This window comes from Anopheles coustani, chromosome 2, assembly GCF_943734705.1.
Source record: "Anopheles coustani chromosome 2, idAnoCousDA_361_x.2, whole genome shotgun sequence".
NCBI lineage: Eukaryota > Metazoa > Arthropoda > Insecta > Diptera > Culicidae > Anopheles > Anopheles coustani.
Window position 1 is genome coordinate 85,663,274 of NC_071289.1, and position 72,089 is coordinate 85,735,362.

Consider the following 72,089-nt stretch of genomic DNA (forward strand, 5'->3'; position numbering starts at 1 on the left):
TAATCCCACTGGAATGACCCTGTACTGTTATTGTTTGTGAATTTCAATAAGGCTCTGAACCGGTTTACCTCATCAACCCGTCCTTCGCGTGAGTCATAGATTATGTTTTCTTTATTTCTCCCTGCCAACAGGTAGAAGTAGTATGAGATCATAAGATCGTGAACCTTGCACGCACGTGTTGAGCAGGGCGAAGTGACAATGAAAAAGCTGAAAACATTTCTACCGCTCAACACCGGGGTGGCGAACCGGGTGAACAACAATGACACAAACCCACCGATGGAGCCGCAGGTCGGCTTCAAGCTTTGCCTACATGCCGGCGGCTCGGCTGGCGATGGCACGAACGGCAACGATCCGGAGCTTCACGTGCAACTGATCGGCGCTCGCCATTTACCGAGCAGCTTCGGGCTCAAAAGCGTCGAGGGATACATGGTGAAGGTGAAGCTTTTCCCCGGCGCCATGAAGTTCGACTCCGGCATCCAGACGACGTCGTGGCCAACGTTTGACGAAACGTTTCGCTTTCCGCTGGTCGATAGCCATAAGTATGTGGTGTGGGGGTTTTCAATTGAACTGAACATTTTTGATCAACAGCATTATTCTTTTTTACATTTTCTAAGGTCCTCCTTTCGGGTGAAAAAGAACGAAAAGCCAAAGGACGTCCCGACGCAGTCACTTCCGGAGAAGTTCTTCAACGGGAAGTTTGTAGTCTTCACCGTATTCGCCCTTCTGGAACTGCCACCTGGGGTAAGCCGGAAACACCGCCATTACCAAATCAATCATCACCGATATCATTATCCTCTTGCCCTTAGTACACCTCGACGCTGAAGAGCAAAACGATGACCTTCATCCGGCAGGGCAGCCAGCGGTTGAAGGATAAACCGGTGATCGGGAAGCTGGTCAAGGATATCGAGCCGGCCACGGACCGGCACACCAATTTCGACCAGAAGCAAAACCTCAAGCTGCTGACCACGAGCGAAAGCCAGCGTAATCTGGGCTCGGTGACGTACTTTCTCGACTCGCGTTCGTTTGCGAGCGTGCAGAAGGGTGGCTCCGGCAGCCGGAACGGATCGGGAGGCACGTACGCTACGGAAGAGCTGTGGCTCCCGGTGAAAGACATCACCGTCACACAGCCGTCGGCAGAATCGCGAATCACCGTAAGTGTACTGCTGTGGGGAATTTTTGGTGGAGCTTTTTTATCATTTCCCTCTGGTTCGGTTTGAACGATTTGTTGGGTAATATTTTATGGTTGATTAAAAATGTAGCTCACTAAAAAAAACACGCATTTAGCTCACTTTTCTCAATCCGCGAGCGTACCAACGAACAATTAGTTTCGATAATCTCGAATGAAGCGTAACCGGGCGCGGTGAAAGAGATGTTGCTTCCGGAAATGGAAAGTGTGTCCAACGTGATGGTTCTGTGTCTGCCTTCGGTGAGCATAGGCCAGTCGATGGAAAATCATTCGCACGATATGTGATACACTAAGGTTTTCTTCATATCTGCAATCAGTGAAAATGTGTTGCGCCCTCCTCCGATACCTGACTAGTATCTATGATGGCGGCTTTCACAGCTACTGTAAGCGGATTGCGGCGATTTGTTAGTCGTGAAACTGCATAGAGACATTTGCAGCTTACACCTGCCAGGGGCCATAAACTGGCGCAATTGGATCACTTTCGATTTTACGCGAGAAATCATCTACACTTCCGGAAGGCGCACTTTTTGTGCGGTTGTCGAAACGCCATAAAAGTTTTCTTTAGGCAGCAAACACGGGGCGGGAGAGAGAACCACCCGTTTTAAGTAATAACCTGTTACGATTTATCCCTCGTCGTGGTGGTTTTAACGAGGTGTGAAGAAACTGTTGTTATGCAGGATCATAATTACGGTCGGGGCTAATGCGCAAAAAGGGTCCGCTTAAGGCCATGGGAAAGATCGACCAAAATCGAACTCTTTGTGAAAGTGCCCGTAATTGTTAGGATGTATTTGACGTTGTTTTTTCTAGTGCTAGGTAGCTTGAAGGAGTTTTCCATTGTTGAATATTTCTTTGTGCCAACAGTTCTTTGAAAAGGATATAATTTTCAGCTATTAAAACATATCTTTGGATCAACTGAATCAAAAATTGCAAAAGGGCTTTCAAGCTAATACAGTTTTTACAGCGTTATAACGAAGATTGTGTTACTAAAAATAACATTTTAAAATGGAAAAAAACCGTTATTGATTTCGATTTCTACTTTGCAATTCTTTGCTTTACGTCACTAAACCTGCACGGTGAATCATGAGCTCAGTTACTTAATTTCCTTTAAGTTGGGTACATACTGTTCGGCCACCTCATAAATGTTGGGTGAAATTAAAATGTCACGCAAACGGATCTCTTTACCGTTTTATTTGGTTTATGTCTTTTGTTCCCAGTGTAAACAGAAGCGGCTCGCGCAAATCTAGCTAAGCCTTCAGTACTTAATTTACTTGTTTCCGTAGTTTTTTTGTTTCATTGTTGTTTCTCCCCTTCAACATGGACTGTTAGCCAACAGTGAGTTTGTCTTTTGCCAGATATTCAATGATGATGGAAAATCTGTTAATTTCCTCTTCAATAACACTCGCCTTTGCTTAATTCGTCTTTCTTCAGCAGTGGTATTCTTTAAATCCTCCATTGTCCGACCTGAGCACAAGGGAAGAAATTGTAGTAGAAAGCTCCGACGGAACTAACGTCCCGTAACGTTGTATTCAAAACATCAAACGTTTCCATCCGGAATGGTGCAATGTGGCGTACTTAATTAAATCATGGAATGGTTCACGTGCGTAAAACCGAGTGAATAAAAAAACATCTTGCTTCACTGAACATTGCCTTTTTTGGGGGCGATTAATTGCGTTTGGAGAAAAAAAACAATCCCCCGAAATAATTAAGACCAAACGATCGGTCTTCAAATGCGCTTTTTCGTTGCGAGAGAAGATAATTGCATCGCGTATGATGAGTCTTAATGGGGATATGCAAAAATGTAGCTAACAACTATCGAGCACCTTAAGTTTCTTCTTGCTTTCCTTCTCCACTTTCTCCCAGTGGGAAACGTCCCGGAAGCTAAATGAACCCCGGTTTGATGTAATCGTGTTTTTTCCGTTTTTCAGGTCGCAACCCGTGGGGAGGTCGAAGTGACACTACAGCTGTGCGACTACACCGAGGTACACATCGACACGAAGCATACGTCGCGCGAGGATTGCAGCTTCAACATCGATGGTCCTTACTCGTCACCACCAACGTCACCCTTGTCGCTATGCTCCACCAGCTCGGACGGACCGAAGGCGACCCCTTTCGAGAGCCAACGGGCGTACTGCAACGGATCACCGGTCCCAACGACGACCTCGCACAAAAATCGTTTCAGCTTCGACGTCCGGAAGATCGTGCGGAGCGTCAAGAACAAGGACAAAAACCAGCGCGGCCTGTGCCTAAAGATCTCGACCGCGAAGGTGCGCTGCAGCATTCGGGTGAAAGAGGGTTTCGAGGAGATTGCGGAGAAGGTCTACCTAAAGACGACGGTGCTCGAGCACCAGATCCTGACGGCCAGCTGGAAATCGGAACCGTTCCGACCGGCCCTCTCGAGCCGCTGGAATGCGGATGACTGTACGCTTGTGGTTCCACTGTGCGGCGAGACAACGCTGGACAACCTTTCGATCAAGATAGGTCTGGCGGCCAAGAGCAAGGTGGGCAAGAAGATACGGCTCGGTACGGTGTTTCTAGGCCCGATGGCACGCCAGTCCAATCCGACCATGGACGACCAGTGGAGGAAGATGATCGAGTACAAGGGCTCACCGATCTCCGTTTGGCATCGGTTTGAGGAGGACGCCTAGGTTAGAGTGCACACGCTGCAGTCGTTGATGTATTGTAAATATTGAGTAAAAATCCGCGAAATATATTTTATACGTGCTTTTAATGAGTATATAAAACTAATCGTTATCAATTGATAGGTTCACAAGGTTCTACTTGTATCAATTACTCAATCTATTGGAATACTATTTTGACGATTTTTGGGAAAAATTGGCGTGGGTGGATGTACCTGTTGTATCATTTCGCGTTAAAAATTATAACAAATCAATTTAGATTGTTTACAATCGTTATTAATGTTTCACACGGTTGTTCCTCATATCGCTTCTTCGGCTCATTTTTTTTATCCTACCAGGGATATCATTTTTCGCATGAAAAATGATAACATATTATTTTACATTTTTCGTACTTGTTATTAATCTCAACCTGCTGCACACGGTTGTTCCACATATCGCTTCTTCGGCTCATAAATCAATTTCCCTTCCGTGGAATTATGCTGGCGCCAAGATATCTAAAGATAACTCATTTAATTTACCGCAGACCACTTCAACTTTATCAGGAATTGGTTTGGGTCAGTTATCTTATCCAAAAACGAAAAACAAAACCAACGTTTGACCAGAAACTATAACTGAACTTTAATCTTGGTTCTATCCTATAAGCTAAAATAATAAATGTATCCATTTATTAAATCGACCGAATTTGACTTAACGGAGGGATTATCGGTAGACAAAGCGTAAGCCATTCGCAGAAATGTGCTTTCCATAATATTTTTCGTAACAAGGCTTATGGTATTATCTCTTGAACCTACTAACGTTAAAAGACATGGCTGTTGGAATTAGTTTTTATCGAGATAACTCTTCTTATTTATTTTTTGTGTCTGCGATCGAAGAAGCCGGTTGTCAATATTCCACATATTTTTTTTTTATAATCTCAATGAAGGGGATGTTCGTCTGAAGAGTTTTAAAATAGGTGAAATTTGATCCTCTTCTGAATGGGGGTGTTCTCCAGGACCCGCGTTCATTCCGATAACGCTTTGGTCTAATGATCAAACTTGGGGCTATAGAGACAGAGAGCGAGATCACCTTTCCCCAGCATCATCAGCATCTCACGGAAAGAGCAAGCTCCCCTTTTGGAGCCCCCAACGGGAGCGTGTCGGTGAGAACGCTTTGAGCGAACGACTATCTCAGAGATCGCGCCTGCGTACCGGGCGACTGCAGGTTGTACTAAAGGGTTCAGACGGTGCTTCCGCCTCAGTCGGTTGGCTCCACTCGAACGGATCGGTTCAGCAGTTCGGTTCGTCCGTTAAGGGGAGACACAACGAAACAGCTCGTTAAAGCTCGCGCACGGTACACTTTGTCGACTTTCGGGTATGTCCACTTCGACGAACGGTTTGCGAGTATAAAAAAAAGGCCCGACTGGCCAGAAGGTTTTGTGGAGGTGTGTAAAGTGTCTGGTTAGTGTAGGCCGGCTGTTGGCGGCGCACGGAAGGTGCAGAGAACGCGGGCGTATGTTGAAAAAAAAACCAAGTGTTGTCAAGTGCACCGTCTACAACACTTTAAGCCGGTCCACGACGGGTATTACGAAACACTTTCGCGAAGAGTATAATCTCGCGGAAGGTATTTCAGGTAACCACTGGTTCAGCTTCCGGATTTGATAACGGTTGTGCTAGGCTTCGGCTAGGAAAAGTGTGTGCAATTTTTAAAATTGCATGGTGCCTGTTGCCTGTTTACCGATGTAAAGAGTGCTGGAGTTCTCGTCCTACGTGAAGAGTGGCAGAAAACAACAATTGCACCAAAACGCAAAAAGTGCCCCGAAAAGTGCTCCCAGGTGGTGTGGGTTGAAATTCCCCAGCGACGCTGCGTGCCTTCGAGTATGGTTCTTCAAGTTTTATGACCTCATATTTATATACCTCGTGTGTAGCGCAGGTACTGATAGGCGAGCCGCAGCGCCAAGCACGATAAGTGTGCGGCTTGGGTCATAGATTTTAATATCACTCCGACCTGTCGAACGTGCACTAGGGCAATAAGATATCTTTAGATCCGGAACCAAACGTCATCAGAGCTTTTCAAGGGTAAGTAGGGGAAAAACATCGACTTGACTCATGTGCTCCGTGATGTTGGGGCTTTATATAAAATGCTACAACTGCGAGGGTGCAGAGTGCAAAATTCGTCTCGCCCACGAAAACGATCCTCTCAAGCGCTCAAGTGTCGTGGACTTCGGCGCTGACGTCTGCCGTTGGATGACGCTGTACAAACGTGAGGTGTGAAGTCCACGGTGTAATCCCGCACAACTAAAAGAGGCAGAAACTACTGTACACTGTGGCTTGGGTGGTTTTCCCCACCTCCTTCTTCCCCATCACCATCTTCACTTGCGTGGCTTTCCTCCTTCAAAAACTTAGATGCATTCACTGTTGACAGCAGAAATTACCAGTGCCAATTAGAGGCCGAAATTAATTTCGGTCAACTGTCGTGCCGCGGTTTCGGCCCCTTTCCAAGACGTGACCGTCCTTTCGGTCGCCAATGGAGCTGCTGGCGGCTGGTTCGTTTCGGTCAGGGAGCAGCGGCAACCAGAGTTAACTGATCGTCGCGGTCGTGGGGCTTCCCTTCGCGGGGTTATGGTTGGCTTGCGTGCGCAGAAAATTCACGCTTCTGGTTACTTTCGGTTCCTGGTTGTATGCTTTACTCTCTGTGTGCACCCGGGGGATGGTAGCTGAGCATGGTTCTTCTCTCCATACCGCAGGAAAGAAGGCGACAAGCGGCAACCATTAACTGCAACAAGCAAATGTACAATGTGTAACCGAACCAGTCTCCCGGTGGAGTTGCAGAATATTAACACCCGGCCAGTGGCGGATTTACACTCATGGGGGCCCTAAGCGGTAAAATAAACGGGGCCCCATCGCAAAAATATGATAAATTTTCGTCTTGTTTATACGCTTTTCCACAAAATCAATGTTAGATATTACTTTTGTCCTACAATCAATAAGTTTTCTGGTGGACTCTTCAAAATGTGATTTTATCAATTTTTTCTAACAATTCTTATTCAATAATTAGGGTAGCATTGTTATATAATTTTACTTCCCTCATTAAGATCCGTTGAAAATATTAGTTTTAACTACTTCCTCGTGTAAGAATGAATAACGATTTTCATCTAAAATTGTATGCAGCTTTGTCAAATGTATGGCACCATCTAACAGATTACGTCAAACACATTTCTAAATATCAGTTGGATGAAACTTTTTAACGTTTTCAACGCGTTATTTTAGTCCTATGCCTGATATACTCCAAAATCTTGTTGTTTTGATGGAAATACATGCTTGTTACCAATTTATTAACTATAAAACATTTTTATTCTGTTACTCTAATTATATACCAGATCATTCTTTCATTATTCTTTGTATTAATTTTAATAGGATACAGTAAAATTGTCAGGGGGTCCGCGACAGCCGAGCGGTAGCGCCGGTTAGAAAATCGGCCCATGAGCGCCGGGGCTCACCACCTCGACGGCGTGGGTTCGAATCCCAACCGAGACCGGACCCTCCCCTGTACGAGAGGACTGACTATCCACGTACAACAGGGAAACAAGTCTCGTAAGCCCTTAACGGGCAGGCATGACCAAGAGGTCGTTACGCCAAGAAGAAGAAGAAGAAGAAGAAGTAAAATTGTCAACGGATACAGGAAAATTGATAAAGTCTATAGAATATATGATTAAATATAAATATTACGAACTTGGCCTCAAAAGATTCGGGGCCCCTTGCGAGCTCGGGGCCCCCCGCGGCCGCTTAGTCCGCGCACCGTTAAATCCGCCACTGCACCCGGCTCCGTTCGGACACCCCATTCTGGGCTGCATGATGCACCCTCAAACTGGTAGCAAAGTTCAAAAGAAGTTTGGGGAGTGAAAAGTTTACAGAAAAGCGCCAATCACTATGACATCATGAAATTCCAAAGCAGAGAAAGTTATTTTTGGAAATATTTTAATGGAACTTTGGCAGATACGTTTGGCGAATTAATTGCAAATTAAAGCAGGCAATCAAATTTTCGATTACATCGGAAATGCTATTAGTAACATTTTGGCAGACTAACCTCGCAAACGACGTTCCATGAGACGCAGGCGGCAACATATGATCGCGGACCGTTTCCCGTTTCGCATTTATGCAACCGGATGGCATTCGGTGCGGCGTCCCATTGAAGCGTGCCCGAGTTATTTATTCACCCGAGCCGGGAAACATATTGGAAACACATGTGAAAACACACCATGTGAACGACGGTGGAGGTGATGCGCACGGTGGATCGAGGGGTGTTGAGTGTTTTTCGATGGTTTTCCACTTGATCATCGCACTCTAGGGCGCACTTCTCTGGCCGGTCGGCCGGCTCTGGTTTCTCGGCGCGGTTGACGACGGTGTGACGCGATCGTGATCTGTCGGGGACTATTTGTTGGCCAAACAAAACCCCTCGTGCACATGCTAAGCGGCATTTGTTCGGGAGTTCTGTGGTTTGATTCGGAACGGAGCTAAACCGAAAAAAAGATAGGAAAAGATTCATCCCAACAAATCTGGTTTGCTGTTGTACGATTGACACGAGGTAGAGTAAAAAAAGAGGCCTACTGAGTGGTGACAAAACGAAAAAACAACCAAATCAAATCAGCATGCCAATGTTTGGTGTAGAGAATTAAAAAGCAAAAAGTAAAACCAAAGCAACCTTAGCTTCCCTCGGAAAACATAGGAATGCAATAAATAACAACAAAAAGCAAACATTGCAGACAGAATCCAAAAAAAGGCCGCATTAACTCGATCAATGAACCGCGATCACTCGCTGAGGTCATGTTACGGTAGGCAAATTGTGTCAAGCCCGCCCTGTCTGCGCCATGGGGTTCTATTGTGAATCCACCGAAACCGAAACCGCATCAGCTCAATCTTCTGATTTTCCGCCATCGAACGCCGTCCGTCGGCGGATCGTTAGAACGGAAGAACGTCTGCTGCATGTTGGTATGGTCGTGTTTATAACCCGTTTTGTCAGGATTATGTTATTAGGTGCGGATGTTGTCGATTGCACACTGGATCGACCGATCTGACCTTTGCGGCTGGTTTTGGAACATTGAGGTCAATGTCTGCAGCTGACAGTCGCGATGAAAAACGACGCGGATGTAATCCCTCCATGAATTTGGGATAAAATGTGCTCTTCTAAATTTATATATTATTTGAAAAAATAAAAATATTAGTGTTGTGCTGTATGAATCTTTTGGCGAGATTAATTCATATGAATCTTTAAGATGGATTCATGAATCTTTTGGGATACCAATCTTGAAATCTTTCATGGATCTTTGATAAATCTCCACATTTCATTCATTTTTTGCTCCTCACTTATCATCAGATGATGTATCATCTTTGGGATTCATGAATCTCTCATCAAAAGATTCATGAATCTCTAATACGCAATGAATCATTGAGATTCATGCATTTGAATCTGAATTACACAACTTTACAAAACATACAATGTGAGTTAGGAAAATAGTCTTCAGTTGTTGGATATAATTAATGTAGCTCAGTTTGATGACGGGCTTATCATTATTCCTTACTAAAGTATAGCATGAGAAATCACAAATACTTCAGCCATACTCATTCGATTCTTATTTTCTGACTCTCACTGAGCCACGCAAACCAAATAAATTACGACTTATGGTACACGGAAACGATAATTTTGATTGCAAAATAATACAGCAATAAAAGCTACCGACCGAGTTTTACCGATCGAAATGCTCGATTAATGGATTTATTTTTGGGAAAAAAATCGGCGAGGGTGATAGGAAATTTATTTTCTTATGACATAATTTCGCGTTAAAAATGATATCATATCACTTTTCTAAGTATGTTGTCGTTTGACATTATATTCGATAATTTTTCCAAGACCCGTTCTGAGTGGCTGACAATATTCTGCTATCTTATCTATGGTTGTTATCTTAAAGAAATTGCAGTCAAATCAAAGTATTATCATTGTTTGCTCGAGGATTTTCGCCATTCGATTTCAAACTGCCACTTTATTTGCACGCACTTTGATACAATCGGCCTCCATCCCACTCCCTCCGCTTCCTTGACGTACGATAATCGGATACGCCAGGGTTACTGCCGCGACACTTGAACTGACCAGCATATAGGCACAGAGGGAAGGCGGGGAGGGGACGTTGGAAAATGCGCCAGGAACACAAAGCATATAGTAAAGCTTTTAACCGATTTTAACCGAAGCGCTATCGGCAGGTTAGAAGCGAAGGGGGTTTGATTGCATTCGCTCTTAGCATCCCAGAGGCATTCGGGCCGCAGGCGGAGGGGGTGGGTCAAGGAAGTGCACGTTAAAGTGGCCCTGAACAGCCCCAATCAGCCCTCGGAGTTGGCGGAGTTTCACGTAGGGCCCCGGCAATAATCGAAAATTGAGAGGTACCCCCGTGCTTAATGGTGAAAAGCGATTCTTCCAGCGTCTTCAGTCTGCCGGGGGGAGACAAACATGCCCCGTTTATGGAATGGACACTTTCCCGAGAGGAGGTGGAAGTGTTGGGACATAGCGGGGTGCAAACGAAACTATGAACGGCGAAAACCAGCGTCTTACTAAGTAAAACGGGAAGAAAGGTATTTGTAGAAATACATCATCGACGTTCGACGCTGGAAGAGGTCCCCGTGTTCCCTTCTTATTCCCAACTGCATCGGCGTGCAGTTTCGTTCGAAACCTCTCTCCTGGCATTTCAGGTAAACACAACAGAGGAGGGCATAAAAAAACCGGCTCAGACAAGGTTTGTGCATCTGCGAGTGCATCTGTGAATGGAAGCCGTCGACCGCTTCTGTTGATGAATGAATGAATCAACCACCATTTCTCCGATTGGTTTCCTTTTTTGTCTTCGAACGGCTCAGAAGAAAGGGGGAGCACGAGGGGAAAGGGTCTCGGGGCTGGCAAAACCGGAAAGGTGACAAGCCGTTTTGTCGAACCATGGCCAGTCGACCGACAGACGACGACGATGGGGACCGATGACGGTGTCTTTAAGTGACATGATTCCCGTCAGATGCTCATGCGAGACGACATCAATGGGGTTTTCCTTTTTCACGTGCTTCGCAGCATCGGCACAAGAGCTGCGAGATTGGGTCGGGATGAAAAGGGGGTTCTGTTTGCGATTGGGCATCGACAGGTGAGCCCTAGGGAGCGAAAGCAAACATGGAATTATGAACGATATTGAAGAAGCAGACCTTAAAGCAGCCTCAACTGTTGCAACTGAACAGGAAAATTGTTGCAGAATTTATAATTCATAGAATGTCTGCAGAAATCTGCAAATACAAGTTAAATGATGCTTTTAACAGCCTTTTGGTCAAAGTTTAGATATGAGTATCTAGTAGTACTTACCTACTTAATAAAGAAAATCAGAGTTCATTAGAGAAGTAAACGATATACAAAATATTATTCGATAGATTGAACCGTGGAATTGTATGCATCTCATATACAAAAAGTTGACATAAGATATTACCGATCAATAATTGAAAGCACTAATTATTGATTGACCTAAATTGCTCAGTATCTAAACAAACCCACATTCTTCGAGCAATCGCTAGATCTACTGTACTACACTAGTACCTCGCTTACTTAACCTAGTTTTTCCGTGATCAGCGGATTAGTAATTAAACGTCGTAAAAGACCACGACCCGAGTGGACTGATCCTACGTTTCCGTTCCGTTTGCAGTTTGTTTGATCAGTCAATTAGGATGCAGCATCGGCGATTTCTTCAGTGAAGATGCAATGTTGCAACCAGTCCCCGCTGTTGCATGTCGGAACCACTTCGAACGGATGATCGAAGCAATTGGTCGACCGAGCGTGTCTCTGCGGACGACGGGTTTTACCGAAGACAAATAGCTCGAATTACGTCTCGAAGCCTGCGCTAAGGAATGTCCCGGGTGAATTTTGCTTGCGAATCGTTCGTCAATCGATCGTAAATCCCAATGCCTTGCTGCTCGTTGTACAATGGCCGCTCCTTTTCACGACTCCCGAGATTAGAGTAGTTGAAAGTTGCGGTGCTTGCTGCAGCACGGTGCCGTAAAACAGCCTGCATCCAAATGCTCATTATTTTAGTCAAATGCAATTATTTCACCGTCACGCGGCGAGGGTGTGGGTGTTGCTCTCACTATGGTAACAACCCATTTTGACAGATCACTTGTTTGACAGGCCGTTTGACAGGAGCTGTGCGAATCGTGCAGGCACGCGGGTTTGCAGCAGCATCCAGTGGTCCACGATGGAGCATAAATTAGCAAATTGAAACTACGTCCCGTCCACACTACTGTCCGACGATGGACGAAATGGCGATATTAATCCGGCACGCACGCAGGCTTTGGGAAGATTGCTATCACAGCTCAACGAATTTAGCAGCCTCTTGCATAACCGCATCTTTTCTCCGAGTGTGAATAAGTGAGGTTTCTTGCAATTCCAGCGAAAGGTGCAATTGGTAGCCTGCAAAAATGGCGCGGCGTATGGAAGTAAGGATGTTAAGGTCAATACGTCAGCAGTACGTTAGAAATGCTATTGCCTTGCCTCGGAGGGCCCAGGGGAAAAACATGCCGTCGGTAGTCCATCTTGATAACCTTCCCGGTTCTGGTTAGCGTAGCAGCTGATGTTTGATGTTTCTCTCTGGTCGATGCCTAGAAAACGGGGCTGATAATTAAATAATAATATTTTGAACCACCGTGTAATCTTAAATCGGTTGCAAATGGCAATAGTGCGTTGTTGAATGCGAAACATGATGCTTTCCTTCCATATTTCATTTTTGTTTGAGGAAAAAAAAAACATCAAAATTGAAGCAAAAAGGCAAACTGAATCGAATCGATGAGGCACTTATAGATGTTAACATTCCCCGCCTGAGTATGCCACTGGGGAATCTAATTCGTCAAGAGATAGTGAATTGATTTCGTGCTGCGAGATCATGACATGTGTCGAACCAGATGATAAGATCAAAATATTGCGCCGACAAAGTGGCGCTCTTTTTAACACACACAAACACACACGCGGACAAATCACAAATTCTGCTGCGGCCTTTGGGAGGCGCCGTTTTTAGCTTGTTTAGAAATAAATCAGCCAAACACGCCGATGAGCGGGCAATGATTTATTTCGCATCCTTCAGCCGCACTGCCATAAACCGCTCGTCAACCGTATCGGCAGATTGTTCGCAACAAATTGGAAACAAAACTGCACGACGAGCGGAGGATCCCTTTTTTGGAGAACGTTCGGTTATTTTACGCTCACTTCTCGCGCCCGGTTTATGTGCGTAGGAATGTTTCGTTTATGGTTAGCGCGTTTTAGAAGGACGATAAGGCAAGCTGTTTTCAAGCTGCTGTTTCAAGATTTTTTTAATGAACAATATTAATTTCTCCATCGAGAATGATAGGCTCGGAATGTATGGTTATATTGGAAGAAGCTTAGAACATATTGTAACAGATTGGATCAGAAATGTAAGGCTTAATTACAAAGGTTGATTCCCACAGACTGTCGCTGATTGAAATTAACATTTAAGATCTGTATTTAATGAGCACATAATCGCATCATCGCTGTGTAAGTCTAGAAACATAAATCAATAATCTGAAAACGAAAGCCTGCTGCGAAGCCCTGTCCGCCTCGATCGACTCTGGCTCGGGGAAGATTTATTGATTTCGCCTTCCGGTTGTGCCAAGAAATGCGGTCGTGTACCGTTCTGCAAATGCTCCCTTCCCTGTGGTGCATTAGATCGGATCGGAGCAGTATGCAACGCCTAAGGGCACGTGTCTCAAGTTCCCGAGCCGATTCCAGCACCGATAAATGTCGATCGAGACCGTATCGGGCGAATGGAAGGGAACACACACACACACACACACATTTTACAGCACTCGAAGGAACCTTTTCCGAAGCAGGAATCACTTATCGAACGCATTGGCGGGGAGCTAAATCAGGCGGCGAGCGTACGATTGAGCTCCCAGGTTGCGATCATAATTTTGATCTTCGATTGAAAACTCGATCGATCGCAACCGAGGGCAGCCAATTAATCTCTCTCTTAATGATTTAATGGGACTTGGGTTGCGGCGGAGAATGGAACACTTTTCTTGGGCTCCGAACCGGGACCGGGACCGTGGAATCGCCTGCCAAAGGTCGCTCCGATCGTAGCGGAGCGCGCGGCTCACAACGAGCTCCGATCGGCGCCTGTCATGCCGGTAGAAAATTAGTACCGCCCCAAAAATGGGGCACATAATTGATTTGGGACTGTCTTGCAGACACACTTTACGCACAGGCTCCCCGATTTCGACTGTTGTGGAGGAGAGGTTCGGGATGATAATATTGAAAGTCACTTCTGAGTGCGGTTTCTTCCGCGATAATGGCTTCGAACGGGCGCTCCGTCCAGATTTGGCGAGGAATGTTTACTCCCTTGAGCTGGGAGTGGTGGCTGCGTTGTCCTATTCAGTGCGCAGTGTTCTAATCGTGCATCGGGGTGGAAGAAAAGGCAAAACAAAACGCCAACTCGACCCTGTCCGCGCAAAGCAACACGAGAGGACGCATCGAGCGTCTCAACATGATCTGTCAGTACTGCGCCGTTGTGATCTCTCCTTTGCCCGAGCGCATTGCGTCATTAGCGTGTAATTATATGAATTATTAATACAAACACCCACCGAGGGACGGGCGGCAAGGGAGCCGACACTCGATGGGAAAGAATTTCGAGATCGGAGGATTTTCCGAGGAAGTTCAAGTTACTCCGAACGATAAGTGACACTGGCCGTTTCTGCTCGGCTGCGAAAGAGAAGTGGATGACATTCTCGATCGAAGTCGATGTAGGGCTCACCACGATACCTTCACCTCCCAGTCGCGACTAATTATATACCGCACATTGGAGCATAGATTGGCACATTTTGGTCCGCTCTGTGGAACGCTGTTTATAGAAGTACTTATACCGGGTGGAACAGTCGGGAGATGGATGAGGTCTACATCCAGTCGGTCTATTTGTGTACTCACCGAGTGTTGATTGGCGATCCGCGTTTGTCCTTGCCAGCACCGATAGGGAAAAGCATGATAAATACATGTTTCCGCTGGTGGTTGAAGGTTGAAAAAGGAAAAGTAAAAGTTTAAAATAAAAAGTACAGTTTTACTCAAAAGAAATAAATAAAACAAATAAATAAATGAAACAAATAAATCAAAACTTGTAACTAGACCCACTGTCAGGTAAAAACAAATAAAAAAACTGTAAAAATGCACCATAGTAAAGTACGTTTAAAACAATATGATCAAGTTAAAACGAATGGTAGTATTGAATTCAACTATCTAAAAGTCGATGGCTTGCGTAACTAATGCAATATGATTCTATTTATTCATCATAATCAACAACTCCAAGAACAGTAGAGAAACACTAGCTTCGTTTTACACGTCGTTTTTTTTTTTTAAGTATTAAATGTGAAATAAAGTTTTATAATTCACCCTCCAAGCAGTGTTATCAATTTTTATTATTCTTCTTCTTCTTGGCGTAACGACCTTGTTGGTCATGCCTGCCCTGTAAAGGGCTTACGAGACTTTTTACCCTATGTGTACGTGGATAGTCAGACCTCTCGTACAGGGGAGGGTCCGGTCTCGGTTGGGATTCGAACCCACGCCGTCGAGGTGGTGAGCCCCGGCGCTCATGGGTCGATTTTCTAACCGGCGCTACCGCTCGGCTGTCGCGGACCCCAATTTTTATTATTATAAAAACTAATATTGTTGTTAAATTCGGACACCGTCAGTTGATAATCAAACCCATTTATTACTTTAAGTTACTTTAACAGATGAGCGTGACGTCTTCCTTCAAAAATGTGCAAATATTTATCAGTCCATGGTGAAACACTGTCGCTTTCTCCAAGTGGCATTTCGCGGCCGGTTGGAGCCATATCAACATCCGAACCCCTGCCGAGGTTGCCCACCAACTGTCAAATAAACGGCCTCCGCATGGGGTATCGGTATCGGGCGGGTAATGTAATGTAATGTGATCATTTGACAGGTTTGCTCCTGATTAAACCACAACTTGTCAAACTACTGTGTTTCGCACCGTCGAAAGCATCCGTCCTACCCACCACTTACATCATTCCCCCCGGGGGTGTTCACATGCGTGTTGTTGATCGGATTGGTCACCCTCAACGAGTGAGTGTAAAGACGCCAGCAGGTATACCCTCCTTCCCCTCCTTTCGGCTGAAGATTAAAGGCCGAAAGACGGTGTGGTGTACCGCGCTCGTACCGTTTCTTGCAGGCTCATTACAGAAACCTATCTGTTGCAAAATACGCACCAGAAGGCATGTGGGCGGGCGACACGCGAGAGATGCAGACAGAAATGCCTCCGGGACTCTGGGTTGGCAGAGTTTTATGCCGTGGTATGTAATTTCACTTTATCGCGCTTTATTTGTCATTTCAATTAATCGCGCGCTTCAGAGCCGCATAACTACGCAAAAGTTCACGGTATGAAACGAAACTGGAAAAGGGAAGGGAAAAGCGAAAAGGGCGAAACGGGGAGGGGGTTTGGATGGTCAGTTCACGTTGGGCAAAGCGTACACGTAAGTGAGCAACAGTTTCCCGCTCCTTGGCGTACCGAACAGGATTATCTTTCCTTCTCTCCGGTTGTGTGGCAAACCAACCGAACGATAAACTACACTCTCCTTACACTACGAAGAAGAAGAAGAAGAAGAAGAAGAAGATTTTCTTATTAATTTAAATTATCACTCAGCCACCATTTGTGTGTGGCAGTGAAATATGAGCCAGCGATTCCGCGTGTCTGCGATGCCAATGAGCATGAAATTAACGTTCACGTTTGGCAAACGCTCGCACGCCGGGAGGTGGTCCTCTGTAAAACCGATCGGTCGGAAAACCCGTCGGCTGCCTTGTGTGAACGAGAAAAAAAAACTGTACGCTTCTTGAGGAGCTCCCAATCGTGCGAAGGTTTATGTTTTGATTCCCTTCAAAATTGCGCCACCCACGTTTGCGTTGCGTCTTTCGGGTGGTTCGCCAACATGCACCAGAAGCTGGACAAAACAGAGGAAGGCAGTTGAAAAGGAGATAGCGATAGAGAGGTATACGGTCAGGTGGTCGATCGATTAGGCTGGACAGATAGCAATTGGAGACCGTGGGCTGTGGGTGGAACGATGCCACCTTGAGGTTATCCAATTTTGGAGATGCTTGCTTATTTGCTGAAGGAAACTTAACATCATTTTGAAATAACTGAATATATTGAAAGGTGAAGAATTGAGAAGAATTATCCGGTAGAAGACGGTTTGGGTTTAGATTTTAAGATACACGGGGTTTTTTTTTATTTCTGAAATTTGATAGAATCGCGAATGAATGATCAGCGAGCCACAATTTATTCCATCCGCTTATCAATTTGTAGTCGATCGTGCGTGGCGATCACCTAAAACGGGTCCCCGAAAGCGGTAGTAAAAATTAATTTACAAACCGCCTACAACTTGAAATTCTTCCACCGATGCTCGTAGAACAAATCCGGCTAATTTGCCGCCCATTTCCATCCAGCTGCACTTCTTCGTCGATGAAAACTCCCTTGCTGGTCGGAAAGACGTCAGAGACAGGCCTTCGAAACAACGCGCACCACCGCGGAAGCGCGTTTGGTCGAGATTTAGATATAAGAAAGACGCCAGACACGGCGACCAGTAGCGGCTAACTAAAGTGCATCGGATGCTGCTGTCGAAGCCGCTGCGTGCGGGACGATGCATAATTTAGCAATTTTCCTGCACGCTCCCTCGGCTCCTTCCATCTCCGGCCCACACCCTAATGGACTCTCGGCCGGTTGGCCGCTAGCCAGGGCGGAAAATAAATACAATTTATTAAAATGGCTGTCCCTCCCCCGGCGGTTACGGTAAAGTACCGAATTAAAATGAATTAGTGGAGCCCGGGGGGATGTGGAACGGTAATTAGTGCCCGCGAGCGATCGGAGCACTTTGATAGCGCGGATTTACCGTTAGTGGTGCGACCGCACGTGTCCGCCTGATGTGTGGGTTATTCAAAAATGTTCTTCGTAAATGGGAGATAAAACAGCTCCCAGCCGTGAGTACTCGGCGAGAACTTGATGAATATTTTCCAAACAGTTAGTTTTGCTTCGAATTGCAAGAAGTACTTCATCGACTTTCTCACATTACCGTACTATTGAATAATAATTCACACAATCATCAGAGGAAAGTAATTTCTTCGCTAACACTCCATTGAATGAAATGGATTCCCATAAACTCCAGACAGTTCGAAGTGGCACTACAGAAGTGCATGCGCGATGCTCGTTCTCGATCTCCATCTGGCTCTGGCAGTGAACGATCTTTATGAAGGGTACGATCATCCTTTAAGCTACTTAAACACGCGCAATCGAGGGCGCCATGTGCGTCGTCCCCGAAATTATGAACCATGCTGTCGACGCATTTCCGAGTCGCATCATCGCATTTTTTCGCCCCACAGTTAGAGGTTAGTTATTCAGGGCGGGAGTGGAGGGACGATTTATCATTTTAATTTCGCTACGTAGCGAAGGAAACAAATATAAAAATGTCGGGTCGAGGGTTCCCCCTCTCCACAGGCGCGAGAGGAAGTCGTCGATGCGCGAAGCAAACGTGCGACAAAGGATTTATAATTAGTGTAAACTGCGTCGCCTGCTTTTCCCGCTTTATTGGTTCTGGCACGCCAGAAGATGTGTCGCTAAAAATATCATCCCGCATTTCATTGAGTTCTGCACATGTGGCCACGCCGGCACTAAGCCGTGAACTGGTTTTCCAGCTTTCCCAATGCCAGAATCACATCACACGGCGACACGCGGTGTTCCTCGGGTTTGTTTTTCCTTCCCCGACACGGTCCAGTCGTGCGGATGCGCGGGTGTGCCATTTCGATTGCAGTTTTACGGCTCGTTATGGCGTATTTTTAGCGCTCGTAAACAGCACAGGATGCATCGGATGCACCGCCACCCGGCCCAGGGTGAAGAAAATTCACACCTGAACGTCGAGCTGACAGACTTGTTCTAAAGCTTATAGCTGCGTGCACGCACACAGCGTGAGGTTAATTATATTGCGGCGCGAGGTTCATTAGAAGTTTGCTGATCCTGGAAAACTCCGTAGATACCATTACACTCCAAAACTGGTTTTACGATTGGGCTTTTGTTGGCGATGAGGTGCTCTAACTGTAGGAGCTTTATTTCTTTGGCATTAAAGTAAAGTTTAATCTCTATTACAACAGGTTGGTTGGCTCCAATAAAATATAAAACTGCAGAAGATGAAACATCCTGGATTCAATTTAAAAGTGTCTCGTCGTTCTTCAGAGTCTTTCCTCAAAAAGTATAACATATGTAAGGAAGCTAAGTTGAGGGAAAGAACTTCTTTTATGACAATGATCAACAATGAGGTGTTAAAACACGGGGATTTCTATATATAACTTTATTGTAAGCGTTTGTCTATTCAAATCCAGATTGATGAAAATTTACCATGTATTTTGGACACCCGAGTTTCTAAAGATTGTTGAATCAATTCACGTGTATCTGAGATATAACATTCGTATGAATGGAACTCCATTGAGCATAACTCTAATGTTGACAGAAGATATAGAACTCGGTGTGTTTAATTTATTTTTAAAGACAACAATACACTTCCTAATAATAAGTCTGAGGAAAGTACGTGTTACTGAAGCTTATAAAACCTGGCATGTATTCAAAAAACTTGATCCTGCCATCCATTTCTACATCGCAAGGCTAAAGTACAGTACGATCGAGTAATTTCAATATGACGGAGAACGTTGTTTACGGCCTCACGTCAATCGGGTGTCATCGGATAAGTAGATCGGCGTGAACTGTCAGTTTCCGCATGCTAGCGCCTAGCCAAACGGAATCGGTATTGATACTCGGGGTAGAAATGGATGAAATTCTTCCGTGCCTTACTTCATCGTCGCATTGACGAGAACCGGGATATGTTATGTTAGTCAGCTTCCAATCACACAATACGGTACTGTGCAAAAGGTTAGCAAATGGAAATGTAGCCACTTATGGCAATGCCAAGGCTGGTGAGATAGCCTAAGGCTTCTAATCCGCGGAGAGCCCATTACTTCCGCCACGAGAGGGAACACACGTAGCTTTTTTTTTACCGGTGCACTTAGAAATAAGTATCGAACGTTTCCAGCTGGATCTGGTCAGTGCTTATCAGGTCACGTTGTTGGCTGCATGTGATGACATAGCTGGAACAGACTGAGACTGTGTCATAAATCATTCAGCCGTGTGGATTACGATAAGTTCGATCATCCGAGTGGATTACGGTTGGGACAGAATCTTTATCGGCAGACTTTCAATTGGGTAATAAGTCAACACGCGTACACAAACGTGATTCCAAATGGAGCGAGCCTAATTCCAATGTTTTACCCTCTCTTTCTCTCTCTCTTTTCCCCTATTGCAGGTGTACAACAAGGAACATCCGGAATGTGTGTACGGCGTATTCGTGGAAGTGCGTGATACCGTAGTGTGTGCATGAAATTACAGTCCTAGTAAATCACTCCAAGTAACTGTCGGCCGGTGGAAGGCGATAAAAAGTTGGCCAGTTTAGTTTCGCCGTGTACTCCGTGCTTCCGCGACCCCGATAAACCTAAGGAATCCTGTCGCACGCACCTTTTGTTGCCTCATCGGTGCTTCGGGAGGCGTTGTATTTGGGGTGTACCCCGTCCGTGGAAGATTTATGCAATCCTGTTGGAGCGTGGAGTCGGTGGCACATACACCCAGTACACGCAGTACACACCCGAGGCAGTGAAGATGAATTATGTGCGCCATCAGTACTCCGTTGTAGTCGCCGTCTGCCTGCCAGTTGTTCTTGTGATCTCGCTATGGCTTCCAGCACTAGAGGTAAGTCGGCGCTCCATCTTGCTCTCCAATGTTGTATCGTTCGGATGAGATTATGTTGGCCTAGTTCTACGCGCTTGTACACTTGTTTGTTTATACCCTACCCGCACCGGTGTGCGGTCGGAAGAAAGCGAAAGCAGGCGGTAAACAGGAAGATAACAAAAACCCCGAAACCCGAAAACCCGTAACGTTACACGCAAACGGGCTTGCGTTAGCTATATTGAATTGTGGATCAGCTGCATCTGGGCTTTACTCTCGGAGTTTTTGGCTCGCACCTCTGACATCTTGCTGAAGCAACACAAAATCCGGTGCGCTTCTTTCAATGTTTGCCAAGTCCAAATAGTAGCAAGCGTGTAGCTTTACTCTGGCCTTATGTTGCTGCAACAATCTCTATTTATCTTCGACTTATTTGCAATTTACGCCTGTCTTCTGGGAGTCCCCGAAGGAAAACCAAAGATGAATTTAGAAAGAGAGCTATCCAAACCCGTGCATAACATTTCGCAAACTATTGCGGGAAATTTATGCGCCAGATTGTGTCCATTTCCAGCGCATACTAAAATCAGCCTCCGACCGCGACTGACTTAAGTTCTCACGTTTCGCACTTCCTTCACTTCTGGATCGTCGTGCCCGGCGTGTTGTTGAAACACGAATCTTTTCACCAGATTATCTCACCCACTCCGCGAATTCCCGAAACGTTGTAAATGTTTCGTGACAAGAAGAAATTAATTGTCACAAGTTCTGCCACTCGTTCAGCACCTCGGGGTCGGCTTCGAAAAGGACTTCGTGGTGGAATTGATTTAGCAAAGAACCGTGCGCACGAACGATTCCAACTGCAATTGGGATTTTGTGCTACGAGCCAGAAGGAATTAGCGCGCGGTTGGGGTCATCGGTTGTGCGGCATCTTCTTGCGGCATGACGCTGATCGTTCCCAGATGCACTTTTTAATTATTCATGCAGAAAACGGAAGCGGGCGAATGGTGGCGTTGGGTGGAAATCAATGTGAATGCTGGTGTGGGGGGAAAATTGGGAATGCATCGGTAGAGTTGAATAAAGTGGATCATTCAATGCACGAACAGAGTAAGCGGAGTGGAAACTTTTATGCTCGTTGGTCAGAGTCAAATCATTTGGTTCATGAGAATTATGCTGCAGCTAATCGATGCGAACTGAAGCGAAATAAAGAAGGATCGTCCAGCGGGAGAGAGAGAGAGAGTAGGTTCGTTCAACTTCCCCATGGAATGTCTCGTGTGATTTGGACCCATGTCGACAGCGAAGGTTAAAGAGTATTACGACCATCAATTACGTTGATGTCAACCCATTACGGGTTGGGTTGCATGACGTTAAATTAAAGTTGTAATTGCCTCATCACGAGCCTTCGAACGGATTTTGCCAAAAAATAAAAACTATCAAGCTCCACCTTTGCTTACCACAATGGTGTGTAAGGTAAGGCGAGGCTATATGTACCCTTTAAGCAAAAAAATATTATTTCTTTACACAAAATATAAGAAGCATAGCCCTCATTTTTACAATTTAATTTTCCAACATCTCTTCCACTGCCAAAAACTATGAGTACATCATTAAAAATCGTAATATAATTTAAAGATTGCGTTGACAGCACACCAAAATGATGAGAGCGTATGAAAACCGCTACGGATTCATTACACCTATGCGTGTATCCGAACGGCAAGGTGTTAATTGTAATCTACTACCTCCATTAAATGTGAAATTTACATAGCATTTATTATACAAGTTAACGACCATATTCCATTACTCAATAAATATTTTAATTGCATAATTTAGCTACAAAAACTGGTGCAATTTACCCCACTGGTGCATATTACCCCATATTGACCTATTGAGCAGTGCAAAAAAGAATAAACGTAGCGACCCAACTTTCACTCTGGTTCATAATTACCATTTTCCAGCCTCCTAAAAAGAAAACCAACATTTAATGGATGCATCTTTGTCCTGTGCAGGCATGTGGTGCGTATAGCACACCCTGTACCGCCTTTACCGTACACCGGGACCTGGGGAACTCTCCGGTCATCCATCACGACGGCGGGAGAGCTTCGCGGAAGCGCGCTACCGTCGGGGGAAACACGATATGCCACATTTAACCTGTCCAGGGCCGGGCCTTGGCGGTCTTTTTGTTTTACCTTTTCTGCGTCACCCTGCTTCCCTTGGGGTCGTATCGCCCTCCCCCTCTGCAACGATTGTTCCAGGCTTCCTCAACTGTTGGAACCGCGGCGCACATGTTTGTGTTTCTTGCGCTTTTTCCGATACCAGCTGAGCATGACCGGCCGGGGGTTAGGGCGCGTCACCCAAATGAATGTCACATTTTTTTTGCTTTAATTTACCGTTTATTTTCATTTCCGAACACTCACTCCGCCCTTCCGGGTCTTGGGTTGATCTTCAATCTCCCCATTGTCACCGCAAATGTCAACCGAAAAAGTGGTTTGACGTTTGTCAACGCAATGGCCGGAGGGGGACAAAATGTCTCCCTGTCAGTTGGCCGTCAAAACAAGCTGCAACTGGAATAAGTGTGAGGAATGTGGACCTTATCTTTCCTCACCCTCGAGTCAAAAAAAAAAAAAAAGATGGAGGTTAACGATCGCGTCTGGCGATCCAGACACAATCCGCCCCAAATATCTTCCAGCGAAACGCAGGGGATCCTGGTCTGACAATAATCCTCCATTTAACACGATGTTCCGTTTGGGGAGGGCGTAGCAGGCCCTCAGCCGAACCCGAAGATAATTGAGGGTCGAAGAAAAACGATCAACTATACGCGAACGTGTTCGGTAGTGGTGACACGTTTTTATTGATGTTTACAGCGCACATTAACGCCAGGAGGGGGCGAGCAGGTTTATTAGTACAGTTTAGTGGCCTTTAGTAACAACTGTTGATCGATGAAAGCTACTTCAGGCCCGACACGCATCACGAGGTTAGATTTACAACCGATGTTCTTCGAACGAAACACGGTGTTCGTCGTAATTCTTCTCGGGCCATAAAACACGCCATGCGCATGATGTTACCATAGTAGATATGATTAATATCAAACGCGTTGCCTTCGGTATGTTTACTGAAGATAAAATTGCAAACAATATGAAAGCCAAGAGAGCACTCTTACCAGTGTCTACGAGATGATATGCCCTTCGACCCTACGGGCACTCCAGACACTGTAAAATGTGTCGAAAAGCCTTCGAATGGAGGAGTGAAGTGTGCAATCCAGAGCCTTATGCTTCGTTATTTGCTCGGAACCCTGGGTGTACCTTTATGGTTCAATCCGATTAACACCTTAACTCCAGACTTGATTCTTTCTCTCTTGAGATTTACCTTCACCTTCTTACGCTAAGGCCAAACAAGGCGCTTGGACGTAGAGGATACTTGTTGAATCCAGTGAAGATATTAGTTGAGTGGTTGTTGCATTCGCAACAACTTGAGCTCGGGCCACAACTAGCCGCGGGATTATGACGGATTGATGTGTTGAGTTTGTGTAGAGTTATCGAGAAGGCTGGAACCATCGGGGCCCTTATTCCCGCAAGCGACAAGAATGAATGGTCCTGCATTGGAGACGAGGGCACAGAATGTTCAATTTATTTAAGAGTTGTTTATCATTTGCAGCGATCGTTTGGAGTAAAGTACGCGGTGGATAATGGAAACTTTCTACTGTGACCCAATATGGTGGGTTAATGTCATGCTGCTTTTACCGTAAATTACAAGAAAGTAAATTTGAAGAAAGAACCGCTTTCATCGCATCAACCGTGTTGATTTTTCTTTTACATTTTTATGTTTATAAAATACATAAATATTTTATCTTTTAAGGATGGGAAACTGTACGAACGAAGATTGTGTTTAATACTTGAACGATGAGAACTTGCCAACGATGACTTATAAAAAAGGCTCTGCAAAGAAAAATGGTTTGAGAGAAAATAACAAAATCATAATCACAATTATGAATCTCAAAATGAGCCATTAAATTTGAATCGGTTCGGTCATAATTAACGAATTAAGGTGTGACGAAAGCTAATGAATATCTCTTTTAAAAGTAACACGATCTTCCACACCGCCATTTGATGCTTCGTTCCGGTCGAGAATGGATGCAGTTTTGTTGCGAATACTTCCGGTTCCGGTAGCTCATCACCGCAAATGTGATTCGAAAATTACCACCCAAGGAAACGCTGGGTGGTTGTTCGAAGATGAGCTGAAATAATTGCTGCATCAAATGGCACGATGAAAAGTAGAGGGAAGTGAAACAATCCCGGCTCAAAAACAGGAAAATGAAAATGGCCCACGGTGGGGCAACGTACCCCCAATGTGCGCTGGGAAAACATCATCCGCCAGGAAGATGATTTGGCTAATTGTCCCCTGGCAGGGACTTGCCTGCCCCACACTGGTGGATGATCACAGTTTAGGAGTGAGAACGCCCGGGGAGGCGTGGTGAGTCGCTTTTCTGGCCTGGTGCAAACTCAATTGAGCATGATTAACGCTGCGTTGCTGCGGATGGAAATAATTGTGGCTAGACGAAACACGTCAAAACAACTTCAGCCAATCATCATAAATAAAGAGAGATAAAATGGAAAAGTAAAAACACGCCCGGCATCAGAGGAAGATTAATTTCGTTCCATGAGCCTATGCTGGGAAATGGTTCGACACCGGGAATGTGTGCTGCTTTGTGTGCAGCAGGTTGCAGTGTTCAAAATGGCACATCAGGATTTTCTCCCGAGGGGTTTGGATAGTGTGATATAATGTGTTTGTAATTTACTCATTTTCATCGCGAATTAAAAACGAAACCCTCAAATAGTCACTGATTCAGTGATTGGTATAATGACAAGAAAAATGTGTTTTCCAATATTTTCCTTTTAAGAATTGAAAATACAAATTAAAAATATTGCCTTGACTACCAAGCACACTGTCCCATAGTGCGTAAGCGCCATCGCTGCAGGTGTGTTGTATCCAATCGTCCCCAAAGATTCAGATAACAGTGCCCCCCGCTGTTTCGACCTAAGAACTCCAAATGACACTCGTCTATGTAAATTCGAAAACAATCACTGGAGCGACACCAATTAGAAGCATGTTTTCTTTCGTTTCCAGCACGTTCGCGTTCCCGTTGTGAGATTTATTTCTTCTCACATCGCGGAGGTGAATTATGGGAAAGACTCGGAGAAAAGTCTGTTGATCTTCTACACCCAGGAGTCTAGGTTCTAACGCGAGTGCTTCAGCATACCCTGCTTACAATGTTGCTTTTTGGGCAAGAAATTTGTTTAGTTGGTTGCAACTGCAGCGAACACAATGTTAGGTTTGATTCGGGTGTTTAATTACACAGCATTAGGGTGTAGGGAAATGTTTATCTCTGGTTTACAACTCGAGCTGCACGAGGTTGGTTGACAAGGAAGCAGACCAACGACGTACACGTGTGGGGTATTTCGGGACTGTTTATCGTTTCAACATGATTGGATGAACTCTGGAAACTAGCTCCAATTATTATGGTTAGCGGGAGAACATCAACGCTGTCAGTAATGAATTGTTTACAGTATCAGATAGATACTGCATGCAATATTTCCATGAAGAAATATTATTATGCACGATTTATTTATGTTTCGTTAAAAATAATATAGAGGGAATGTATTAAAGAAAACGATACATTCCATTTTAATTACTATTAATTAACAGTCATAAAATTTCATCTTCTTGATGCTGTTCAATTCTTAACTATCGCCATCAGCAACTAGCGACATAAATAATAAATGGGGTTTTAAACGATTGCTTACCTCTTTTCTTTTAATTACACCTTTGCGACAGCTTTCGATAAAACATATCTTTTTCACCACAAGATCCCCTTTTAGTACCACACTGCCTTCAGGCAAAAATCGAAGGTCGAAGATAAATTTTAACGAACACGATAAAATGCACATTGCACTGAAGGTATCTCTAAAGATACCATCATTCCAGGCCACGTACAATTGTCGTAGGTCATGACTTATTGGCACTGTGCAAACCTGTTTCCATTTTCGAGAGGTTTTTCATTCCAAGCAAAAGGAGTAACATATCTGCTGACATGTCCCTTTTGACACTTCCTCCAGTAAGTTCGTTCCGAAAATGATAAATGATAGTTTGGAGGCATAGCCAGCTCTTCCGATGGCCGGGATTTCGATTTGCTTCGGAACCGGACGGAGTGGAAATAAATTTATTGCAAGTGGAAAAGCGCACAGAGAAGAGGTTAGTTCCTCTCCGAGACTCGTTGCGATCGGACGCACTTTTACCAAAACAGAGTGTTAAAAAAAAAAAGTGCAAAAGCAAGCCACATCATGGCTGCTTCGAGAAGCACCCTGCGGGTGGATTTCCCCAAAAGGCCGTCCTTGATGGAGGCCACAACCCTCGCCATGACCAAGTTGGGTCTAAGCAGCTCTTCAATCGTTTCAATCCGGACGAAGCCGGCATCCCACTTCCTTCACATCCGAGTGAAGGACCAGAGCCTTGCTCTAAGAACCGTCGAGGAGAACGACGGCAAGCATTCTCTCGAATGCGACGGGAAGAAATTCCCGATCCCGATCGTAATGGTCGACAATTCCGTGGTCATCAAAATCCACGACCTGTCCGAGGACATCACGGACAGATGCATTACGGATTTCTTTGCTCGCTACGGAGAAGTCCGGTCAATCCGAGCCGGAGTATGGGCGAAGCCATACCCGTGTGCCGGAATCCCTGACGGATACCGCTACGTCACAGCGGTCTTGTCTAAGCCGGTGCCGTCATACGTCTCGATTGGAGGGGAAGAGACGCTGGTAACATACCGGGGACAGCAGCAAACGTGTCGAACATGCCGTCTTGCTGCACACCATGGGATGACCTGCACCCAAGGCAGGAAACTGGTGGCTCAGAAGACGAGCGTCAACGAGAGGCTGTCGTATGCCTCAGCGGTGCAGAATGGCACCGAAAACCCTGCTCCAGCAACAGTCCCCCGGGCGAGCACACAAACCGTCCGTGCACCGACCGACCCGGTGAGCACACCGACCGATCCGGCAAGCACAATGCTCATCCCATCGAGCACACCGATCATCCCGGCGCCCGCATCGACCGTCCCGGAGAGCGCACCGGCCGTCCGCGCACCGACAGTCCCGACGAGCACATCGACCGTCGCGGCGAGCACATCGACCGTCGCGGCGAGCGCACCGGCCGGTGCTTCGAGCCTGACAATAGGCGCACCAGCAACGATCATCCCGATGCAGGCCACTAGCGTTGCGGCTAGTACACGGACCGTCCCGGCAGTAGCATCCTTCATCCGGGCAAGTGCGTTGACCGTACCGGCAGCATCGACCAGCACCAAGATGGACAACGCCGGACTTCAGGTGGACGCCGATGCCTCATCGACGTTCAAAGCCCCTCGTGTCCCTTCACCTTCCGCTACACCTTCATCCCTTTCCTGGCAAACAGTGGCAGGTAAGAGAAAGACGGACGAACAGACGGACAGCGACGTGTCGTGCAAGTCTGGGGAGGAACCGATCAAGCGTAAGCCAGGTCGTCCTCCCAAAAAGACCAATGCCACGGCAGCGAAACCGACAGGGGTAATGGAAGTGGACGCACAGTAGTTTGGTGGAAATGGATGAGTTGATGACATCAGTGACGATCGCATCGATAAACATCAATGCGATATCCAATTCCACCAAACTAGATGCACTACGAACTTTCATACGCACTCTTGACACAGACATAATCTTCCTACAAGAAGTTTCTGTCAAAGACTTAGTGCTCCCTGGGTACAATGTTGTAACAAACATTGACCACACAAGGAGAGGTACAGCGATCGCCTTGCGGGTGAACCTAAAATTTTCTCACGTCGAGCGTAGCTTGGACTCACGACTAATCTGCGTCCGGCTTGAGAATTCTTCCACGCTATGCAACATTTACGCTCCTTCGGGAAGTCAAAACAGAGCTGAGCGGGAACTCTTTTTCAACCGCTCGTTGGCGTACTACCTGCGGAATGCACCGGGACCGGTCATCCTTGCAGGGGATTTCAACTGCGTGCTGAAGTCCAAGGACGCCACGGGTATGGGGAATACGAGTCTCACTTTGCAAAACTTTGTTGACAGTATGCAGTTGTGTGACAGCTGGGAGGCTCTCAAAGGAAACTTTGTAGAGTTCTCTCACATCACACGTGGTTCGGGCTCTCGCATCGATCGCTGCTACGTCTCTAAGGACATGAAGGATCAACTGCGTGCAACAGACATGCACGTATTGTCTTTCTCGGACCATAAGGCGCTCACGGTGCGCATCTGCCTTCCAAACATACCTCGCATGCGGCAAAATGGATACTGGCAACTTCGGCCACATATCTTGACAGCCGAAAACATGGAGGAGTTTAGATGTAAGTGGAACTATTGGACAAAACAGCGAAGGAGCTTTGGCTCCTGGATGGAATGGTGGATTCATTTCGCCAAACCAAAAATAAAATCGTTCTTCCGATGGAAAACGAATGAAAAATACTCCATGTTCCGCTTGCAGCATAACATTCTCTATGCGAAGTTAGAGTCCTCATACGGTCGTTATCTTTCCAATCCGATCGAGTTGGTCAATATCAACCGTATAAAAGGAGAAATGCTACTCCTTCAGAGGCGTTTCTCCGAGGACTTTACAAGGATTAACGAAACAAGGGTGTGTGGGGAAAACCTCTCCACCTTTCAGCTTGAGAAACGAAGGCGGGAGCGCACCGTGATCACCAGACTTACGTGTGACAACAACGTTGTTTTGGACTCTCCAAAACAACTGGCAGACTATATACATACGTACTACAGGGAGTTATACACCGACGAGACAACAAACGTTGACGATACTTTTGCCTGTCATCGTGTAATCCCCGAAGATTGCGAAATCAACAACGATTGCATGGATGAGATCACCTACGGTGATGTCCTTCATGCAATTGAAAAATCGAAACCTCGAAAGTCTCCTGGGCCGGATGGAATTCCGATTGAATTTTATCAGCGAACGTTTGGGATAATTTGGAGAGAAATCATATTGATTCTCAACGATGCTCTCAACGGTCGTTTCCCGGCGGCCTTTGTCGATGGGGTCATAGTGCTTGCGAGGAAAAGGGGAGATGGGTGCACACTATCTTCGTACCGTCCGATCTCTCTGCTTAACACTGACTACAAGCTGCTTTCCAGAATTCTGAAGCAGCGGCTCGAGAAGATTATTGCTAGGTGGCAAATCATTTCACCGTCGCAGAAGTGTAGCAATAAACCCTGCAATATCTTCCAAGCTGTGCTCTCTGTTAAGGAGAGAATATTCGAACTCAAACGGAAGAAGAAGTGTGCAAAACTCGTCTCTTTCGATCTCTCGCAGGCGTTTGACCGTGTTGACAGGGGCTTCCTGTTTGGAACGATGGATTCGTTAGGGTTTAATCCCGCACTAGTGCGGCTTTTGAGGAAAATTGGTGAGCAATCTTCGTCCCGTGTCATTGTAAATGGATCCCTATCACCTGCCTTTCCCATCCAACGTTCCGTGCGACAAGGAGATCCCTTGTCAATGCACCTATTCATCCTCTACCTTCACCCCCTCATCAAGAGACTCGAAGATATATGCTGCGATCAGGACGACCTGATCAACGCGTATGCTGACGACGTCTCCGTGGTGAGTACTTCCCCTTCCACAATCGAGCGGGTGAGAGCAGCAATTGAGGCCTTTGGAGTCACTTCTGGAGCGAGGTTAAACGTCCTTAAAACCACGGCTCTGGACATCGGAATGGTGACAACCGAGAACAGAATCAACCTGCCATGGCTGCACACCGTAGAACGGCTCCGTTTACTTGGAATTCTGTTCTCTAACAGTATCCGGGAAACAGCGGGCCACAATTGGGATACTGTTATCAATCACTTTCGTCAGTTGGTATGGCTGCACAGGGTGAGAGATCTAAACCTGCTGCAAAAGGTAACGCTGCTCAACTCATTCTTGCTCCCTAAGCTATGGTTTGTTGCGTCAGTCTGTGGCCCTCGCGCAATGGACATAGCTAAGGTGACAAGTTTGATCGGGTCTCTCCTCTGGAACGGATCTGGGGGTATACGTGTCTCGCTCCAGCAGCTGGCCCTGCCACGAGACCGTGGTGGCTTAAACCTACACATCCCAGCCGTGATGACAGCAGCCCTACTCACAAACCGCTATGTTGCAGAACATCAGAGCCTCTCATTTGGAGCCCAACACATCTTGTGTGCGGGAAACCCCCCAGATATTACATTGATACCGTCTACGTATCCGTGCCTTCGCAGTGTTGTCCAGCAACTGGCGTACACTCCATGTACGGTAAAAACACAGCTATCCACCAAGGCCCTCCGCAGGTTGCAAGTGAACAGACTACCCCCAGCCAAGATTCAGTCCCATCCGAAGGCAACCTGGAAAAAGGTGTGGAACAACATCCACCGAAGCAAACTAACAGCGGAGCAAAGATCCACCTTATATTTGCTTGCGAATGGCAAGATCCCGCACGGAGAGCTGCTTATGCGTATGGGACGCACGCCTTCGGCTTCCTGCATGTTCTGTGTTGAGTGTGACACCCTGGAACACATGTTCACCTCCTGCACTCGCGTTATTGCCGCCTGGGACCTGCTGCAGCAGTGCATCAGGAATGAAGCTCCAGGGTGTCAGTCGTCCTTCGAGTGTCTCCGATTCCCAGTGCTTGGGAATATAAGCATTGCGCAGCGGAAGGTTGTCCTGCGTTTGTTTGCAAACTACATCATCCACATCATTGGAAACAATGATGCTGCGATCGATGTAAATGTCCTTAAGTGTGCACTGTATTTGTGATTATAGAGTATAAGAAAGTTTTGTTTGTACACCTTATCTATTTATAAAATAAATAGTTTATATTTTACAAAAAAAAAAAGATCCCCTTTTAGTACCACACTGCCTTCAGGCAAAAATCGAAGGTCGAAGATAAATTTTAACGAACACGATAAAATGCACATTGCACTGAAGGTATCTCTAAAGATACCATCATTCCAGGCCACGTACAATTGTCGTAGGTCATGACTTATTGGCACTGTGCAAACCTGTTTCCATTTTCGAGAGGTTTTTCATTCCAAGCAAAAGGAGTAACATATCTGCTGACATGTCCCTTTTGACACTTCCTCCAGTAAGTTCGTTCCGAAAATGATAAATGATAGTTTGGAGGCATAGCCAGCTCTTCCGATGGCCGGGATTTCGATTTGCTTCGGAACCGGACGGAGTGGAAATAAATTTATTGCAAGTGGAAAAGCGCACAGAGAAGAGGGCGAATGATATTTTCGCAAATCGAACCAGAGTAAAGACCACCGGCAAAAACCGGGATGGGTGGGTTAATGAAATGTGTTAATAAATAATGATAAATAAATATTGCCGGAACAGGAACTGTTATTTTATGGGGATGTTTTTCCCAAATTCTGCACAATGTTTTCGTGCGCGATCGGAATGGTCGGAAGGAAGGGACCAATTTGTCTCCTTTCCTTCTGGCAACGGAACCCCATTGCCGTACGCGCGATACGTTTATGGCAGCACAAGCAGGGCAATTGAGTGCTAAATTATGGGTTGGAAGGGTGGTTCGATTTATTAGTTGGCAGGCTTTTAAAAGTAAAGCAGGCAATTACTCATTTCTTTTTGTTGCAAAAATAGCCTAACCAGTAAACATGTCCCGTTACATAACCTACTTAATCAAAAGTGGTGGACTTGAGGCAATATATTATTTTAAAATATTCAGTTCAAGCGAAACTTTAACGGTTTGACGCGGTGGAGTTCCATTTTAACGTCGTTTCGCTTGGTGTGATAAGGTGTGAAAATGAAATGTTTAATGTAGGAGGGAACTAAAATTCATGTCTCAATTTATACGATGAAGAATAAATACTACTACGAAATAGTCTGTTTGATGACAGAAGAAAATTTAATTGTAATAATAGCCGTCAACAGGTGGCAGAGAAAAGAGCGCCAACCCTGACATCTTTAACACCTCACACTTTAACATATTTGTCGCTTAGGTATCCGGGGCATTAATTAAAATATCTTCGTTTCGAAGTTGCAGCAGCTTAAAGAAACATTAATCCCTACAGAAAAGATTGAGAAGTATGATCTTCTTAAATAGACCGTTTCAATAGAATGACAAACAGTGGGTAAGTTTTTAGTGGTTTTTGGGAACATAGAGAAGATATATAAGAATGGACTATTTAATATTAAAGTGAAATATAGAAGGGAATTATTAACAGTAAATATGAACCAAATTCAGTTTGGAAGTGAATTTGACGAGACAATCAATTCAAACCGCATTTCTGCGCTGAGTTTTCGTAGAAAGATTTATCGGAATACAAAATAAATATTCGCGCACCCAACAAATATTCCTCCTGGACACGGAAAAAGAATCGCTTTCGTGTTCGTCAACGTGACAGCGCGAGATGGAGATGCCCCGCAGTCGAAACCATTTCAGCTCGACTTGATTAACAGCCACTGCCTCCGACGAGTCCGGCGTGTCTAGCGGGCGCAACGGGGATTTGCATAGAGCAAGCCCATCAGACGGCGCTGTCGCCGGAATGCATTTGAATTTTGCGCGACTTGGCCGATTGAACGGGGTTGTTTTTGAATCCATTTTTCTTCCTGTTGCTGTTGATCGCAAACAATAAGCGAGGCGGAGCTGGACGGACGCGCTCGTCATGTGGAGCGGATTGGGGGGTGGCGAGAAGACCTCAGCTACGAGCTACACCCTAAAAGTGCATTATGCCGTCCAGGTTGCACTGGAGACGGCGTCGTGTGGAGTGCATGCATGCAGGTGAAGCGGTATCGTTACCATTTTTTCCCGTTCCTGCCCTTCTGGCCGATCGTTGTGCGCTGGGAGGTGGTGTTCGCGCATTGGTTTCTCTATTACAATAATCGCAAAATCGGTAGGATCCGCACGACCGACGCGCCGACGGAGTGCCCGGGAAGTTCATTATTATATTCGCCGCAACTATCCGTCCGTCTGGTGTACGCCACGAGCTTCGGGGGCGAAAACCCACATTCCAGCTTGGCTCTAGGGTTGAAGTCACGATCGCGAGTGACTCGCTCTGTCACTACCACGGAACATGGCGGGATGGCCGCAATCGCCGTCTGCATAATACTTCTCGGGGCACGAGAGGGAATTTTCACGAGAGATGCGCTTCCCTCCGGGCGTCTTTTCACGGGTGGCAGGGAAAGTGCCCGCATACTAATCGATTTTCGCCCGCACACGGTAGGCACGGGGCGACGTGCCGGAATTTTTCGGTGAGATTCCTCGGGTCCGATAAGTGCGCCGTGCTCATTTACGTCGTCCGCCTGCAATTGCTTCGGTGTGCAACGCACGCAAAAGAAGCTTGCTTGGGATTGGGTACATCTTGTCCCTTTTCGGGGACAGCTGGATGGGCTGATCTATGTGTTTGATAACCGCCAGGCAGAGGACCACCCTCGTGTTTGGTTGATTACGTGAAAAATGTACAATGAAACTGTGACCGGTATACTAATACTCAACATGTTAGCGTGTTGCGTGAATTGAATGATTGAATTATAATTGCGCTTAGATATTTAAAATCATGTGTGCTAATTGAAATTGTGCGATTATTTGAAACAAACACATTATTTTAATGAAATTTATGTTATTTTAATTTAAAGTAGTATTCGTAGATAGTAGATTGACGTAGTAGTAATAGTAGATTGACTACAACCTGTTCAATTACTAGCCTATTAAATTGAATTTTTACAAATGTTGGGGTTAGGAAATGATCTGCACAGTGTATAAACAACGAAACAGTAACGAGTATTATGTCATTACCAACATGGAAATCAGACTATTGAAAAGTTGATTTGAGAATATGAAAATTACACATGAGAAAACATAAAAACTAGACAAATATTTCATTGTTGTATTGGGCGCTCTTTCCTTCTCTCTTAAGCTTTAAATTAGAGCGAACTGAAAGAAAAAACGAAGTAATAAAGAAGTCTTCATGGTATTCTTGCACAATTTGAAACAAAAAGCTTTAGCTACATCTATTAAAATCATTAAACGGGTGCTTAAGATCCATCTTTAAAACATTCTACCATTGTCTCTAATTGCCCGGAAGTGCTGATGATCGACCAGCATCGTCCATGGCAAAACCGACCGGATGAACAGTGACAAAGCAGCTGGCATAACTATGGCAGGCGAAATCATAACTTTTCCACAAAACAAAAATAACAAACACTCGGCCGGATCGGTTTTCGCATTAAGGAATGTGCGCGAATGGTGCCATTGGTCGGTGCGTTGTTGTGGTGGTGATGGCTTGTTCCGCCCGATGAACCGTGCGCCGAAACATTGTAAATACTGTCGTAGATGTCGCTCACTTCCGGCCGAGACCGGCGGCGCATGCAGGCAGACGCGAGTCCCACGCCAGTGAGCGTAACCGCCACACCCGCATCATGATTGATCTGTCGAAAAACCGCCAGACCGAACGTGGCGGAACGCGCGTGGAAGGGAAAATGCATTTGCGAAACTGCGCCGCCCCGGGGGCCATGGCGAATGCGGTTTCCTTTGACACTTTCTGCACGATACGCTTGTTGAATTGATTATGGACCCGCGCGTTTTTTTTGCGCCCGGTGGCGCCTCCGCGAGGAGAAAACGATCCGAAACCGAGACCGGAGGGCTGACGAGGTGGGCGAGTGAGGCAAATACTTTCGAGGAAAAAGGTGGCTGCAGAATCGATTAAGGACTTCCACCGCCCGTCGTTGGATGTGTGGTTGTCTGCCTGTCTTCAGCGACCGATCAGCCCCAGAGAGTCGGAGTCCACGATCGCGTTGCGATGGATATCAGTTTGATTGTAGCCGCCTTACGAGTCGCCCCCTTTGGAGGGCGCAGTGTTGAGCAGCAGCAGTCCTATAAATAACAGCCCTCGGTGCGCTCTAGGTGCCTTAGCCCTCCTATCATCGAAAGCCGACGTTCCAGGAACTACAATATCACCCATGCTGCAAGCGATGATCTCAAGAAGTGCGGAACGACGTCCGGACCACACAGCGCGAGTAGTCGACCGCCGATCGATCAAAGCGCGTCGAGTTCGTTCTTCAAAACACGATCATATATCAAAAAACAACTGTTGAGTGAGTGGCATGCGCACGTATCTGACCGAAGCACCGAGGACCTACCGACACTGGACCGGGAGCTTGCTCACTTGAGAGAAGACAGAAAGGGCTTCCAAGGAGGTTGCTGATGATAGCACCCGGTACTAACTCGGAGAGTCTGGAATTTAAAACACGTCTGGTGGAGCGTTCGGAAAAGACATGCGGGATCTTTTTTTTATTTCATTACCTTCTCCCCACGCAGTTTTACGATGCAAGTGAATAGTGGTGGATGCTGTCGTCGCCATCCGTCTCGGCTGGAAGAGAAGAAAGCCGCTGAGAAGAATCGACACTGCATTCTGGATAGACCGGAGACCTTCCCCATCAGCTCTGGGCTGCAGATAAACATTCTATCATCATCAGCGACCTCTAAATCATCGCTGTAAAAGACTCTCGTAAATCTCCGTAACAGCGGTCCGGTTCGACATTGGAGGAGGAGGAGGAGGAGGAGGATCGGAGTGAAACGATCGCTAGAGTTGTCGATAGAAACGAATATAAACCTATTAGAGTATCATTTGATTTGATTTCAGGTTTTCCCTCCCTCCCTGTCGCCGTACTGCCAACGAGTTTTTGGAGTAGATGAAGGTTCCACCAGCATCTGCAGCGAAACAATTAATCTACCGCTAGCGGGGAGGGGCGTGCTCATGCTTGCTATGAATTATGTTGTCAGTGGGTGGGGACGCGGGGACGTACCCGTTGTAGAGTCCGCCCGGAGAACTGTTTAGACCAGCAACATTAAGATATCAATAAATCGGCTTGTTTCCCCGTTGGCGAGAGTTGGCTAAGGGGGCACCGCTGGGGTTTTCAACAAAAAATTTCGACTCTTCTGTTAGAGATTCTATCCACGCGTGCGCCCCTCTGTTGGATTAAAACAGTGAACGTTTCTTAACGGTTTGACTACAACTGGCAGGTCTTTTTTTCCTAAACCACGCTTCTCTCTCACCATTTTTGTGGCAGATGAAGGTAAAGATAGTAGTTTCGATGTTGGTAGCATTTTGGAGGAGTTGGAAACAAATCGTTTCTGTTTTTCCAGTTTCGTTCTATTCTTTATTCTACCCATTCTGGAGGAAGCAATTGGAGGACGGGAAGTCATCGGATGGAGATCGCCAGATTTGTCCGGGGATTATCGATACGAAAACGATGATCGTCTAGTAGCACCTAACATATGTGGCTCATTTTTCCTACGTTAATTGGATTCTTTTGGGAAAGTCATTGATCCTACATATTTTACTTTCTTTTGGAAAAGCAAAATTAGAACAGTTCTTTGTAGGATAAATGTGGTGTTATTTCACAGTTAACCTAAATGACTCTTAGGACATACTCTTAAAAAGAATTTAAGTTCTAATTCCTCCAGTTGGATTGATTTTTCGTTCAATATTGTGTTCAGAAAACATTCAAGGAGTTTAGAAACATTTCAAAACTTCTCATGACCACCAAGAAACTATAACAAGTCGTCTTGTTAATCGAGACGGACTAATTATTCCGACATCGACCTCGCTTTGGTCACGTGGAGGGATAATAAATTCCAAAATTAGGATTCCTAATGATCACCTGATTGTTGTCGTCGCAATAAAATGAAATCAATGTTACAATTAAAAGGCAAAAAACTGCAGCATGCTAATAATTTGCTCTTAATCCGGGGCTTACGTTCAAACCTGCCGCCTGGAAGTCGTCGTGCTATAAAACTCTCACTACAGAAGATCGAGCCCCGGATCCGAAACCAGTTCTCTAATATGCAATTCCATCCTTCTTGGTTGCCCCATTCGGTTGTGGTTCGATTTCGAGAATAACCGGAAACGTGTAGCCGTCTTGCCTTGACCGGATCGACTGCTCACCCCCCCCCCCCCCCTTTTTCCTTCCCCTTTCCCCACGGATTCTCCACCTGTTGCCGTCCCCCGCAATATCTTGCCCGTATCGAATTTCTCCTAAAGGCAAATTTCGATGTTCTGCTTCAGCATTTGTGCACATCCTGCGCGCGCGCGCGCACCTCCGGGTTCGATCGTGGGTCCGGCGAATTGCTATACGCGATCAAATGCCCAAGTTCTGGGGCTGGGTGAAGATTATGCGAGCAAACCACAAGCTTCAAAAGTCCATTCCGTACGATCGGCGGCAGACAGCAGACGGGCCGTGATCTTGTTGTGCTCTCGAGATCTTGATCAAGGAGAAATCTTGATTGTGCCATTTGTGTCGAGATCGAAATGTTCGACAAACCCAAACGGGAGGGGGAGAGGGATGAGGTTCGCGATGAGCAAATATGTTATGATGCGTTTTTCTTCCCCTGCCGACTTGAGACGATCGTTGAGCTGTTTAGCGGCAGATAAAAATGCGATCACGCAAAACCCGGCGACAAGAGCGCGGGTAGGGTAGGCGGCACGAACAGGAGGGGTAATGTTGCAAAACTAACATCGCCGCTCATTCAAGAAGACATTTTTCTCGGTTTCGCATTCTTTCTTTCCCTACCGTGAGTCTCGAAACCGTACTCTAAGACAAATGGAACCGTCACATCCGCTTGGTTTGGGGAACATTTTTCCAACAAATTATTCATACAGTCATAAATTCGTGCATCATCTCACCAACAGGTCGAGATTCAGTTTTTGTTACCGTCCCGGTGCTTTGTCCCTTTTTCTGGGGCGAGTGGCCAGAAGAACCGTGGCGTTTTGTTGGTTATAAATGCAGCCAGCTGTCAAATTACTTTATTTGTGACACCGTTAATTCGCACGTCGCACTCAAAATTTGCCAAACCGTAGATTTGTTCTTTTCGTTTTTTTTCCCTGGTCGGTTGCGTCCCGAAAATATTGAAAGTGGAAAACACAAACCGCTGCTTGGACTACTGGTGTTTTTTTATCAACTATTTAAGTTGACTGCTGAGTTAAAAGAGTCTAAATACTAATTTTACAGGTGAAATTTCTATTAGAAATATTAAAAGACTATCTATATAATAATAACAGCCATACGTATTATGTTGATGAATATGCATTTTCGTAGAGGCAACACATATTTGAGATGATAAGGCTTCAATGTAAATATCCTTATGCATTCAAATTTTAGAGAGTGGCAATCCTACCACTGCTTTTCTGTCAAATTTTTCCAAATATTTGTTTTTCTTGCAACATTCTAGACATTATACAAATTTAGAGCTGTCGATTTTGTCTTTCGTTAAGTTTCGTTTCGTTAAGACATTCTTTAGTTAAGAAGTATATTTGTTTGAAAATAACTTGCAAATTATATACTCCATAGTGTAAAGTGTATTCATTGCGGTAAGAACCATTGATATAATCCAACCTAACAGTACGCACACTTCTAAACACATTGTTAGTCGGGTTCGAGATACAATGGGTGGCGTCTAGTTCTTTTTCCGTATTTGCATAAATCACTACTTCAACCAGACGATGGGTACTCGCACGCAATTGATTGAATTTTGGGCGTTTTTTTTTTTTTTCGCTACTGATTAGCTTTGTGCTGATTTATGTTCGACGCGGCCAGCATACCAAAGCAGCACACGGTCGAGGGTTTCGATGATGGATGATCGGGCTTGTATAGCTTGCTTCAAGCAAGTAGAAGAGAGGAAGATGGGAGAAAATAAAAAAAAAACAAACCCGCCAGTCCATATTGGCCACCTGCTGAACGGGATTTACTGTGCGACACGCTGTGCATTGATTAGATTGCTGCTGATTCTTGGGAATTTGCGGATCAACGCCGGAGTAGTTCCAGGAGTCAGTCGCCGACGCTATTGGGATAATTGATTGATTGCTGGCGACACCGAATTAGAATAGTGTCGCCCGTAATTGATGGCGTTATTCAACAATAATTTTTATCCAAATCGACACTCGCGTTCAACGATCGGCGACTTTTGGCAATTAAACAAAAAAGTGATTTTAGCTCTACGCTGACGGTTGAGAAGAACTGAGTCAGTGGTGAGCCTTAGCTAAAGTAGCTATAAAATGGTGCAAGTCAGCTGAATAATTCATTTTACATTACAGCTATGGAAGAAATATTTTCCATCTTAATCTGATGTGCTCTAGAGCATGTAGAAATAATTTCTGTTTCTAATTTCTTTTCCATGCCAGTAAAAAAGGCGCCCCAAACTATTGTGGCCTGTTGTAACTGTTCCTGTAGGAGAGTAAATCAAGTAAGCACTTTCCACACCTCTCCTCCACCCTCCTTCTCCTTCACCCGAGGGTCTTAGTGGGGGTTAGCACTGGCCATTAAAACAGAGCATCCAAATTAACACCGTTTTCCCATTAAAAGTTATTGCGAACGGCGAAGCCATCTCGGGCGTATGTGTGTGTGTGTGTTAGCACGCGCTCGCGATCTTTCTCGCGGCTTTGATCTAAATGCGACCCATAATACGAAGGTCCCGCTTTTGCCCCCAAACTGGACGTTTGCGCGGGGAGGAGTACAGCAGTTGGGGGTAGGGGGCATGGTCCGATGAGTTGCGATTTTAGAGAGTGGCCTGGGGGAAGCAAATTGGAACGAAGAAAAATCGCACTAGCAAAGCACAACAGGATGCGACCAGAGTGACAACAAATTACCGTTCACCCCTCTAAGTTACAAAAAAAATGTTAAAGAAAACGGTAGAAAAATAGAGGAAAAAACATTAAAATTAAAAGGACTATAAGCGAAACCAAAATTAATATCTTTTAGAGCGCATAAGTCAAACGTGGGATTTTGTAAAAATGTTATTCTACACCCAGGTGAAGGGCAATATTTCATGCCAACCAATAGGGGCAGCAGCAGCAGCAGCAGCAGACGGCACAGTAGTAGACACATATTTGCATAATTTATGCTTCGATTATGAATATTTCCTTTAACCTAAAATTTATTTACGACTTCGGTAGCTTTTGTGGGTCCGACATTTGAATATCTTAAAAGTGTTTTGGCTTTGGGACGATTCTAAAATTTTCGAATCATGTATGGCTATTTTTCTTCATCAAAACTTGTTCATGTTGTCTTCTCCCTAACTCTTAATGGCTCAATGTGGAAGAGAAATCATGGCTTGAAAGTAGAGATCAGCTAGGAATAAATTCAATTGTAAATATACATGGGTGGAAATTGAATAAGTGAATATTTTACTCTGCGATACTCAGTTCTTCTTAGCAACATATTTCTACTGATTTAAAAACACAAACCCACCTTGAAGGGTTACAGCAAAACTTTAATTGCCAGGAGATCAAAATGCAGGCCCACAGTTTGGCGGGCGCCGAAAAGAATTCGCCCCAATGTTAATGAATCTCGCTTGTTCTGGCTTATCGTCCTGTCATGTCGCCGTCATGTTCAAGGGTAATTAAAAGCGAACACCCGACCGCCCTCAAAGTGCCTTTTCCGGACCTGCCTCACTCGTTGTCACGATGTCCACACACACACACGTTCGACTAAGTAGTTGATTTAATTTGTCGAAAAAATGGTGACTGGCGCTAGCGCACCCTTTCCCACCACCACCACCACACCACCGATGGGGTTCATTCTAAAAGATCTCATAAATTTCATTTTTTACATCCCCCTCCCGCACTCGCAACCCTTTCCCGTGCCACTCGTTGACCTACCGACGTCATCGTTAGTAACGGGTTCCCTAATTCACTAATTTACGATCTCGAACTACTCGCTTTAGCTCGAGCGTGGTCTCTTCGACGCCCGAGCGCGATCGAAATGTTTGGGGCCTGCGATTGTTTATGTGCCTACCGACCTTCGACGATATCTTTGGGGTGAGAAAACCAGTGAAACGTTTTTCGTCATTTAGGTACGAAAAGAAAAGAAAACGAAAAAAAATGCACAAAGTTGTAGTTTTATTCCCACCTTGCGAGGGAATGTTTACAATGGAGCGGAGTGAAAGAGAGGATCCTCCTCCCCCCCGAAAATGTTCCCGACATCAAACAACAGCTGACTGAGCAGTGGATGGTTTCACGGCGCTACCCCATCATCCCCACGGACCGCCCGGAGATTTATGAACTACTTTGAACGGAACTGCGTATTTGTCACATCATCGGCTTAGCCTTAATGCCATTCGGTAACACTCCAGACCGCTCTCACACCGTCCGGTTTTCTCCGCCTTACACCCTTCTCTTTCCGCGCCCCCTTTCACGAGCGTTTTCACTGCGTGTTCAGCGAAACCGAAGGGCACGAAACTAGTGACGCCAGCATGAAATGGAAAGTAAACGATCCGCGCTTTAAGGTGCCGGGAGAAAACGAAAGATCCATTTCTTTCGGTAGATTTCGGTAGATGATTGCGAATCGAAGTATCCCAAAAACGGTGGAAGATCAGTGAGGGTTGGGTTAAAACATAAAAGTATGTTCAACATAATTAAAACAGTATTCCTTGAGGCGCAAAATCGTTCGGAATTGTTCGAAACCAAGCAGATGAAAGTGATGACTTGAATGTTTTTAAGATATCAGATAAATTGAAAGTAGTGTTCGTTGAATGATCAGATTGATGTTTGGTTGGAAAACTAAACCTGTTGCTTAAGTATGTGCTCTCTAGATTTCAAAAATAAAAAAAGTAGGAAAGGGTTCCAATAAAAAATCGATAAATTTTACTTTACACTCAATTGCAGCTTGCATAAATTTTGGATAAATAAATTTCTCTGGTTCGCAAATGTGTTTAATTTATGAATGTTTAAAAAGCAATCATCAAACATTTCTTTGATCTCGTACAATCTAACAAACATTTTCAAAGATCTCAACGTAAGTTACAGTCTGCTGCAAGTAAAATCGGACGCTCGAAAAATGAGAAGGTCTGCTGTCTTTCCGCAAGCCTACAGCATTCCCGGAACCGAATATTGACCTTCAACTTATACATTTCTAATTATTAACTCTTTCACTATGTAAGTAAATTGAAAACGAAATCAAAATCGATTGTTTTACTGAGATACGGCTCAAAATGTGCGCGAAGACCCGAAAAGCGGACACGCAAGTAAAATCGGACAGGTAGGTTTCTTTGCCGTTTGGCGCACTTCAAGTGGCCGCATGTCATTGTACCTTCACATTTATTAGTTGGCCACTATTGTTCTTTGTACTGGATATATAGGTACCCAAATTATCATACCAAAAACCCTAAAAAATAACGATAAGCTGACGAGAATGCAAACAAAGATTGTTACTATTTCACTGAGGATTATTTGTAATGTTTTGGTTAAAATTTAGCTGAAAATGATTTTTTATCATAAGTTTCTAACACAATTCACTTTATGCAATGCAAACAATCAAAACAAGTGTTTGAAATTCAGTATTTTCTCAAGTTTTCACTTGTAGCTAAAATAACTTGTAGCCGTTTTGGCGTGCTTCCAACTTATTTTTTGTAATTTTCTTTACATAAACTCTTTAGTTTACGTCTTTCAATTATCACAAGAAGTTTTAAATTGGTTTGTAGTCATGCAACCACCAGCACAAGTTCCTGCAACTGCTTTCTAACCGACAAGTGTATTGTTATTAGATAGCGGTATTGAGCAGTTTAGGTAGTTGAATAATATCCATAATCTAGTATCCAGCAATGTGTGTTTTGGATTATAATCTTGATAGAATACAAAATATTACATCAAATGTTAGTTATTAGGTGCTAGGTTATGACTTAATTTTGAAAATATTGATGTAATACACCTTGTTCATGATGCCGTGTATGACATGCAGCTTCCCAGGAACTTCGACGGAATTACGATACCATATGATTGATCAATCATGTCCAAACTTCAAGATTTTTTTAACTGATATGAAAGCTAATGGTTAATACCTTTGACTGTGTTAATATATATGATGAATTTTCTTCATATAATCATTGTTTTCTTACTTTAAGAACTCTTCTTCCCACGTTTCCAAGTGGGTTACTGGGTTATGCTTCATTGATCTAGTTAAACTCAGGGCTTAAGTAATGAAATTAACAAACTTTCATTTCACAAGATTATCCAATCCTATTCTGGTTTCCTCGTAAGTAGTTTCCCTTCATGTTTGGATCATCTTATTGATCATAATCTGGGCATAAGCCCATCTGATACTAACAAGTTTAAGTTTGTTGCTTCTGTGTAAAATTTGAGTATTTTTGTTTCTTCATTTTGTTGTCTACCTTGCAACTACAAAGAACAATAGTGGCCAACTCATATTTGTGTTACTAGAACGACCTAAAGTCACTTGCAGTGTGCCAAACGGCAAAGAAGCCTAGCTGTCCGATTTTACTTGCGTGTCCGCTTTTCGGGTCTTCGCGCACATTTTGTGCCGAATCTCAGTAAAACAATCGATTTTGATTTCGTTTTCATTTTTCTTACGTAGTGAAAGAATTAACGAAAAGAATTGTATACGTTGAAGGTCAATATTCGGTTCCTGGAATGCTGTAGGCTTGCGGAAAGACAGCAGACCTTCTCATTTTTCGAGTGTCCGATTTTACTTGCAGCAGACTGTATTTTTAACCAACATGTTCCTTAAATTAAATTGCCTAAAGATAAGGCCAGATATTTTGCAACTACAATAGATTATCGATACAGTATCGTACAAAACTATTTTGTGTCGATCTCACTTGAATCAATGGTAACCTTACTACTTGCCAACGGGACACTCCCTAGACAAATGGGAGCTTCATGAGCTCCATAGAGTCGTTCAGGGTGGATTTATTGCGACCAACATACAGTCTGAAACCAGTAACAACCGCTACCGGTGTGGATTTTTTTCCCGCATCAACTAAACTACCAGTCTTACAGCGACTGCTACATGTTGCGTCCAAGACCGGCTGAACGGGTTCCGACGCTCCACAATAGTTCCCATAGTCAAAGGTTAGAGCTCTGCCTTTCAATACAGTTCCCGGTTTGGTGGGGTTGAAATATCGTCTATTTGTGTTACTGTAACACTACGCGACGGACCTAAAGACCAAAAATGCACTCAACACAAAACGGGTCGGTCGGGTGTTTCTCTCTCCAATACGGCGTGTGCATTCGCTGGCCAGACCAGCTGGAGCCATGATTTATTCCACTGGAGTTCATAAATCATTACCGACGCTGTCAGTGCGTGGATGGCGTCCGGGACCTGTGACTATTGGGCCGTAAAATAGGCGGCATGACGTACCGTGTTGAGCTTGTCGAAACCGTCGTTGCCCGTGTAAAGGGCCCCACAGGGATGTCCACCAGTGTGCTAATAGAGTTCGTGGTTTCGCTTTCGAATACCTTAAAGTACACAATCCACCAAGTTCCGCCTTGGGTGATGCCCTATAGGGTATCCTACAACATTCAATAATTTGGACGAAATGTTTGATTTACATATTTGCATATGTTAGGCATTAAGGTGTAAAGCATGTGTACAGTACGACCAACGACGGTGGTTCTTTGCACAAAGTTCAACGATTCAACAGGAACTCGGATACAGCACACGGGGGGTGGTTAGGCCAAAGGAACTCTAGGGCTGCGAAAATCCACAAAAACCGTGCGGTTGGCTTTAGGCACACCCGGTGTGCGTAGGCTCCCCTCCATCGCCGCTTGTGTCGCTCCAGCTATTGGTTAACAATACGCACACGAGCAGCTAAACTATTCCGCCAACAGGCGTAATGGATTCACGCGTCAACATTCGCCCCCGGGGACTCAAAACCTAACCTAACCTCACATGCCAAACGGAACCGGCGAAACTCAGGGTGGCGGAGCGGAGCGTGATCCTAACCTTCGCAAGAACTGTACCGCACGCCCGTCGCCATGTTGGAGCCATCTGGCGGTTTGGTGATCGTCGTTGTTGGGCGCGCTCAAACTGCACACCCCATACACACACATACTCTATCGCCCACCGCCATCGGTTGGGGCGAAATGATTCGGAACCGTAAGGCAGTCTAATGATTGTCAAACGAAGATTTATAATCACTAAATACAACTAATACAACTGTGTGGCAACGGAAGAGGGGTTCGAAAATAATCAGATCACCAAAAAAAAAAAAACGAGAGGTGAACGAGCCAAACGGTCCGATGATGTTCCGAAATCCTCAAAAAAATTGTGGGCGACAACCTCGCGACACAACCTCTTACTAGGAATGCGTCTTCCCTATACATTCATGACACGCTTCCTTCTCGCGCACATAATCGCAACTCCAGCGGGGACCGTTTTGGACATCGAAGTTGTGGCCAAAGATATGCACACACACACACGTACACACATACACACGCACCCACGTATGGTCATGCGGAAAACAAACAAAACTTGCGACCTCTTCGACATGCGGCGAAATGAATAAATAACGAGGGGATGCCTGAGGGGATGTGGTGCGGGGGGTGGATATTCGGCGGGAACCTCTTACGTACTCACGCACGCACGATCGAGCAGCGCGAGAAAGGTCCGCGAGTAGGAGTCTGGTTCGGTTTTATGAATGAATCGCGTACGCCACACTTCTGCTTTTGGTCGACCGATCGTTTGCGTTATCGCGTTCTCCGGAGATCGAGTGTCAATGTGTTTGTTAAGTTGTCAGTGGGCCGCGGTACTCAATTCATTCATTTTCCACCTCGCTTACTGTGAATGTTTGTTTGTATTTTTTTTCTCTCAGATGCTCTATAACTGTAATGTAAGACAGGGTACTACAGAAAAGGGACTATAATTTATGGTGTTAATTTCGGAACGGTTTTACAAGCCCCCATACCGGTTGATGATGCCGGTCGATCTGCGTAATGGATGCCGATTATTTATCGACCGTACCGCAACGGGGTAAGATATCCTCCAAACCACTTTCATGGACTTTCAATGCGGTAGGCTGGCCATTCCGAGCTGGCTGCGGAGTGACTTTGCCATTTGCAAAACCCGGAGCATCGGATCCAATTAACTACCGGAACGGACCACTACAGGCAGCTGGAAGCATCGGTCGCTTCCGGTGAAACCTTTGACTCAAAACCCGAATACACTGGAGGGAGGTCCACACCATTCGGGTGTGGGGGGGATCAAATTAATCAAAAGCACTACAGGAAGCCCCGGGGTGTCTCTTTTGGGGGACTGCTGGACACTGGGCACAACGAACAAGCAAACCCAGACCCAGAGGTGAGTGTGTGTTGGTCACAGCGTCTTCTTGGGTTGCGTGTAGGTTGCAGATACCATTTTCGGTGGGCAACGCTACGGTTTGCGACTCGAATGCGAATATTTGGGATTTCCCCGCCAGTGACTGCGAACAAAAACACAATTGCCCATTAACGGAAAGGTGAGAAATCGGAACCCACAACAGCGACGTGGGGGTGTTGCGAAGACATCGGACAAAGGCCCAGAACAAATGGGATGTTCCAAATTCTGCCCAATTTGCTGAGGTAAACTCCCAGAATAAAGTCGTAAATTTGAGATTATCCCAAATAAGACTCATTTATGCCGTTGTAGTATCACACCCCGGGCGGCTTAAGCAATGTTCTAGTATCGGCAGGTAATCTTAAATGGAAATTCAGCGGCCATTACCGATAAGAGTCCTTATTAAGAATTCGTGCGAAGACAGACGCTAAATATGGTTTAACGATTGATGAGGTTATGTCGATATATTTTTCCCGCAAGCCAATAATAATGTTACTTCTGTTTAAAAACGTGACGCCTTAGAATTGACTTCTTCAGAAGTCGTTGTATTTTTTTTACTCCCGATTGGTTGCTACTAAATCTTTACAACTCGAACTGATTTGAATTCTGATTGCCCATAATGACACATTGTACCCTGGAGACTAAACACACCCTGAACATTTCCAATGACATTATACAATTACGACTTGCAACTGCTTCAGGAATGCAAGTTGACTCCTTATACGCCTCAAAGGTGGTATATGTCACGGTTACTTCTTAATTACGGTGGAAAGCACTCATCATATGACTAACATAGACTATAACTTAGAGAGGAAAATAAGATCCCTTATCGCCCGCAAGCTGGACTTCCGCGGAACCATTTATTGATACTTACAGTAATTATCACCTCGTATTGGTATTGTGGTCATTATTAGCTTGCAAATGATTCTCCATTAGGGGGGTTCTAGTTCTCGAGAAAAAGGACACGATTCATTCGGTAATTTAAGATGACCTCAAGGAGTAGAAACTACACTGACGTAAATTATCACGTAAATTGGTTCTTAAGCTCGACTTCTACTCGCAGTTCTAAAGTTCGATGTTTACTGAGCGGCATACCATGTTTTGAGTACATTTATTGCATCAAAACTGTTAAGCAACGATTACCTGTCACCATAGTGACCAAGGAGACGCTAAATGCAAAACGTGCCGCAACTGTTCAAGATCATTAGACCGGCTGCGTGTGTGTGTGTTTGTACTGGTCGTATGGTGTAGCGCCGTTTACGGTATCCCACCGTTGTGCGGCTGAATCAATGAAAATGGTTAATTTATTATCGGTATACGGCTCCTTCGACGGTGGCTCCGCGATTAACTCCTTCAACTCGGTCATAGTGATTGATTCTGGTTGCCTTGCAAATCGCCACTAATCGAAGCAGGCGCGGCTTGATTGGAATCCTGTATCTTGAGGATCGTGATACCTCGTGGCGACTATGTTAGAGTAGTATGTCGATTTTTGTTGAAGAATAAATTTATTACATTATATCGGACAGTTGAAGGGCTCGTTACGTTTATTTGGCTTAAGAGGTCAATACTGCACTACAAATATATTAGGTAGTTATTAAATGTAAGGTTCAGTGATATTGTTCATAAAATATTTAAACTCTAGAACCTCAGCCAACTCTTTCAGATGTCGTAGACTGAACAACGCTTTCTCTTGTAGTATTATTTAACTCTGGTAGTAAACCATGCGATTTATGAATCGGAAAGCAATCACCCCGGTGCTTAATTGAGATATAATCTTAGGAGGTAACAAACTCCCATTTCAGACTTTTGTAGCTAAGCCTGTTGACAGCGAACTAACAAGAAGCCGAGACCAGTCGATTGTTGAAATCTAATCCAAGAAGATTATTGCCTAACCGATCATCAACGTCCACTGGTTCGGCCATTCAGTCCTACATTCGTTCCGTCACCTAAGATGACTTTATTGACTCACCATTAGTTCCGATACCCACCAATGTGTGTCAATTCGAGGTTAGTTTGTCGTTGGCCACGGGGGAACTATGACCAACTCTTCTCGGCGAGCACGCACCCCGAATGGTTCGAGTCCAAGCACACCCACTCGGTCGGCAGGTCAGGCTAAGCATACCTGCTTAGCCCATATACGCACACACACACACACCTGCCCACAATCAAATGGAAGAAGAGAAAAAAACAGCACAATTACCACGACTGCCCACGCATATTCCGCCCGAACAGTCCTAGCATCTTAAGGTTCGAAAGCTCGAAAGCGGCTCCCTTGTGTCCGGCCGCGAGACGCCGACTCGAAAACCGGACGCCGACTCGACGATCGGCTGGCGGAAATAGGACCGGACTCTTATTGAGCAATTTGACCGCGGCCGCATCCACTTTATCGTCACCCGATTGTGACTTAATTGTAGTTTTATGGCACGGAAATTGGCTTCATCACCTCGTTTGTGCCCTACCGTTCGAACTCTGGGGACGACTAAAAATGAGCTCGGGCGGATTCCGGTTGCTTGAACTCTTGGATCTCTGTAGGAGAGATGCAACATGCAACGCGATAAGGAGCTTTTTCCGGCCAGAGTGCAAAGCTAACGAATTCAATACTTTTCTCTGCTGAATACACGAAGGTACATCTTTCGTTTTTGTCATCTTAAGCCAAACGTGGCACGCACGAACTTGTCCATGCTAAAATGGTCGGCATGATAGTGGTTGGATGCATGGTAGAACCCCGTGGTGGAAGATAGCAGGACTTCAGTTCCCGTATGCCGCCCGACTACCGACCGACACGCGGGGGGAACCGCAACCATTTAATGTTCGATAAACATTGAAAATATGTACACATATGAATGCTTTGTGTGCAGGATTTGTCCTTCTTGTCTGCTGCTTCGTCACGATCTTCTTCGACGCGATCGTCTGGATTCATTCATGACAACGCGGAGGAGTGGCAGCTGGTGGAAGACTATCTCAATGGTGAATGAAACTGCGGTTGGAGTAGGTGCAAGACGATCCAGGAATGGGTACTATCTTCATTCATGAATCTGTCTTACCAGTGAATAGGGCGAAGAAACAAAATTTAAAACCCCATTCAAAAGGGAAAGAAACGAAAGACAAACGATTGCATTTCAGCGCGACAAGTAAGAAATATTAAAAGAATACCAAAAGTGACCTCGGCCGAGCGTGTCCACCATTGGGGATGTGGCCGACGGGTCGGCGTTGGTGTTCGAACGAGTAGAGCATTTAAACAACGGCTATCTGGACGAACGATCGTTCAAGATGGAGGTTTGTTTGAGGTTGACTTTTGGAGACTAAACTGTGGAGGAGGGGTCAGGCATTGGAGGGACGGTACAAATGAAAGCGACTCCAGACGGTAGAGGATTATTGCTGGGTGGTGGCCGGGGACGAAGTGGGTCGAGCATCGGCAATTGTTTTGTTGACCAGAGATTCGTTTGGTATTTGGGTTGTTTGGGTTCAGAGTTGTGGTTATGTTTTAGTTGAAAATCAAAGAATATTCGTTAAGTGAAATTGACAAGTAATGTGTCTTCTAATTCCACAATGTTTATCCTTCTTCTCCTTTTCCGTTTAGTCTTACAGTATTCCACAGCATCAGTCGACACCGGCCATCGGTAGCAGCTTCCTGATAAGGCCCGTAGTGGTGGCTCCCGGTGGCAATGATGGTGGCAAGAATCTCAGTCAGCGAAAGTTGGCCCCTCAGCGGCAGCTGTTTATTCCCGAGGAGCGTCCCGCGTCCGGTGAGACGAAGTCTATCGAGTTCACCGATTACGACGAAATTGACCGCAGCTATCGGAAGGTGAAGAAAATCGTTAAACATCGCCGACATCCGGCGGTACCACGGAGGATCAAACCCGGCCCGGGGCACCGGAAGCGTCGGTTCAATCCGCATCTGTACACACCGTTTACGAAATGGGGCCCGTGCGATTACCATTGCCATCAGAAGCGGGAGCGGTACTGCATCGCCAAGCGCAAGTGTGGCAACCACGTCCAGACGGAGGAACGGATATGTCCCAAGAGCATGTAGGTGTTGGGAAATTCTTTGCCAACGAATGATTCCGAAGGAATACTAATTCGGTGTTTCATTTTCTTTTGTTTTTAGCTGCGTTCCCCTACACATTCCACCGATTCCGACCGTCCACATCGAAGAGGTCAAGGAGGAGCACCATTCGTCCGCGCTTCCGTGGAATCAGTTCACCATAGTCAACTTCGATGGGCACGTTCAGAAGCAGGAGCAGCACGTACAGCACGGAAAGAAGAAGAAAAAGATCATTATACAGGAAGACGACGACTGGGATGATTCGGACGGCGACACGGACTATGTGATACTGAAAAGCCCATCGTCCAAGTATCCGTCGTTCCACCGGAAGGAGGAACCGTTGGGCAAGATGGTCAAGGGTAAACCGTTGCTGATCAATCTGGACGATTTTGATGACAAGCGCATTCTGACGCCCAACTACGCACTCGCACCACACTTTGATAATGGCTACGAGACGGCTGCCCACAAGTTCGTCAAGTATCCACGGCAACGGCAGCAACAGCAACACCAAGTACCACCGCGACGCTATCCGTCGAAGTTGAGCGATTACTTCGAGGACTACTACGATCATCTGTACCGAGATGGAACAGGCTTTTCCAACCGAAAAGGAGAAGACTATCCGGACACTGGGGAACAGGAAGATTGGCGACCCATTCCGGGACCAGTGAATGGCAGTAGTCAGCATCGGTCAGCGATGTTGGACAAGAACTATGGCAATATCTTTCGTCACACCACCGAAGCGAATGTCCCGAAGCCGATAAACGTTACCAGTGGCCAGTATCAGAAGCTGCTGGATTCGTTTTCCACTGCGTCCACTGGCCTCGAGGGACGACATGCCAAGCGTGAGGTAGACGGGAGTTCGAGTGACTTTGAAAGCTTGTCCGAGGAGGATGAGGAAAGGCCAATCAACGGGCAGCTTAAGTCGGGTGGAACACCGGCAGTGACCCAGCGGAGAGCGCGCGAGAAAGCCGTCTTTGAGATGCCTCGAAAGGTGGAGAATCCGTACACCAAGTGGAGTAAGTGGACCAAATGCACGGCCAAGTGTACCACGCGGAGATTGAAGTAGGTCCCTATGTTTGTGAGGATGCTCGCTTGGATGAAAATTAATACCGAATTCACCAAATTCTTCTTCTAGACGGTGTCGAATACCTGCGTTTTGCGGCAACGACGTTATCCGGGAGATCGCGTACTGCTACACCGAGGGTAGCTTTTGCGAAGAATGGATCGGCAATCAGCTCTACCAGAATAGCCGGAACATAGTACTACCCCCGGCGATGCCACCAACGACGACCATGAAGACCACAACCACCACCACTACGACCACGACACCGAGGCCAAATAAACCACGAAGAAATCCCTCGAACGGATGGAACAGGAGTGACACGGTGGCAATGCCGAACTCCATTTCCGCACAGATATTCTCGAACAGAAGGGGGACCGTTCAATCGGAGTACATGCCGCAGCAGATTGCCTGCGGTATACCGGCGGTGCGGGATAAGCCCAAAAAGAACTATCTCTACAATATGCTACGCATTATCGGCGGTAAAACTAGCCGCCGGGGACAGTGGCCATGGCAAGTGGCTATTTTAAATCGCTTCAAGGTATGGGGGAAATTACCAATCGAGACAAGTATGTCATGAATTAATATTTGGTATTACCTTTTTAGGAAGCTTTCTGTGGCGGAACGTTAGTTTCATCCCGTTGGATACTCACCGCTGCGCATTGCGTGCGGAAGCGTCTGTTTGTGAGGTTAGGCGAGCATAATCTTCAGCAGGCGGATGGTACCGAGATCGAGTTCCGGGTGGAATTGAGCATCAAACACCCCCGGTACGATAAGAAGACCGTCGACAATGATGTAGCGCTGCTAAAGTTGCCACGGGAGGTGGAACCATCGAACTTCATAGGATACGCCTGTCTGCCGATGCGATATCAAGCCCTTCCGACGGGGCACACATGTACGATCATTGGTTGGGGCAAGAAGCGACACAACGATGAGGCAGGCACGGACATACTCCACGAGGCTGAAGTGCCGATCGTACCGAACGAACGGTGTCGAGCCGTATATCACGATTACACTATAACGAAAAACATGTTCTGCGCAGGACACAAGCGTGGCAGGATAGACACGTGCGCCGGAGATTCCGGTGGACCATTGCTGTGTCGAGATGCTTCTAAACTGAACAATCCGTGGACCATCTACGGCATCACGAGCTTCGGCGATGGTTGTGGGAAGCAGAATAAGTTCGGTATCTACACCAAGGTGCCGAACTATGTCGACTGGGTTTGGTCCGTGATTAACTGCGATGGAAACTGTCGAACGTAAGGACGTAAGGGAAAAGGATACAAATGAAAATTTACTACAACTTCTTGTGAAGTTTTTTCTCTTGGAAAAATTAACTTATTTGCACAACAGAAAAGAACGGGGGATCAATGATGTCTGCGTGTCTCAGGCGTAGCTCCACGCGCTAGCAAACGCAAAACAATTGGTCTTTGATAATTATTTATTTGCGAATAAGCCAGATTACTGTGTATAGTTTATTTACTGTCTAAACAAATAAAGTGATAATTATAAATTTACAAAATTGTTAAAAACTTTAAATGCCATTTGTCCGAAGCGAAGCTGTGAAACATGGTAGCAGAAACTACAACCGTGAGAGAGGTTCAAACCTCAACACACATAAAAATGTTTAAAAAATATTCCAAACGATCTGTGCTGATTTAAGATGATCTATTATGTAGTTTTCATTATTGTACTGATTGATCAACGAAGATTTTGCATAAAAAAAAACATTTTCGATCTTTTATAATTTTTGGTTTGTGTAATGTAAGCACTGTGAAACCTGTTGCTATTCCCGCAACTAGAGAAAGGAGTCAAGACGTATCAGCAGAAAGAGATAGACTGACATTTCTCCGATATTTCACCTCAAACTAGTTTGAAAATTGATTTCAAATGCTGCTGTATAAACGAATAACAATAGGAGAGTGTGAACTAGTAATGAGTCATACGATTCTTCTAACGGATCGACCCGGAATCGAGTTCGTATTTAAGGGAAATTGTTTTCAACCCCTAGGTGTATCGAATTCGGGTTGACCGGAACTAACGAGTTGAGCTTGCATATTGCTTTGCTGCAACCACATGTCGACTCGAACTCATTGGAATTGGGAATACGATCCGCCCAGCTCCGGATCGCTTACAGTTGGCTCCGATCCGGTAGGTTCGGGTCAACCCGCCCATCACTAGTGTAAACCGTCAAAGGTTGAATGTTTTGCTGTCAAAACAAACAAGAAGTAGATAGGCGACCATCGAAAGTCTGTGGAAAATTGACACGTTTTACGTTAGTGAAAGGAGAAATGTAGTGTAGAAATCAGGGCTTTTTTGATGCCTTGATCGTTTCATATCTTGTTATCTGTAGTCAGCGTGTTGTGGAGTGTTTCCAACGCTTTTCCTCTGTGCCTGCTAAGCCTCTTTATCCCATGATGGGCCGTTCGGTTTTGTGTGAATCTTTCGTGGAGGAGTACCTTCGCAACCTCAGCCGCAAGGCTGGAATATGCATCGGATTGCTCGTTGGGCAACCGTCATCGGGCGGCAAGGATTACATTGTGCATGCGAACCGCGTTAAACATAGCGACGGTCAGGTGGACGAGGTCGTGGATTTGCTAGATGTGGAACTAGAGCAGATTTCGCAGCATGCCCTTGTGGAGACCAGGATGCTGCCCGGCGGAATGTACGTGCTCGGGATCTTCGTCATCCACACGAAAAACGTTTTCGAGGACCAAGTCCTGCTGAACCGGATCAAGCTAATATTGCTAAATATGAAGGCTACGTTCGATGCGAACCCTCTGCTCATGGGTAGCTGTGATGAGCTAGAGAAAGGCGAGAAGTTGGTGTTTTATTATTCGTCAACTGGAAAACAACACAGCTGCAAAACGGTTTCCTTGGCATCCAGCAACCCGACCGTACGGCCTTGCGATTGGAAGTTTGCCGATAGTTTCACGAATTGGCATGCGTTACGTACACACTTTGAAATAGAGGACGTCTGGAAATTGAACCGAAAGAATGACACAGAGCAGTACGATACGGAAGCGAATCTGACGGAGTGCGCCAAGCAGTTGAACGACCAGCTTGTTGATGCCAAAATTCTGTTCGATGGTGCTCCAAAGCTCTCGGAAGACACGGTTGAAGGGACACTGACGATGAAGAACGAAAAATCATTCCTAGTACACATTTACCAACCATCGGTAAGACGCAGCTTGAGTACGTCGAGTTTTCCCAAGTTGTAATATAAATGTAATCTTATTTGTTTCAGCCTACCGAGTTTTTGGACGAAAAGACCAATATTGAACGTTACAATGGAGCACTGAAGTTTGATGGCATCATCAGCTCAGAAGTGTATGTCCAGTCCCGGTGTACGTTTGGCGAAGTGGAGCGTTTTATCAAAACGGACATCGTGCGTTCGCTAATGTCACGCGTTCAAATCCATTGCGATGCGCTGGTCCAAGCGGACAACACCCCGTTGGATAAGCTGACACTGAACGAATTACCACGTCGCATTTATTTCCCACTCCGCACCAAGACAACGGGTTCTTTCCCTGTGCAGTTTAGTGACTACCTGTTTCCCGAGGAGGGCAAAGACTCCGCACCGTCGCAGATTGGCAATGTGCTTGATATATCGTTGACTGCGAGGGACATTGACGCCACGGTGGAACTCGTGCCCGCCGTAAAGGAGGACGAAAGGCACAGCGCGGATGAATGTGGCGCAGGAACGGCTGACGACGAGTTGGATGGCAAGCTGAACGTCCCGGTGGTCGGTGGGATCGTCGCGGTCGTTGTGTTGTTGGTCGCTTTATTGGTGTACTATTTGTTGATGTAAAACGGGCAGTAAATTTACTCGAGAGAGGACTGTATTTTTGGCTGATAAAAACTGTGTTGTATGATGATACTGTGAGAACATTTACGAGAAAATTTAAATATTTAATTCCCGTTAGCCATGACACATTGTTCGTATCCGAATATCAATAGTTCGTAGTTTGACAGCTAGAGGGCAGTAGTTGCTTCATCGATGCAGTTAGGAAAGTCGATGAAAATTTAAGCGATTTTAAACCATTTTTAACAGCATTATCATTATCCCACATCTGAGAATATATCGTATATATTCTTAGTTAAATCTTTAAGAATCTTTAAGAAAAAACAGAAAAGAATTGAAAACATTTTTGGGTTACATCTACCGAGGATCTTCAACTGTTAGAGTGTAGAATCCCCGTCATACGTACTGATGGTGCCTTTGCTTGTGCCTTTCCGGCGACTGATTGTAATTTAAGCGGAAAAAACCTTCACAGTGGTACACTTTTCTGTTTGCATATGCCAAAGGAAATCATTAGAAAAGACATTCATTTCGACCCCACAGCAGGTGGGTTTGATGAAGATCGATTAGATACAGATTACAGAGCCCGGCAATTATTCGAGCGAATATTCGAGCAAACGTTTCATTAACCCAACTGGGACGACTTGGAGTCGGTGGCCTTCGGGGTGGCCCTGATTTTGATTGCTACATTCCGCACGTGATATCAGGGATGATTGGGACGTAATTGAAATGCATTGAAAACACATTTCCAATGGATCCTCCAAAACCAATCGCTAGTAAGCGTGGGACGTGATTCAAATCACGTACTGATGGAGCAGTTGTTAAAAGACGTACTTTTGGCCACCGTTTGTTTCCCGCTTCCTCGTTTCACAATCGATACCCGAGAGGACGTTAACCGAATGTCGCGCGTTTCCCGCAAGTGTCAATGTCGGTTACGTATTGCCGGCTTCTTGGCCAATGGTTCAACGGCGTCTGCCATCACCTCGCCAAGTGTTTCATCAGCGTGTTTGCAGCCTGTGTTCAAGTGAACTTTCGCCACATTGTAGAGTGTGGTCCTTCCTAGTCTGATCCCATCGTGCTCTTCATACGTCCAGAGTTTTCTACGGCCATCCCAAAACCCCCCTCGTCTATCATGCTATGAGAAAGTAGGTGATCAACATGTTAGCGTAGATTTCAGGGTCGCAGCAGAGGAGTTGTTACGACGGTGTAAACTGAGCTCGCGTAACACTGAAGCACGATTGCATCGGTTGGTGCCACTGGTTGTGCAGTAGTTTTGTATGTTTTGCTACACTTTTTGGGGTACTAACCTATCCGAAGAAAGCGAAGGTCATTTCAAGATGGAATCACACTTAAGTCATATCAAAGAAAGATGTAACTTATAATATTGAAATTGAAAATGGCTCACTGTTATTATAAAGTATTAAACTATGCACCCAAAATGTACAAGCACTTCATTAAACTAGACTGAATTTACATTGTGCAGTGCATAACGATGCGCCGTGGAGGCGATCTGTTGTCCTCCTATGATTTTCCGGTCTTTAAAATCTGTTGATGAGTTAATTACCGCCCAGTGTTGCCACTGGCCAACAGTTAACCGTGAAGCATCTCCGTAGGAAACGGAAGTCCACCTCTACCGAATCTGTCTGGGAAACGCGTCGGCAAAGGCAAAGTAGGCGGAAAAATGGATTTGATTGTTTGTCTGTTTGTTTGCTTAGTGTGTTTTTTCCTCTTTTGCTTTCGTCTCTGCAACGGATGGAAGGAAACGACCCAAAGTTTTCGTTCCATGCTGTCATTGCCGGCAAAACAATCCAATGTTTTGTGCTCTGCCTTTTTACTCAAACGATGAAGAATTGGGTGACTATTAATTGTACCGGTACCGCATGCTTATTATCGCCTGCTTAAGCCGTCTCCCGAAACCCATGCAAATTGGATCCGAGTGGTCGGATGAGGATGCACGTCGTGGGGATTAATTACTTTATTTCCCTTCAACCGGAACCGGCGGCACCAGAGAGCGGGTCGGTGGTAGGGGAAGTGCGGAGGTCGGGTAGACAACATTAATTGAAATCGTCGCACTTAATCGACCGGCGGGCGATGCAAATGCCGTACGCTCCGCTCAAAACTGCGGAGGTGGATTGATCAAGGCGTTCGTCGCCGTTGGACAGATGCAATCTTTCCCTCGAACCCTCGCGGGTCTTCTGCCCTCCAAGCACTTGTGGGTCAGTGGGTAACGTGGTTACAAAGGGAGGGTGGCGTCGTAAGGTGTGTGCTGCTGATGGCATTGGAAGGTGGAAAAAAGGAAGAAAGAAAAACGCACGCCGGCAAACGATTTAATGCCTTTAATGTGCCACCACATTTATGAGGGCTCTTCACATGCCTTCACATGCCGCTGGCGGCCATTTCCGATCGCGACGCCTCCTGCATCGTTTTTCGCCCACCCCGCCGACCGTCCACAACCGGAATTGGCTTCAGTTTAATGGTGTTAAACCGTCTCATAACTTTATAAGGTTTGGTAGTGTGGACCAGTTGGACTGAAAACGGCATGATTGGATCAGTTTTGTTTTTGTGGATTTCATTTTTCTCGCTTTTCCATTTTCATCATCGCCGACGCCGAGGGAGTGTTTGAGGCAATCTTGCGAAACCATTGTTCGCGAAGGTACTTCCGGTGTTTCCGACAGCATTTCTTCTCGTTAGTGAGGGACAGGGACGCTTGGTGGAGGACGGTTTTTCTTCTGCAGAAGAACGCGGCCACAGCGAAGGTTGCCGTGTTTGCTGTGGGAAGCAACGATTATGAGTTGTGCAAATGGGTTTCACTACTTTTAATTGACAGTTGTTACTCCAACAACGAGAGGATTTTATTGATTTTTTTTATTGTAGTACAATGATGTTTAATTTATAGATTGTACTCCACACCAGGTTTATTTACAAACCAGCTTCCGGTAGTTCAGATTGTCATGTAAATTGTGCTTCTTTCAACATATTTATACTGACAGACTAAATGAGATGTGACCACCTCAGGTTGTCTTCGATGTTATAAATTACCAATTGTTTTGTTGATGTTTTCCTCAAGAAACGAATCGTGTAAATGTTTTTTGACGAGTAAAAATATGAAAAAATTTAGTAAAGTAGTCAAAATAAACTAATGTGTAATAATTGAAAAATTCAAGCATATTATACAACATATATAAGTCAAAACAGCTGATTCTGCGTTGGCCGATAGTAAGTATTAGATAAGTTGTAGCTGCAGAAAAAACATGGTACATTGACCAAAAAGATATATCTTTCACCACCGACGTCATGTTCTGAGGTAACCGTTGTGTTTCCCTAGCGGTAAAAACAACTCATTCGATCGGAAAAAATGGCACAAATCATTCATTTATCACAGTTGGGTGAAATTTGCGATACCGTTCCCGGGCAAAGTAGATCGGTTACACATCGGGCCGCACGCCCAGAAACGGAAACCACCCTTCGCAGTTGGTTTTACTGTGGTGGGAGGACAATGATTAACGAGCGTTAGGACGACGGCGGAATGGAACCATAACGATCTTCCATCCAGGGCTCGGTGAAAGGGAACGGGCGAGCGATCGTGACCGGAAGATAAGGGTAAGAAAATATATACACTTTAAAACGTCAATTTTTAGCACCACCAAAATCTATTAGGTTTTTACAACAGCCAGCCTGGTCAAATACGGAAACGTAATATCGTCCAGCTGCGGCACACTGTCGATCATTGCTCCCGAGGCTCAAAGGCTTTTTTCATTTTATAACAGCCACAAGTAAAAGGAACGTAAGTTCAATGAATGACCGACAGGTTCAAAGCTAACCTGCCAGGTGGGAAATGGATTGCAGTTCTTTAAGTGATCTAGATTTCAGTGCCAGATTGTCACAGAAAAATGTTCCCAAGAGCTTGGTCTAATGTTTGTCAGTTCAGGTTTTGAATGATTGCAAATTATTACACCGACGAAACAATCGAACCGTAAGTTTGGGAGGTGAACATGGTAGAAATCGTGCCGAACTCGTACAGTTTCCGAGTCGCCAAAGAACTAATCCGCCAAAGAACGCCGATTAATCCGCCAAAGAACTAACGATCTGTTAGAATTGTGAATTCCTTTCGATAGGCCTGGGTTGTGAGTTGGATGGCCACACACGACAAGGTTCAATTAAAAGCGAATATTTGAGCACATTTTCACCAAGTACGGGTAAGTATAATAAATCGATGGAAGTCGAAACGTTAATTATCCAATGACACAAACTGAGATATCATTAGAATGTTGGTTTTTGTCATTAGAATGCTTATTAAAAAAAAAAACAATACAAAAACAAGCAACTAACTTTAGGTTAAAAATTCCAAACACATGATTTTATGTGGAATAACTTCATTCCAACACACTTATGCTGTGCTTATAAACAAACGTAAGGACATAAATTAAATATGTATGCTTCAGACAACACGTCTTCAAGTCCGTCCCTTAAAGTCACCAAGCTTTATGACTAATGGCATGTCGTTTCCACTGCCCAATGGGAACTCAACGAACCGGTGCATTCAGGCTAAGGCTAACTAACGGTCAAAGCGAAACCTAAATGAACCACGCGACATGGACACACTTCAGCATCCCTCCTTCGCTGTACCTCTCTTGTTTTCCCCTCGCTGCAATTAATCGAATCCAATTGGCGGGCGGTAGAACTAATCGAAAAAGTAAAGTTAAATTTCCCACAGTCCGGCTGGCTGACGGAATGTCTGTCGATCGCACACCGTTACAAATCATCATTACGGTGGAAGTACTAAGCCCTCCCAACCGACCGAAAAGTTCGCAAAAGTGACACCGCCGTTCGGTTCGATGCCGGAAAGCCCACAAACGAAGGACCCCCCTCGGCACTGTGGTGGAAAACGGGTGTGACCCGTTTTGGTCGAAAATCGATTCGGAAGACCTCTTCTCTCCTTCCGGCCCAAGGTTCGTGTGCTCCGAGGTGGTCGGAAAGTCAGTGGCAAGGACGGGAGAAAACGATCGACTGAACTTGGGTGCAGGTGGCAAGGCAAGGGCAGGGCTTTTGACCGTACGCTTGATGATGGGCACACGTTGGTCTTGTGTGTTTTTTTTTATTTGTTGAACTTACATAGGTAATGGTAGAAATAATTCATTACTTCTTAGGTTCGTAATTGTAACGGTTTTTTACTTTGTTGCACATACTATAATGGTATATCCCTTTTATCGTCGATTCTTTAAAAACCTTTTACTAACACTAGCTTTCATCTGACAATAAGTGAAAATCACTGAATTTAGCTAATGAGGTTAATGAGGTTAATGCCTTCAAAATTGACACAAGAAAAATGCTTTCAGTTTGAATGATTCTAATTACGTCAAATATTTTTTACAGATATACAAAAAAAATAAAGTGCATTTTTAAAACATGCTGTTTTAAATAACAAAATGTTATATTCAAAGCGAAAACTAAAGAAAACTTTTCCCGAAATTTAAATAAAAAAAAGTAATCCTTCCTCAAATTATAAAAAAAAAATTAAATGCGTAAGTACTAATGGTTGATGTAAATGAAAATCTTTATTAAAAAGTTATAACATAGAAATTCACAGGCAACAAAAAGGGAAAAAGATCCCCAATTCGGGAAAAAGTTGATAAAATTCAGTTACGGTCTATCATGATTGGTTTTCGTTATGTATTGGTGTCTAATCTAAATTTTGAAACTAATCCCACTCTTTAGAATCTCCAACTCTTAACTTAAGCTGAACTTCATACTTGTGACATAACATAAAGACTCGATGTTTACTTTGCGAAAAGCAATAACTGTTGCAATTGCGCCATCACAAACATAAAAATTAGTTTTACTTCGTCATAAAAATATACCCACCGACGATGGCATTATGTACATTCCGACACCTTAGAGGGCAAGGATTTAGCCATGCCATGAAATCACACAGAACACCGAAGAACAACAAAAAACAAAACACATAATAATCAACTTTACGATCATCAACAGCGAATCGAAGCACATGCGCACACACCCTTCCAGCCTTCATCCTTCGTTCAGTGGCAAGTACGTAAGGCTCACGATAAAATAACAATTATCCGAGCCCGAGTATGCATCCGTGCGCATGCCACGGCAGAAGTTAACCACGACAGTTTGTCGCCGGTAGGTGAAGGTGACGAAAAGCGAGCGGACAAAGAGAAGACCATTAGCTGCAGAAACCGGGAGCCATTGAACTGCACCGGGGGCGCTTAGGGGGTAAATGGGCACGACTAACATTCGAGCTTACAACCCACGACAAACCGCGCGAGTGAGCCACCGGAGCTACTGGAATGTACTCGTCGTCGACATCGTAAACCGGTATCGATGCGCTGGAAGGCAGGCGCTGATGGAGGACTGGTTCCGACCGGAACGATTACCTAGGCTCGACGTTACGTGCGGCCTAGAACTCGGGAAGCAATATCGTCAACCCTCGGAAGCGGCATTCTAGCCTAAGTAAATCTAATCCCAATCCACCCGACGGGCCTCTGATTCCTTCGGCAACGTTGAAGCTGCCTCCAAGCTTGCCGGAGAACCCACAACATCTTGAGATTAAACTGTAGCTTGCAAAGCAAAAAGCCAAGACCAGAGGACGAGAAAAACTCGGGCCAAAGAGGCAATGAAGTGGGAAAATAGGGTAGCGATTATGATTAATGTGCGTTATTTTGCATTTGCGCAATTTAATCTTCGCTTTGCAGCTTTTTCCTTCCCCTCTTCCGCTCTTTTAATCTTCTCAATTTATAACCGATCTAATAATGATGCCGATGATCATCGCCGATCAGCGGCGGCATCCACGGCATCGTCCGCCAGGGTCGTCCGTTTTCCACGTCTCTCGTTTTCTCGGTCTATTTCCTCCTAACTCGTGGAATTAACAGGGCGCTTAATAAGATAATCCGAAACGGTTCAAATTAGACGAATTTTACTTGAGCCGAATAAAGGAGAAGGTGTGAAAATTACAACAACATCCATGTTTTTCCAACTACGTTTGTTGTTACCGGAAGGGAAAAGTATTTTTCTACAATAAATTGAATTTTCCAATTCTAACATCCAAAGGAAACCTAAAGCTTCTTTTTTCACTAGTTTCACTAGTGACGATGAGTTTCACTAGTAAATGTACATATTTCGTCTTATTGACTTGATCTGTTAACTATTTTGATTACTTTTTACTTCATACGTAACGTTTGCTTGCTTTCTGATCATCTTTATTCTTTTAAATTCTTTTCAATCTTCAATCTTTTAAAACCCTTTCATAGTTCTAGCGCTATTTAAGGCAGTTTTAGATGAATTTTGCTAATCGTTAATGTTTAATGATGTCATTTTTCTTAATCCCCACACTCAATTTTCATACGAAGAACTACCGTATTTTTGCGTGTTTAAAACCGCCTTTTTAATCCTGCTCATCAGAAAGGTGTCTTCACGGAAATTCGTTCTACTGTTATTCCTTTATACTGTACCAATTTTATTTGTTTGAGTCCGTCATGTTTTGCACATTTTTAATTGAATATTATTCGGTACAAACAAAGCACGAAATAGTTGAAACGAAGGAATTGCCAAAGCAGCAAAACAGATTCAGGTAATGATAAATGTTAAGTAAAAAGAAATTCTTAATTCAATAAATACTATTGGCTTTTAACTACGATAATTTCTCTGATAAGTAAACTTAGTATCTTACGTGAAATCAAATAAATTTTGAATATAGAACTATAAACAACATTTAAAAAGAATAATTATTGAAAAGTGTTTTTTAGCACGACTGATCAACAATATTAAACGTAGTTAAACATAGGCTTTGTTATACACGCCAAAATACGGTAATTTTAAAAATATGGGAATCGTTCCTATTATTTGGATAATTTTTTAAACTTGATCAGCTTATCCAACACTCCCGTAAACAATGAAAAAATCGAAAATAAGCAATTCTTTCAGCAGCAAGGGTTCATTACATCTATCAGTGTATCCGGACATCAGAGTGTTAAAATTTCCTTTTGCCAAATTGTCTGTCTAAGTTGATCAAAGCCGTGCATGTGCGTAGTGAAAATAGGATATAATAGGCGTTTTATGAGATAAAAATTAGCAAAAGCAACCCAGCAAGGAATTTTCCAACTTGAAGCTCAAAGTCCATTCGTTGAACCTTGAATTTGAACTGCAGCTCATTGCTATCTGTTAGACCTTCTCGATCCATGCTTCAATTTTGATTACAGCTGAGGTAATGAATCACGACCAACTGCTATCCTATCATTCCACAACTCCTGGCTCGTGAGTCATCGAACCGGGTGGCCATGTGCCAGGGAGCGCATCGTCGGAAGCGTGTTTCCCTTTCGGAGGCACTTGCCCTTGAAACCGGATCCCGCCTGCCAGTGCCATCGTCGCGCTGTCCGGCAATTGTTCGCCGATCCGTAGCCCTTTGGCCGTCCTTTGGCGGGCGGTGAGTGATTAGGTATCGCATGACCTAGAACTTCACGTCGCGAAATTGTACGCCATTCTCAGCCAAGGTACCGAGTGACACTGCGTCAGAGCGGCGTCGAACAATGACGGCGAGTCAAGTGCACCGTCAGCTCGTACTTCACGACAAACTCGCAGCGAGGCGCCGGCCTGACTTCCTCACGAATTCACACACGGGCTTTGCATACCCGCGACCAGTGGTACCATCCTGGGTGCTCGAGGGCGCTAATTAAGTCATTTCAACCCGCCAACCGCCGCTGTTGCTGCTGCCATCGGTTCAACCTGCTTCTGTGCTTCCCCACTGGAACTGCGAAGCGAAGGTGAAAAGTGTACACAAAGTGACACTATTTTTCTCACCCCTCCATCCCCCCCGCCCCACCATTTGGCACGATGAAGATGATTTATCTTGTGGGGCCGGTGGGTTGCGTCCGTTGTTCGTTGGTCGTCGCGGGGTGCCGTTTTCAAAAGCTCACCACTCGAAGCATTTACGTTTTCCTTGACACATCAGCTGTCGCTACGCTTTCAATGGAAGACGATGCAACAAACAACGTCGTGTTTGATCACAACAGAGACCAGCAAGTTTTGCCAAGTAGCAGACAGCTAACGCTATCGTGTTTCATCCCATTTTTTCCCATTTGTTCCAGGCCGTATCCAATCGTTTATCGTTCGATCAATGAATCGACAAGCTGCCGCAGATCTTTAGCTGGTGAAAATAAAGATATAATTGGGAAAAGTAAATGAGGCTTTTGAAAAGCGTTATTTCACTTTATCGATCTCATCAATCAAACGAGATCGAATATTAATGTGTGTGCGGTGTTTAAGATCTCTTTATATTTGAAACTGCTTCCATTGGCTTAGATGAAAATAAAATAAAAGTACATTTCCACGCATTTAGAATCTACCAGGAAAGATATCAATATAGGAAATTACTATAGGTTTTTAAATGGGTTTGTTTCCTTCACTTTAGTTTTCCTAAACTATCTCTTGATGCTAGAACAGCACATTTTTTTTTAAGTATCGATGTTCCTCTTGCTTCTGAAACACAAAAAAGACGATCTAGTAGGTGGGAAAGATTTCTGAACGGTTAATTGAAATTAAAATTGCACCAATTTATTCTTAATGCTTCGGCTGGTGTGCGCATTGCAAGACGGTGCATTCGCTGATCTGGTGCTGATTATGAAACGATCAACTTCCTGACACTTTGCAGCCCTTGGTTGCAGCAATCTTTTTTATGAACGTTCAGTTCAAAGGTGATTCATAAATCACTCCACCGATTGCATCAATTTCTGAGGCAAAGTAAGCGAAAAAAAAAACATCCTCTGGTGTAAAGTATCGCCATTTTAACGCCCAACGCCGCCCGTTGATTGTTGATCGGTTCATTTCGCGGGGCGAAATTGCGCTCCTGTGAACGATGAAGTTTATGCCGTCAAATGTTGTTTCGATTGCGGATGCCAAAAGTCGTTCGTTAACAGTCTCCGCGTGGCCGTTCGGCCTACCGCGCGCCCGTCCGGATGCGAAGGCAAGATAATTCGGTGGGATAATGGTTGGGCAAGATTTTCACACGATCTTGCTTAATCGATACGGACGGGACACTATATCCTTGATGGCGAACGGGTTCTACCGGGAGAGAATCTGATTAAGATCGGGTTAAATGGCGTCGGGTCAATCAGTTGCGCTAATTTAATGTTTTGCAACTTTTATGATCGTAATTCACTTCGTTTCTTTGCTCATTTTACAACAAAGTGATATTTATTAAATAAGGTGTTGTTACGAAAAGGATGTTCAAGCGAGTGATGAAAAATATTACATGCAATACCGAGAAATAGAAATAAATAGAACCATTAAACATTGAGAAAAATGCTCAAGGATAACGGCGGAGGAAAATGTCGGCAGTTAATTAGTAGACTGTCGGCAAAGTACTCATCATTGGAACATAAATTCGGTGCAATCCGAACGCATACAAAAACGCCGCCAATTCAATTCCCTTGACGTACGATTCCCTCGAGTGTATCGGCTCGTTTGGCCTCTTCCAATGTATGTCGGATGACACACTTCGGATCGGTCCAGATTTAAACCACCAGATATCCGGTACGTCCGGCGATGCTGACCTTTTCCTGGAGTCCATTTTTGAAAGAGTAAATAATGGTGCGTGCATCCAGCGTGTCCATCGTACGTCGCACGATTGGAGGAGTGCACCGAGAACGCTGGCGGACTTGGAACGGACATCGAGTTGGTTCTTTGCTTTGGAGGGGCGTTCCATGCCCGGGAGCAGTTAGAACACCCCCGTGGGCATATGTTCGCTAGATAAACATTGGATTCTCGAACAAGCAAATACCAGCAAAGGTCACTGCAGAATAGGGAGTTGCTTTAGATGGAAGTTGATAAGTCTCGATGACAGCACAGTATTTACATTCCAATAAATAACAAACATACTTAATTTGCCCTCAAACACAAATCACAACAGCGTCTTGTAAGTGAATGTAAAACAACATTGGATAAAGTAAAGTCTAGCCTTGATAAAATAAATTCAATTTGAAAATTCTCTTTAAAAAATGTTTTGAATTATATCTCAAATCTAATATTATGTAGAAATGATATGTATACGAGTGAACACTTAATAAAATAAATTCAATTACAAATTCTCTTTTTAAAAACAAAATCTTGTTATGAAAAGTACAAACGACGTTTGATTGACGACATCACTTTCACTACAAGAAAATACCATGCCTATTTGTTCGTAGCTTTCAACTATGCCGTATTGTGCATTATATTGCACTCAAGTTTATTTTTTAAGAGGCGATTTCAAGGCAAGGCAATTTCAGGTAAGTAGGAACATGTTTAGTGTTAATAAAACTTATGAAAAGAGATCAAGGTTTTACAAAAAGGAATCATTTTAAATTATTCTCATGTAAAGCACAAGAGACATTATTCGGAAAAATCAAAGTGCCTCGTGTTGACGTTTCGGCAACTTATCAATTCCCCATACTATGCACCTCCTTTCCCAGTGTTAAGGACGCGAAAAACGAGCGAACGATGATGACACACTTGAGCCGTGCTCGATTGAAGACGTCATAAATCTTGCTCCAGCCATCCCCACTCCGCCCAACACCTTCTTCCCCCTCCCATCGAATCGACCCATTTTCGTTCGCCAGCGTCGTCCACTGGCAGGACTTTGATTGTCGAGTGCAAAACCCTGCGCAATCTCTGGCAAGGTATCAATTAAAATTGTCCTTTCAATTAACATTCGTTCATTCCCGCGCCCTCTCCGGTTTCAGCCCGCCCGCGATCAAAGCGTGCGTTCGCGGCAAGACGTTTCGAGACGAAGACGAGGCCCCGAACGAGGAAGCGCGCAGGTTCACGGCGCAAAAGTGTTGGTGACCGTGGCACGCCGCGGCGGCAATGGCTCCGGAAGCCACTCCGGCCAAAAGGAAACCTCCTCACCTCGGGCCGTTGGCGGATGTGTGGCCCACACTCTCCGTCCCCCTAACTACTGACCCCTCTTCACCAAGTGCTCAATGAGGCGCACTCTGTCACGTTGACATTGAACTCCGGCGCGGTGTGCACTCTTCGCGGTGCGCGATTGGTAATTATGCATGCTCCGAGCGTATTAGTGCCCTCTGCCCGTCTCCTCCTCCCCCTTACCTTCGGTCCACATAAGGGGTCTGTGGGGTTTTGGGGTAGCGCACGCGTCCGATTGGCGTTGTGCATTATTGGACGGACGTGGATTTAGCGCCAGCGGAACATTATTAGTGGCGCGAGTCGCCGGACGCACCGGACCACGGGCCAGCCAGTGGGTCGATTGGCTTAGATTAGGTTAGGATTCATTACGATCGTTCGGTGCGCCAGGGTCCGGTCGTAGTGGGGTTTTGTGTTTTTTTTTATTGTTATTAGTCCACTGTGGGAGTGATTAAAACCTTATTTCATGCCGCTCTCGAATAGCAGAAATAAAAAATCTTTAATAACGATAGGCCGCAGCCAGGTACACTTCAATTAACGACCGTGGAGCGGGGCTTATTAATGTGGGCGTAAATCGAATATGGAAACGCAGATTAAAGGCGTTAAAATCAATAACAAGCGTGCAGCAGCTCGTTGATGCCAAGGAAAAGCAAATTGAAAACATCTATTATAAGAAACAAGTAAAAAAAAACACTATCATTAAAAAACAAACCAAACAAAGATGGATAACGAGACAACTAGCTGATCGATCTTGAAAAAACTGGGAAAATAAATCGAGCTGACAGTCGAAGCCGGTATGTGTTGGCCTGATTTAAATGTGACGTGCGTTCGATCGTGCTCCGAACCGGCGGCCCTCAAACGACCTCAGCGTGGGTGGCCTTTAGGGAGAACAACATGCGACCGTGCAGCATAAATGATGCCCTTTTCGGAAGGGGGTGAGCGAGACTTTGAAACCGTAACTCCCACCAGGGGTGTCCCTTTTCGTGCACCGACGAAGACGTTGTGTGTTTGATCGTCAACTCATTTGCGATAAACATTTCAACGCGTCAGCATATTTACATCTATCAATCATTTGCCCTGTGTGGTCCGGGAGGGGAGAAGGGGCGGGGGCGCTAAAGGGCCGAAGGGATTCCCAGTGGAGCGCCATACGAGCGATGGACCAGAGGCCAAAGCAAGGCCAATGTCAAACGCTGAGCTTGAGAAGGGAATGGATGGGAGATTCTTTGTGCTGCGTTAATCGTTGGTGAAGGAATTAAGAAGGTATGCTGCACGTCTCGCCGGACATTATGCAGAAATAGGACGTATTCTCACGATCAGGTTCGTTCTATTTGTTTAATTAATTATTTAAATGAGGTTGGCCTAGTTTAGGTTAGCTTTAGGCAAACTTATTTTAACTAAATCGTCGAGTTCATGAAAGTTCAGTGGTAAGTAAAGTTATCTGAATCTTACAAAGGATTTATGGAAAAATCTGAATGATCATGTATTGAGAACAAGTCACGATCATCAAAACTTTCTTCAAAGGGACGCAGGATTTTTTGAGAAAAATAGCACTATGCCTCGTAACAGTTTTTTGAGGATTTTTTGTTATGAATTAAGTTCTAAAAAATTGAAATCCCCACTAAATAAATTTCATATCTAAAGAAACTTCTTTATGTAGCAAAATTGGTATACTACACTCGCAAAAAATAATTAATTCGTATCAAAATACCTCTTTACTTACTAACCTTAAAGTAGAATTGTAATTTATAGCAAAATAAAGCAAAATAAATATTTGCACAGAATTGAAGTGATTTAGACTAGCTAGAAATGCACTATTTAAGTATACTCAATGCGTTCCTACGTTATTGTGTGGATTTTGTGATTAAAAATTCGTTCTTTATTTGCTTGACAGCTATTTTTATACTTCAGTTGTTTATCAACAATTTTTTATTTATGTGGAACGACATCCCCAAGTGGGACAAGGCCTCTCTCCGAAGAGAGTTTATCAACAATCTGAATGGATAAAATGAAATGTAAGATGATTGTTGTAATCTTGTCAAATTATCTTGTTTTAAAGCTAGTTGTTCAAAGCACTTCACCAAACATGTCTGTTACTCCTCAATGAAAAGGGCTATTTTATGAAATAAGCTTAAGACTTGGTACCTTTGTCCACTATCCCTTCCTTTATTGCATCGTTTTCGAGGATCTTCTCCTCCCTCCAATGCATCACAAGTGCACTCTTGCGAGCAAAACAAATTGACGTCTGGCTGCAAACCTGCGTTCGGCCCTGTTATCGCAAATCTGCACAAAACAGGGCGAATCCACCCCCAAGCAGCACAAGAGACGAGGACGATCGCGCTGTTACACACCCACACAGACACGTACTACTTACACCCACAGCACGGGTGGGATGAAGAAGGGGTGAATAAGAACGTCACCGTCGACAATGGACGCCGTTGGCCAATGTGCCGTGCGCGTTGATCGCGTTTATGGTCGATGATTTCGATGCGTCGGTCGGCGACGAACCCCCGAGAGCAGCACACGCTGGCACGAAGAAGCAACGTGGTGGTGGAAAACGTAAAGAAAAGGATGGCACGCAATGTGGTGTTGGTGGTTGGCCGAACGATTGGAAAATTTTCAAAAACCAAACAACGGCTGGCTGTGTGTGCGGTTGGAAAATAATAATCGCCACCGGTCGGGGCCGATGATGGCGATGGGACGGGATCATTCGATCGTTCGCAAGCCACCAGACCGCTGGGTGTCTCTCGTTCCGCATCGATCGAGCTGCGGGAGTGTTGTTTTTTTTTTCATTGCTTCAAAATTATTCCCCCTCACAACTTTTCGGATTCAGCTGCACGCTTCCTGTGGTGGTTCACTATTTTCCCGACGGTTGGTGACGCGCTTTACAGTTGGCGACTCTGCGTAACAGTTGTATGAAACTCGAACGATGTTCCGGAGCACTTTACACTTTTTGCGTTCGTTTCGTGTGCCTGTGTTGTGCGATTGTTCCAGTGTCCAATGAAACCCATCATTAGTTCAACTGATCTTTCGGCCCAAGCAAATAGTTGCACCTCGATTGCTATTATTATCCGGTGGAGATTCAGTTTGATTCCATCTTTATTTTTTTGTCGTCTCTAGGTGTGTTTACAACTCAGTGTAGCTCAATTTCCAACTGAACAAACCCAAACCGATCGGTTTCGTGCGTCAAACGGTGCGCGCCGTGAGTGATCCCCTCCGATCGTGATTATCGTGCAGCGCATTTATCCGTTTCGTCCTTCTCGTCCCTCTTCCTTCGAGTGGTGATCTGAAAAGTGCTCACGTCAATCGCTAACGGGAAAGGGCGAGCTTTCTACCGCGGCAGAGCCTCAACTCTAGCGAATCGTTCCGGAAGGGTGTTTAGTTAATTAATTAAAATGACTAAATCGATCGTGTGATGCTCGCGAACCCGAAACCGCAGTGACGCAGGTTGCGGTGCGACGAGTGTTCCGAGAGATATATCGGGGTTTCGATTTTCCGGATCGATGGTCGGTGGCCGGAGGCTCGTTCGACGCCCACCGAGAACGGGCTAAACGAGTGTTTTGAAGCAGTCTAATGGTGGTGCGCAGAATAAACTGATTGCTTATCCAACCCTATCATTTTCCGTTTCATCCAGGGGAAAAAAAGTGTAACGGATACAGAAGTGATTTTATTTTAACGATTTGCGTGCACATCGAAGGCAATCAAAGGTTGCGTTTTTTTTCATCTGACGTTACGGAGGATTCTTTTTGCCCAAAAAACAAAAAAATGTAAAATATCAAACAAAAAGTGCATAGTTTTCGAGTGACAAATCGTAGTGTGCAATCTTGCAATAGTGGAAATTAAAAAGTGACTGAAAGGTAGCTGTGCCACATACGAGGAAAAAGGAAAAATCACCCACCACCCCTCACCATCTATAGAATGTCGACCAACATCAGCAACGAAACGATACCGGAAGAGCCGACGACAGAGGCGGAGCCACCTGGCGATGAGAATGCGGAAGAAAAGGTAAGTGAAGGATGCCACTGAGCCATAGCGAATAGATGCAGTAAGGGGCGATATATTTATATTGGTGAGGTCAAGCGCCTCCCAATCTCGACCGGACGCGCACTCCATTTTCCATAAATGCAACGAGTTCGGTGTTTAATTCAAAAATTTAAAAAATAAATAGAGCCAAACGGGCTGTTTTGTATTTAGTTCGCAGATGCGTCGTTCTTTATGACAGAGTTTTCCTGATCTGGGTTTTTTCTGTTATCTATCCCTTCAATTAAAAATGAAACGGACACTTCACCAGTCATTCCCCGCCAAGAAATACATAAAATGTCACTTTTAATGCAAATGACAGCACTTGCCAAGGACATGCGCTCGACGTTATTAGAACGTTGCTTGACGTCAACGCGAGAACGCAAGCGATCACTTGCACACCGAAATGTCATCAAGTGCCTCCCGAAATCGCATCTGGGGGCTCGCCATGTCCACTCTAGGAAACTCGACCACCACAGAAGCTTCGCAAACGGGA

At 45.0% G+C, this 72,089-nt stretch overlaps 3 protein-coding genes across 3 annotated transcripts; all 3 read left to right on the forward strand.

The window, feature by feature from the left end:
* The first annotated feature begins 206 nt into the window (after nt 1-206).
* On the forward strand, nt 207-3,902 carry LOC131263611 (uncharacterized). The gene is made up of 4 exons (XM_058265841.1): nt 207-539; nt 615-741; nt 807-1,151; nt 3,112-3,902. Exons 1-4 carry the CDS (start codon nt 277-279, stop codon nt 3,829-3,831), a joined length of 1,455 nt encoding a protein of 484 aa, XP_058121824.1. The 5' UTR covers nt 207-276; the 3' UTR covers nt 3,832-3,902.
* A 16,667-nt stretch (nt 3,903-20,569) lies between these two features.
* LOC131263184 (uncharacterized) lies at nt 20,570-53,318 on the forward strand. Its single transcript, XM_058265346.1, has 5 exons — nt 20,570-20,659; nt 50,334-50,782; nt 50,862-51,860; nt 51,934-52,399; nt 52,465-53,318. Exons 1-5 carry the CDS (start codon nt 20,570-20,572, stop codon nt 53,119-53,121), a joined length of 2,661 nt encoding a protein of 886 aa, XP_058121329.1. The 3' UTR covers nt 53,122-53,318.
* Nucleotides 53,319-54,085: 767 nt separating this feature from the next.
* On the forward strand, nt 54,086-55,747 carry LOC131262597 (protein odr-4 homolog). The gene is made up of 2 exons (XM_058264640.1): nt 54,086-55,037; nt 55,106-55,747. Exons 1-2 carry the CDS (start codon nt 54,273-54,275, stop codon nt 55,667-55,669), a joined length of 1,329 nt encoding a protein of 442 aa, XP_058120623.1. The 5' UTR covers nt 54,086-54,272; the 3' UTR covers nt 55,670-55,747.
* Nucleotides 55,748-72,089: the final 16,342 nt, after the last annotated feature.

Coding starts and splice junctions, on each gene's coding strand:
- LOC131263611 (XM_058265841.1), top strand. CDS start 277: ATGGAGCCGCAGGTCGGCTTCAAGCTTTGCCTACATGCCGGCGGCTCG. Junction 742..806: donor TTCTGGAACTGCCACCTGGG/GTAAGCCGGAAA, acceptor TCTTGCCCTTAG/TACACCTCGACGCTGAAGAG. Junction 1,152..3,111: donor CGGCAGAATCGCGAATCACC/GTAAGTGTACTG, acceptor TCCGTTTTTCAG/GTCGCAACCCGTGGGGAGGT.
- LOC131263184 (XM_058265346.1), top strand. CDS start 20,570: ATGAATTATGTGCGCCATCAGTACTCCGTTGTAGTCGCCGTCTGCCTG. Junction 20,660..50,333: donor TATGGCTTCCAGCACTAGAG/GTAAGTCGGCGC, acceptor TTTTCCGTTTAG/TCTTACAGTATTCCACAGCA. Junction 52,400..52,464: donor CTATTTTAAATCGCTTCAAG/GTATGGGGGAAA, acceptor TTACCTTTTTAG/GAAGCTTTCTGTGGCGGAAC.
- LOC131262597 (XM_058264640.1), top strand. CDS start 54,273: ATGATGGGCCGTTCGGTTTTGTGTGAATCTTTCGTGGAGGAGTACCTT. Junction 55,038..55,105: donor TACACATTTACCAACCATCG/GTAAGACGCAGC, acceptor TATTTGTTTCAG/CCTACCGAGTTTTTGGACGA.